This window comes from Lactuca saligna, chromosome 6 (genome assembly GCF_052625555.1).
Source record: "Lactuca saligna cultivar CGN05327 chromosome 6, ASM5262555v1, whole genome shotgun sequence".
Classification (NCBI taxonomy): domain Eukaryota; kingdom Viridiplantae; phylum Streptophyta; class Magnoliopsida; order Asterales; family Asteraceae; genus Lactuca; species Lactuca saligna.
In genome coordinates, this window is record NC_136422.1 from 25,482,970 (window position 1) to 25,555,058 (window position 72,089).

Sequence of the window (72,089 nt, forward strand, 5' to 3'; positions counted from 1 at the left end):
AGATCGAGGCTGTAATGAAGTGGGAATGTCCGAAGAATCCCACGGAGATTTCGCAGTTTATAGTGATGCATCTGGAGTCGGGTTGGGTTGTGTTCTGACCCAAAGAGAAAAGGTGATAGCATATGCATCTCGACAATTGAAAGAGCACGAAAAGAACTACCCCACTCATGATCTGGAGTTGGCAGCGGTAGTATTTGCCTTAAAGATATGGAGGCATTACCTCTACGGCACGAAGTGCAAGCTCTTCACTGATCATAAGAGTCTCCAGTATATCTTTAATCAGAAGGAGTTGAACATGAGGCAGCGATGCTGGCTAGAACTTCTCAAGGACTACGACTGTGAGATACTTTACCACCTAGGTAAAGCAAATATTGTTGCTGATGCTCTCACTCGGAAAGTCAATCTTGAAAGGAAAAGGCCAAGAGCGTTAAGAATTGAAGTCGTCTCGACGATTGTGGAAAGTATCAGGAAAGCTCAAGAAGAAGCCTTAGAAAAGAATGACCGAAAGGAAGAACGTTTGGGAAAAACGTTAGTGTTCGGTACGAACAGTCGAGGACTGAAGGTATTCCAAGATCGAATTTGGGTACCTAAGACGGGAGGAATAAGAGATCTTCTAATGGAAGAAGCACACAAGACCATGTACTCGATTCATCCCGGTAGCACTAAAATGTATAGGGACCTAAAACCCTACTACTGGTGGCCGACGATGAAGCTCGATGTTGCGAAGTATGTGGCTGAGTGCGTAACATGTGCAAGGGTTAAGGCACAACATCAGAAACCGTATGGGAGTTTAGAACCTTTACCTGTACCCATGGGTAAATGGGAAGACATCACCATGGATTTTGTGACTAAACCGCCCAAAACGAAGAACAGACACGACATGATTTGGGTAGTCGTGGATTGTTTCACCAAGAGTGCACACTTCATAGCCGCCAACGAGAAGTGGTCTATGGATAAGCTCGCAAATGCTTACGTGAAGGAAATTGTAAGACTTCACGGTGTCCCTCTTACGATTGTGTCAGATCGTGATAGTCGTTTCACGTCGAGGTTTTGGAGGAGTCTACAAGAGGAGTTGGGTACAAAGTTGTGTTTGAGTACTGCTTACCATCCGCAAACCGATGGTCAGAGCGAAAGAACGATTCAGACGTTGGAAGATATGCTGAGAGCATGTACCCTTGAATTCCAAGGGAATTGGGACGAACACTTACCTCTAGTAGAATTTTCCTACAATAATATTTTTCACTCGAGCATCAAGATGGAACCTTACCAAGCCTTGTATGGACAAAAGTGTCGTACGCCGTCTTGTTGGCTTGAAGCCAGAGAGAAGCAGTTTATGGGCCCCGAGATGGTCCATGAGACTGCTGAGAAATTGAAGGTGATTAGGGAAAGAATGTTAGCAGCTCAGGATCGTCAGAAGAGCTATGCTGACAAGAAAAGACGACCGATAACCTTCGAAGTTGGGGATTCCGTTTTACTAAAAGTCTCACCGTGGAAGGGACTTATACGATTTGGGAAACGAGGAAAGTTGAATCCAAGGTTTATTGGACCGTTCAAAGTTCTTTAGAGGATTGGGAGCCAAGCTTACAAGCTGGAATTGCCCGAAGAACTCAATGGTATTCATAACACCTTCCATGTGTGTTATTTGAGGAAATTCGTGGGAGATGTTCCCGACATAATTCCAATCTCGGAATTAAGGATGGATGAGAATAAAAGGCTGATCGAAGAGCCTGAGGCAATTGTTGACCGTAAGACTAAGAAGTTACGACGCAAGATGGTCGACTTAGTGCTAGTCCAATGGAAACATTCGAATGGGCCGAATCTCACTTGGGAAACAGAGGATGACATGATGAGTCGTTATCCACATCTGTTTGCTGATGCATGATTCCGGGACGGAATCATCCTAAGGGGGAGAGAATTGTAACGCCCGGGTTTTCAAGGCTAAGCATTTTGTCAATGTAATAGTCTAGGTCAACTATTGTAACTCTTTTTGAAGTAATAAATATGAAATATTTGAGTATTATGTGAACTATGTGTTTATGTGGTTATTATAAATGTATAATTAACAAAGAATAAAAATGAGCGTCAAAATTAAAGTGTGAGATAATCCCGATATCTCTACATAAAGTTGTAGAATATTTCTCAAGGTTTCCATACATATAAAGAATGCCGAAATCCGAGCTATAATGAAGAAGTTATGAGGATTTAACGGATCAACCGTGTCCCGACCCATTAATAATATAAAATTTAAAATCGAGCCAAAATTAGCCGACAAAGTCTAAACGAAAGTTGTAGAGTACGTTCCCACCTTCGCGTGGATATAAAGAACGTCAAAAACGGAGCTCGTATGCGAAAGTTACGAAGTTTTGAAGTTTGAACTCGAAAATGCGAAACTGATGCGAAATCGGGTGACGTGGCACGATCAGAGCCGTCGCTTGCGGCCCACGGTCTCGCTCCGGATGAAGGATGCGACACCTCGCCTTACGCCGCGCGTACGAAGCGAACGCCCCGCGTCCGAGTACGCCTCGCGTCGGAAGTCGCTACGCCTCGCGCTCCGGTGATGCGAGCCAGCTGGTGCGAAGCTGGCACCCTTATCCGAGCAGTACGCCCAGCGTACCCTCGGTACGCCCCGCGTAGAGGCAACCTTCGGCCCCTATAAATAGATGCGAAATTCTCCGGATTTTTCACACCATTTCTCATTCTCTCTCTAAAATCTTTCTCTCTCTAAGGTTTTGAAGCCTCCCTAAGGTCTAGGTGAACCCCTAGCACCCTAAGGAAGCCCTGAGGCTCCCGGAGTCCCGAGAAAAAGGAGTTTTTCGGTTTCGAAACGCTGCTCCAATTGAGTCCCGGTTTTCAATAAAATTCACTGTAAGTATGCTACGCTTACGCAATTTTTAATATATCTTCCAAATAATTATAGGAATGTTATTAGGTCCTTAAAATAATTATTTGGGCTATTATTATGAGTTATATTGAGAATTATTAACGCTTAATAATAGTCAGACTAATTAATTTATCGCGGTTATCATTAAACTAAACCCTAGTGATATCGATACTAGGTTTTATCGAAGGAATATCATTTTGAGGGTATCGAAGCGCTGTCCGAGTGCTGAGTCACCACCTAATCAGGTGAGTGCATAGTTACCTTCAACTTACACATAGATATGAAGTATTTTACGTGCTATGTGTGCATATTATCTGAATACTTGCTATCTATGCTAGATGAACGTTGTTATATATGTTTTCAATGATTTAAACTGTATATGTATTTTATATCTACGAAAATGGTGGGGTAAAACATGGGTAGATGTAATAGGTGATGTGTGATAAAATGATGAGAGGCCTCGATGTTGTTGTTGTTGATCCAGTCATCTAGCGGAGTATAGATGACGACCACGGACTCTTCTAGACAGTCCAGTGAAACACTAGCAGGCTCGCAACCTGTAGGTGTTGTGAACGATGTGTTCACCGGTGTACTCCATCCTCCACATGGTTGCCTATTAGGACATTTATTGTTGAGGAATCCCCTTAGCAGTAGTGTCTGTCCCGATGATGATCCTTAGGCTAGGTCCCTTATGATAGGTGTTTAGGGACGTAAAGTGAGGATAACGGGAACGGGTAATCGGGTTATTGTTGATTGATGAAATTTAATAAACTTATTTATTGTGGGTTGAAAACCCTATGTGCTCACCAGGCTCCCAAGCCTGACCCACTCAGTTTTATGCATTACAGGTAGTGGCGCATGAGCATAGGTGTGATGTTTTGGACGAGGGATTACGGATATAGGCCTGTAGATATGAAATAATGTAGTAAGGCTTATATTGTACTGTTTATACTTTTGATCTGTACGAGCTTGACATCCCGAGTCTTTTAATGAAATACATTTCTATGGAAATGCTTTTGATAAATCTTTATCATATTATTGTTTTGGGACAAATTCCGCAATTCTTTTATTAAAAGATAACTCTGATTTTGAAATAAAGTATAAACAAAACCGGTCTTTTCTGGCCGTGATTTTGGGGATGTCACAGAAATGGACCGTAAGATTGACGTGGGTCGGACCGGAAGGTTTACCCAGTCGGGACAGAAGTCCCCTGAGACACATGGACCGGAAGGTTAGGGCCTGGAAAGGCGTATTTGCGTAAGTTGTATTTTGGGGAACTCACTAAGCATTTATGCTTACAGTTGTTGTGTTATGTGTTTCAGGTACTAGCGAGGACCGTGGGAAGGCGCCGGCGTGATTGTACACACACTCGGGGAAAACTATTTTGTGATCTTTGTTATGTAATCGGTCATGACAATACTATTTACATTGGAGCTTAACTTATTACTCGATGTTTGGATGTTTGTAAAAATGAAAAAAAATGGTTTAAAATTTGCGTTGTTAGAAAAAAAGGGAAAGAGGATCTTATTGATGATGATGATGAGAATAAGAGCTTTCTGAAATTGAGAAGCATGTGCGAAAGAAGAGAGAGAAAGAACTTGATGATCTTCTGAAGCTTCGAAAGAAGTTATAAGCTCAAGAAGTGGAGGATAAGATTGCAAAGATTACTCTTGAAACTCATAAGTCACTCTTTCCTCCATGGTCGATTGATAAAATTCAGAAAGAAGCCATTGATGATCCAAGCGTCTATTGGCTTGAGCCTACGGTATCTTTTGATCTAAATAACGAAGTGGAATCTCAATTTGATTTCCCCATTACTCCCGAGGCTTTTATGTTTCGGTGTTTTGAGACAATAGAAAAGGATATGATTTATGACAAAGCAGTGAATCAGAAACTCTTTAATTTCAACTTGTAGTATCACAAGCCTCAGTATCAGAGTTGGAGCATAAAGTGGATTACGGGATTAAAGGTTTGCTCACCTGTGCCGACTAAATATTTTGTGAATATAATGTTCAAAAATTTTTAGGGATTCAATAAAGTTTTGGATCAATTCACTTTGGCTTCGCACTATTTGACATGCTCCTTCACTTTTTCGCAGAAAAAAATGCATCTGAGACATTTCCTTAATCTATAACACTGTAAATTTCAAAACAAAATTTTCAAATGTTTATAAAACATAATTCACTTAATATTCAGAAAACAACCATTTTCAATCGTTCAATCCAAGTAATACAAAATCCCAAGATCTCAAAATCATGAATCCCGTGCGTGTGTACTGATCAAGTCGGCGCCTTCCCGCGGTCGTCACTAGTACCTGAAACACTTAACATCAAACACTGTAAGTACAAGGCTTAGTAAGTTCCCCAAAATACCACATAAAACACATATTAGCCACTCGAGCCTATAACTCTGTGGATCCGTGCACCCAGACTCTGTGAACCCTCAGGTTCTAACTCTGTGAACCTTCCGGTTCTAACTCTGTAAACATGCACAACATAAATCACATAGAAATAATGCAGTACAACACATAACGTACATAACATACAAATACTCTGTCACATAACTCTGGTTACCTACTCAAGGTAAAGTATAGTGAGAAAACTCACCTCGCGTATCTCGGAAATCACTAGCGCTCGATCTCCCGAGCTATTGTCCTCCTACAACACAAGCATATCTCTACTTAATACCACCTTGATCCTGGCTGACTAACACTACAAAGTCAAACTAGTCAACTCTGGACAACGGTCAAAGTCAACCCATGACTGACTCTACTCGCCGAGTCAACCCGATGACTTGCCGAGTCCCCAAGCTCAGAACTTCCCTCAATCCGCGACCTGACTTGCCGAGTCAGCCCGAGACTCGCCGAGTCCAACAACTCTGAGTCCACTCACACCCAACTCACCGAGTCATCCCTTAACTCACCGATTCTCGACTCAACCAGAAAAATATTGGGACTCTTCGACAAGACTCGCCGAGTCCAAGAACAGACTCGCCGAGTCCAAGAACAGACTCGCCGAGTCTAAGGCTATCTTCAACCTACTTGCCGAGTTGTTAATCCAACTCATAGAGTTCCAGCTCATCTTCAAGCAACTCATTGAGTCCACCCTTGTGACTCGCCGAGTACCATCGGTCTGTATCCATATAGAAGCGTTCCAGGCCATGCAATTGATCATAAACATAGATCTAGCCTCCTACAACCCATCCATCACATAAAGTGGCAAACTTTACGTGAATCCAAAGAGATCTAGGCCTTATACACTTTAGAGCTAGGGTTTGGGACATGATGGCTTCACTAAGCACTCAAACACAGGGACTTTAATGCACTCTAGACCTTCCCCATTCCAGATCTGAGGTAGCAACCTCAGATCTAACCTCCAAACTCCAAAACATACCAAGATAAGCTCCCATGAACCCCAAAAATGATGAATCCATATGAGTAACAACCCAAGAAAAAGATATTACCTCAAAAGAACGCCCCAACTGCAATGAAACTCGAATCCAAGCAAAGCCCCTTGCTCCAAGCCTCCAAACTCCCAAGATTTCTTCAACAAATACCCTTCATGCTCCTAAATGCACTTTGATCCACACACACACACGAATGCTAAGGGTTTCTTGTCTTGAGGATGAGTAAAGAGGCTAGGGGTATGGATGTTAAGTTCTTTATATAGGGCTGAACTCCGAGAATTAGGGTTTTCTCCACTCAGCACCTACTCGCCGAGTCCATCTTTGGACTCGCTGAGTAGGCCACTTGACACGCGACCCTACTCACCGAGTCCATCCATGGACTCGTCGAGTTGCCCTTCAAGATTTACACTTTTAGCCCTTCAACTCTACTCTTGATATTTCGGGGTGTTACAATTCTCCCCCACTTAAATTAGGCTTCGTCCTCGAAGCCTACGACAACTCATCTCCAAAACTACTCCCACAACACGCCACCTGGCCTTAACTGGACCGAGTCCCTCAAGGCATACCCATTGAAACTTGAACTCACTTTCTCTTTCCTTTCGGTGTCCTGACCACCGTCTCAACCCGGGCTCCGGCTTTACCCTATGATATCCACACACAACAACTGAGTACTTCCCATGATGCATCACTGCTCCAAATCTCAACAATCACTCGACCCATAGGAGCTAGAAAACCATGAACCACCGGATTCCTGATCCGAATCCCACTCTATCCATTCCATGCTGACCGAAAGACCCATTCTTCAATCTCATAGTAACTCCAACAAGTCCTCTTCTTGCAATCACACGCACATGCTGCACCAGTCCTCGCACTCTCAAGTTAGGAAACCTGACACACTGACGACATCTCCAACATCCCCAGGGGGAACCACCACTACACACACGATTCCCTGATCAGAAACAAGCTGGGAGTCCCAGATTCCATCCCTGCATCCATCTTGAGACTCTTGGCTCTATACCCGCAGAATCCCTTCCGCGTCCTCAGCAGTCACCCCAACATGATGTCATTCCATACCACTAGAGATGCACAAAACCCGAATCCGATCCGATCCGATCCGGATCCGAATCCGATCCGATCCGGATCCGAATCCGATCCGGTTTCACTTACGTCATCAAAAATCCGATCCAGTCAAAATCCGATCCGAATCCGGTCAAAATCCGATCCGGTTCTAACCAAAATCCGAATCCGATTCTAATCCGATTTGAAACCGGTTTAAACCGATTTTAGTGGGTTTTAATCAGATTTTGGGGCGGATTTGGATCCGGTTTTTAGCGAATCCGGTTTACGATCCGGTATCAAATCCGATTTGGAATATAGGATTAGGATCCGATTGAAAATCCGGTTTTAAATCCGATCCGATCCGGTTTGGTCAAAACCGGTTTTGACCCAATCCGGTTTCGGATTGGATCCGGTTTTGAATAGTGAAACCGGTTTTTGTGTGCATCTCTACATACCACCACCGCAATCACGCTGCTCAAAGACTACCGATCTAACGACACCTCCTCCCATACAACAACTCAAAGGGTGGCACACTGGTGCTCAACTGATGGCTGTTGTTGCAGGAAAGCTCTGCCAAGGGCAAATACGTGTCACAACTCTCTCCGAAATCTATTATATAAATTCCCGAAGTATGTCCTCGAGCATCTGAATCGTTCGCTTGCTCTGCAGTGTCCTCAGACATCACTAAGGTAACTCTACCTCATTTCTCATATCCCTCTTCGATACTGAATACCAGATCAGCTTTTGGCCCCACAGCTAAACCTCCAAAGGTCACACATATCATGACCCAAGATATCACACCAAATTCCTCCCTTTGACAAATATTCCGGTCCAGTGACACGCAAGTCACTAAATTCTCTTCTCCTCATACGAAAAAGACAATCCGATCGAGGATCGAATCAATTTTGACCTCTGGAGTCTGCTGCGTGTATCTCCTGCGCACCTTGCTGAATCTCTCGACAGAGGCGGAGGCCCCAGCCTCACCCCGATTTAACCACTAGACTCCAAAACTCAATATTAGGGCTACTCAAGCCTAAAACTCCTCTGCATCGAACACTGATCAGAGAACACTCCATCATCACACTCTTTTGCTGTCTAGCGAGCTCTATGGCTTCTTGCAATATCACGACAACCTCTGACTAGTGAGTACTACGATTCCTCGTAGCACCACAACGCCAACCGACTAGTGAGTACTACAGCTCCCCGCGGTACCACGAATCCCACTCTCTGAATTGTGAGTACTACAGCTCCTTGTAGCATCACAACACCCTCTGACTGGCGAATACTACAGCTCCCCGTAGTATCACGACTCTTTCTCTCTCTGGCTTGCGAGTACTACGGCTCCCTGTAGCATCACAACACCCTCATTCTCATTACAATGCCACACTATGCTCACTAACTCATGCACCAAAGACTATCATTGGTAGTTACACACATGCCCCAATATGCATTACAGACTCTAGCGACAACCGCTATACGCAGAACCCATCTCTCCAGAGATCCACTTCCTTAAATAACTCCCTCTTGATGATAATACGCGAAGGGCTCCCACTGAAACCCTAGATACATGATACATCACTAGTCGCTTCAATCTCAAGACTTTAAATAACTCCGAAATCAAGACGCTATACGCGGAAACCACGGAACACCATCACCGAACATCACAATGTCCTGCCTCTACCACTGATTCTCCTACTCCTAGCACCATACATATACAATAATACATTCCTCTGAGCCTCATAATAATTCTTCATTGTACCCAATGCGCAACTTCAGTGTATCCAGACACTCACTTGGAATACAAAGAAAGCGCTGATGCTTCAGAACACACTGATGATCCTTCGGAATCCTTTCCTCTACTGCTCAGAATCCACGCAAGAATACACATATCGGCCCAGAAGTTGGCTGCTCGATGATTTTCTAACCACCCCAAAAAGCCATAAACAATCCATACTTCGACCGAGAAGTTCTCGACTGCCCATACTGTCATCACGAGCCTTCCACTTGAAACGACCCTGACCACCGCCAGATTCCTGTGCATTCACCACCTGTCGTGGAGACGCCCATCTCTCTCTCAGACATATACCACCTGCATTTTCTGGCCCTGCAACTTTCCCTGATCACCAATGACCCTGATCCCATGAATTCAAGCCGCATGTTCCTGTATTCAACCCTAATCGCTCTTGCACAAATCTCTGGTTACCTCAATAAAATACCCGGTTCTCCCCCACTAGGGTTCGAACCGTCCCTAATTGGCACACAACCATCTTGCCAATTATTTTTACCAGCAGAATCGCACCTGCCCCTGGCAAGTGCTAAGCAACGCCCGAAAATCCCCTTTTAGGAAATCAATCGATCTCATGGACTCTAAACCTTAATTGAAATCCTCAAGAACTTCTTGTCACGATGGCCTCTAGTCGTTCGAGATCTCATACCAATCCAATACCAAACAACTCAACTGTCCAATAACATCACCGACCCATAGACTGAACCACGAATCATCATACTCTCCCACCTCGACTCATCAACCAATGTTCCAACACATGGATCGTCCCAAGAACAGGGACCTACTCCCATATTCAATACCCAACATAGATTGAAAACCACTGCACTGATAAACTCTACTGGACTCCCCACTGATACCACTACAATACGCCCTACTATACTCAAATAGGTGTAACGTGGTCCTCGACTATCTCAGTCCTAACTGACTAGCTGCTCATGATAATCACTGCCTCGTGGCCCACATGCTACCTGATACTCTGGAGGAAAATCATCATAAATGACAACCTGTAGGGTTTACCCCCAAACCCAAAACTTAAACATCATGCCTCTCATGTTTCGCACACGAACATAAATAACACCACTCAGGTTACAAAAGGTGACATCTCCTCTATCGATTGATTGCTCAACTCAGAACGAAATTCTCCCCTCCCTCTGACTCCTTACCAAACTACTCTGAAAGGCTCTCAACCTCCCTCTCAAAGGACACCTCTTCGAACTCAATCATGGCCCACAAGCCTAAAACCCATAGCATCCAATCTCTACCTCATCAATCGAGACCGGATAACCGGAGAACCATAAGCATCATTCACTACGAACCATGGTACCCATCCCATGACATCTCTTCTCAATATTCTCTGGTGTATGGTACCCGAACCATAGCATCAATCCTTCATCTGCCTCGATGTATGGTACTCGAACTATAACATTATTCCTCAATCTGCTTCGATGTATGGTACTCAAACCATAACATCAATCCTTCATCTGCTCCGATGTATGGTACTCGAACCATAACATCACTCCTCAATCTGCTTCGATGTATGGTACTCGAACCATAACATCAATCCTTCATCTGCTCCAATGTATGGTACTCGAACCATAACATCACTCCTCAATTTGTTCCAAGGTATGGTACTCGAACCATAACATTACTCCTCCATCTATTCTGATGTATGGTACTCGAACCATAACATCAATCCTCCACCGGCTCCGATGTATGGTACTCGAACCATAACATCACTCCTCAATACGCTCATTAGAAGCTTCAGAATACCCCCTGTATCAAGTATGGGTCCTCTGCTTTCAGTAGTACGGGCCCATACTACCTGCCACATCTACCCATACTTTCCACACGGACTATCCCAGAGCTCCTAAGTAGCTGCTCGACCTTCTCGATCCCTAATTCGATCGCGTGCTTTCTCTTCAACGAAATTGTCTACTCTTCCAGCGCACTCATCTGGCTATAGATACTCCCTAGGGTCTTCCTAGATTCTCACACTTCTCTGCCATCAGCTGCTGAAGAGCTCCTAATGATGCCAGCCATCTACCTCCTGAATATCATCATATTGACTTGGTAGCTGACTCCCATCATCGAGAGTTCCACAAAGCACGAAGCAAGCAGCATTCGAGCATCGAAGAATATATATAACTCACTCTGGGTGATAACTCCGCTTGCTCAGCTCATCCCCGAAAGTACCACCGAACTCTGCAACTCTTCCCCTTGCGGGTTTTAACTACTCCTTTGCTAAGTACCACGGTACTTATCTAGGTATCTCCCCTAGATTACTCTTCTACTCGAATCCCCTCAAGGATTCCAACTAAATATTCCCACTCATCACATACTCAAAAGCACATCGCATAAAACAGCAATCACTAGGCTAAGGCATCACCAATCAGGCCACTATAGTCCTAAGATATGGAATACCTAGCCTATCCCCAGCATGCAATAATATCTCATAAAGTGCATTATAAATATCTCATAACACAAAAGTAAGGGTATTTTGGGGATTCACCGTCCGGGCGCTGGCTGACTGTACACACCTTCCACACTGGTTGTCTCCAAAACTTTTTTTTTCTTTTTTAGAAAATTTGTAGTTTTGGTTGTAAAATTTCTCAAATCTTCGGTTTGAGTTCAAATACGCCCGAAGGTGCATCCGAATCCCTCAAACCAAGGCTCTGATACCAAATTGTAACACCATAAATTTCAAAACAAAATTTTCAAATTTTTATAAAACATAATTCACTTAATATTCAGAAAACAACCATTTTCAATCGTTCAATCCAAGCAATACAAAATCCCAAGATCTCAAAATCATGAATCCCGTGCGTGTGTACTGATCAAGCTGGCGCCTTCCCGCGGTCGTCACTAGTACCTGAAACAAGTAACATCAAACACTGTAAGCACAAGGCTTAGTGAGTTCCCCAAAATACCACATAAAACACATACTAGCCACTCGAGGATATAACTCTATGGGTCTGTGCACCCAGACTCTGTGAACCATCAGGTTCTAACTCTGTGAACCTTCCGGTTCTAACTCTGTAAACATGCACAGCATAAATCACATAGAAATAATGCAGTACAAAACATAACATACATAGCATACAAATACTCTATCACATAACTATGGTTACCTACTCAAGGTAAAGTATAGTGAGAAGACTCACCTCGCGTATCTCGGAAATCACTAGCGCTCGATCTCCCGAGATATCGTCCTCCTACAACACAAGCATATCTCTACTTAATACCACCTTGATCCTGGCGGACTAACACTACAAAGTTAAACTAGTCAACTCTGGACAACAGTCAAAGTCAACCCCTGACTGACTCTACTCGTCGAGTCCCCAAGCTCAGAACTTCCCTCAATCCGCGACCTGACTCGTCGAGTCACCCCGAGACTCGCCGAGTCCAACAACTCTGAGTCCACTCGCACCCAACTTACCGAGTCATCCCTTAACTCACCGATTCTCGACTAAACCAGAAAAATATTGGGACTCGTCAACAAGACTCGTCGAGTCCAAGAACAGACTCGCCGAGTCTAAGGCTATCTTCAACTTACTCGCCGAGTTGTTCATCCAACTCGTCGAGTTCCAGCTCATCTTCAAGCAACTCGTCGAGTACCACCGGTTTGTATCCATACAGAAGCGTTCCAGGCCATGCAACTGATCCTAAACATAGATCTAGCCTCCTACAACCCATCCATCACGTAAAGTGGCAAACTTTACGTGAATCCAAAGAGATCTAGGCCTTATACACTTTAGAGTTAGGGTTTGGGACATGATGGCTTCACTAAGCACTCAAACACAAGGACTTTAATGCACTCTAGACCTTCCCCATTCTAGATCTGAGGTAGCAACCTCAGATCTAACCTCCAAACTCCAAAACATACCAAGATAAGCTCCCATGAACCCCAAAAATGATGAATCCATATGAGTAACAGACCAAGAACAAGATATTACCTCAAAAGAACGCCCCAACTACAATGAAACTCGAATCCAAGCAAAGCCCCTTGCTCCAAGCCTCCAAACTCCCAAGATTTCTTCAACAAATACCCTTCAAGCTCCCAAATTCACTTTGATCCACACACACACGAACGCTAAGGGTTTCTGGTCTTTAGGATGAGTAAAGAGGCTAGGGGTATGGATGTTAAGTTCTTTATATAGGGCTCAACCCCGAGAATTAGGGTTTTCTCCACTCAGCACCTACTCGCCGAGTCCATCTGTGGACTCGCCGAGTAGGCCACTTGACACGCGACCAAAGTCGCGACCCTACTCGCCGAGTTGCCCTTCAAGATTTACACTTTTAGCCCTTTAACTCTACTCTTGATATTTCTGGGTGTTACATAATCTGTGAAGTAGCTTTGACTTTCCAAACCGACGCTTTTGACCATGAAACATCTGCCTCCTCTCTTCTTTTCATTCTTCACCATCAAGCAATCTCCATGAGTTGGTCTACGAAATTCTTGTTCCTCCGAATCAGTTGACCATATTTCCACGTTTCCATCATCACTGTTGTCTTCATTCACCATCAAAGTTGGTTTGCTAGAATTCTTGCAAAGTTCTTCGATTTTCTTCATGTAATAATCTTCATCCTTATCTTTTTCTTTCTTCTCATTCTGCTTTCGCGACGTGCATTCCTTTGCGAAATTATTCTTTCCATGACACTAGTTGCAGTCAAATCCTGAATCACCAAGAAGCTTTTTTTTTTCTTATCATCATCTCTTTGAAAGTTTTTGAAACTTTCATTTTTGGATTTTTCTGAATTTGAACTTCCTTTCTTGTGATTGTTCCCAGCAGATTCGTTTTTATTGTTTTTAAAACGTGAAAAATTCCTTTTGAAGAATTTATGGATTTGTCATTATCAGGACTTTATCTTCTTTTGTAAGTTATGCATCTGAGATATCAGATTTAGAATCTTCCACAACAATCTTTGTCTTCTTTTGCTTTGAACTGTCACTTTTTGTCACGAAGGCCAATGAACCAACACTTGTAAGCAACTTTGCTCCTTCATTGCTTCATCTTCATGAGACTTCAACATGCCAACAGTTTGTGGAAGAGAGTAATTCTTGAATTGCTCGTGTGCTTTGACAGTAGAACCAATTGACTTCCATTATGATCTCATACTATTCATGAATCTGATCCTTTGCTCAATGACTTATCTCTTCAATTTTTGTTTTAGCATACGAGTTAAAAGATGATTAAATTGATTGACATTTTGTTCAATAGTTTCATCAGACTTTTGCTTAAAAGATCAAAATTCAGACAGAAGTGATGTTTGCAAAGAATGAGTGAGATCGGCATCTACAGAATATAATTCTCTCAATCTATCCCATGTTTCTTTTGTAGTTTCACAAGAACTAACCAAACAAAAAGTATCAGGAGGAAGAGCAAACCTTATGATTCTCAAAGATTTCAGGTTCCCAATCAATTTGACTCTCTCTACAGAACCAATTTGATTATCAACAATAATTATACATTCAAAATCTTCTTGATTTAAGACTTCCTTCTTCATCTTGGAATACTTGTGTATTCCTTTCGCAATTTCTTGACAAGTGCTAGATCCATAAGTTTCAATCCCTAGAACATAATTATAGAAGTAAAGAACCCAAACTTTATAGTCTTCAGGAAACAAAATAAGAATTCTTGATGTGGAACCGGTATTGCTTGGAAGATTGAATGTGACGGAGTGTGAATCCTCTTTTGACATTTTTAATGAAATAAGATGTGAATCAGATCAATGAACTTGAAAAAAGAGTAAATAAAACGACTCAAACAAGGAATTAAAGATCAATTTGCAAAGTGATTTTCAAAATGTGGAACATATCTAGAATTTGATGAACAGATCTGGAAAAACACGATGAACACGATAAAATTGAGATTTGAAAAAAGCTCAAATGATCTCATACTTTGATACTAATTGAAGGAATTTTAGATTCACAATTCAAACTAAGATAAGATTCACAAGAACAGATGAAGTAAATAAGATTTCATTTTCATTAACGAGTAAGTCAAAATAATTCGATTCAACAGTAAAGAACTATTATATACGCTACACTCTTACTCGCTCTTCTAACCAATATTCCTTTATATAGGCTTCATAGGAATATTAGAAAGGCATCTCAAGTCAACAACTAAGTTGCGAACTTAAGGTAACAAAAATGTGCGAGATTTCAACATGACTTACACAAAGTAAAGACAATATCAAAGTACGAACATACCCATTACAAAATGACACAACATAAAATACGAATTCTACTGCTTTAGCACTTGGATTTTACCCTGATGTGACCTAGGTTCAATTATCACTAAGTCATAGTTTATTATTTCTTATAAATAATTAATAGTCGAGATCCCTTAATAATCCCAATGTCTACTGATCTATAGCTGATAAAAGACAACCAGGTAGGATCATATAGGAGGTAAGGCCCATTTGGTATATAGAGTATACTGTTTGGAAATCCCATTATAAACACCTCACTAAATCCAATCTAGACATCATCCCCATAAGTAGATCAATCAGTATAATGACTTGGACTCACTAATAAATATTAATTATAGGTTCATAATAACGACTATGACTATAACAGAATGTTACACTTAAATACAATATGTGACGCTTAACTTATAGTAATCTAGTGAAGATCGGGAAATTATGCAGACAAAATCTCAATCCAGGAGCTTTTATTCTCTGGCTATCTAACACCGGAAGCACTACTAAAGTGATTGGGAACTAGAGAGTATAGGGGGTAAGCAATATAAATGATCTCTAGAGGATTTAGAGGAAGGATGTAAGAAACATAAGTTGAAATTGGAAGATAATATAGGCTGATTTAGGGTGCGTGTCGCGCATCCTTGGCCCTGCATGCCATGTATCTAGTCAGCCATAGTAACATGCCACTTAATGGGTGGTGCCACATGTCCCAATCTCGTGGCCTATCGATGCACACCGCACATCTTGTCTATATGTGCAATTGCACACTAATTTTTATAAAATCTTAGAAAGCTCATAACTTTTTTATACGAGCTACGTTTTCGACAGGTTTTATATCCACGTGTAGCTATCGACGAGATCTACAAATTCCGTTTAGTCTCCGTCGGCTAATTTTAATATTATTTTTTAAGTTTTATTTTTAACAAGCTTAGACTACTAAAGTCCGTTAAAAATTCATAACTCTCTCATTCGAAGTCTATTCTCGACTGTCTTTATATTTTCGGGTTTCTATTAATGAGATCTTCGATTCTCGTTTAGATTGTTTCAGCTAAAAATCAACCGATCTAAATTTCGTTTTCTGGGTTGTATATTGTTACGCTGAATCTTAGAAAAATCATAACTTCCTCTAATGAAGTTAGATTTAGATGTTCTCTATATTCACACTCTTGGTTTAACAACTACTACAAATTTCATTTAGATCACTTAGACTAAAAAGTAATTTATCAAAAATTTACTTTTGACGATTTGTAGAGTCATGTCGGTTTAATCGCAAAACTTCGAAGAAGCATAATTTCTTCATACGAAGTTAGATTTTAGCGTTCTTTATATGTGTGGAATCCTTGTCAGACATAGTATAACTTGGCTAAGATGATTTACCTAAATAATCTCCTATTTAAAATTCATTATTATGATGTATAATAACTTATTTGCCGAGATAAAATTTGCGGGTGTTACATTGCAAACCTCAAATTTACTAAAACCAAGAAGGAAGAGCCAATATCCAGTGTTCAAAATGTGGTTAATGCTTCATCTCTAATGATATCTTAAGATTAGTATGAACAATTGCTTCAACTCATTCAAATCAATTCCTTTGCATGTACATCATTATCAATTACTCATGATTCACCTATTACTGATAGGACTATGCATAATGAAAGTACGACTCTTGATTTTAAACATTTTGCTGCAAATGTTTACAAATCGTTAGAATTATTACATCCACATTTGTCTTGGATAGTAGATTCAGGAGCAACTGATCATATTTTTTCTAACAAATCTATTTTCGCATCTTTCTCTAAACTTCCACATACTCAATTCATTGGTCTTCCTAATGGCAATGATACCACTATTTCTTTTGTTGGTAATGTGACATTACATGCACCTCTTATTCTTGAAAATGTATTATATGTTCCTTCTTTCAAATATAATCTTGTTTCTATTCCCATGATTACTTCTCAACTTCAAACGTTTTCCATATTTACTGGTAATGATTGTCTATTGTAGGACCCTTCAGTAAAGAATAGAGTTACACTTGGCTCTTTTGGCAAAAAAAAAAACGAATCAAATATATGTATGTTTTAATCATTATGTAATACAAAAGAGTCTTTCCCTTTTTTTGTATTACATTATTTTTAATAATTCTTGTTTCAATGTAATGAATTGTTCATCAGTTGTTATGAAATGGCATAAAAGATTTGGCCATATTCCAATTAACAAGTTGCAATTGCTTTCTCTTGTTAATAAATCTAATATTTCATCGATTGAGTCTTGTGGCATTTGTTCCAAATCCAAACAACACATAAATCCTTTTCTTAAAAGCATTTATGTCACTGAAAATGCCTTTGATCATATACACATTGATGTTGGGGGTCCTTAAAAGCACTTATCTCATAATGGTATCAAGTATTCTCTTACCATTGTAGATGATCACAGTCGACATACTTGGGTTCATATGCTTTCATGTAAGAGTTATGATCTTACCTTGATTACATATGTAATCATGTTGGTTCTGATCATCTTTGTTGTCATACTCTCACTAACATGTGCATACTAAATGAAACCTTCACTTCTTCCAGTACACACAGTATTCATTATTCTTTTTTCCTTTCATTAAAAATTAAAATTTCTTAAACAAACTTTTTATCATCAAGCTAAAGGAAATAAACACTAGGAAGCAATAATAAACAAGGAACTTCAAGCACTTATTTCAAATAACCTATAGGATATTATGAAACTTTCTAAGGCAAGAAACCCATCTCATGCAGATGGGATTACAAAGTAAAATATAAAGCAGATGGATCAATTGAAAGACACAAAGTCTATTTAGTTGCTAAAGGTTTTACTCAATAGGAAGAGATTGATTATCATGATACTTTTCACCAGTTTTTAAGTTCAATACTATGAGATGTGTGGTGTCATTATATGTGAAGAAAGGATGGACAATTCAACTATTAGATATGAACAATGTTTTTTTTTTCATGGACACTTGCATGAAGAATTTTACATGAAAATTAATTCTAGTTTTCAAGTTGATTCTCCTTATCTTGTATGCAGATTGAAAAAAAAAAACTTAAATGGCTTAAAACAAGAATCAAGGAAATAGTATTGTAAACTATCTGGTGCTCTCAAAGTTTGAGGCTATATACACTGTCATAATGATTATTCTCTTTTTCTAAAGAAATCAAAAGACTCCATGGTTATAGTTGTTGTGTATGTAGATGACATACTTGTTACAAGAGATAATCTTGAAGAAATTTCAAAGTTCAAAGTCTTTCTTGATGATCAATTCAAAATTAAGGATTTAGGACATATCAATTTCTTTCTTGGACTTGAATTCACACCTGTTTCATATGTCATGATTGTACACTAAAGCAAGTTCATATTGGAATTTTAAGCCCTATATTCAACAAAAGATGGTACTTCTTTTTCCACTCCTTTGCCACCTAAAGTTTGTCTTAATCCAAAAATGTCCAATCCACTCAAAGATCCTACTATGTAAAATAAATTAATTGGAAAATTGAATTTTCTGCTTCATACAAGACCTGATTTTGCTTACTTAGTCCAATATCTAAGTTCATTCTATCAATAACCATCTCAAGAACACTTTAATGCTGCTCTACATACTTTAAATTATCTCAAAGGGACACTCAATTATGGTTTATTTTTTAATAAGACTCTGAATTACAAACTAAAGGCATAATGTGATTCTGAATGGGCAACATGTCCTATTGCTAGAATATCATTCGGTGGGTTTCTTCATTATGTTTGGAGATACACCCATTTCATGGAAATCTAAAAAAAAAACTCATTGTTTCATTGTCTTTTACAGAAGCAGAATATTGGTCTATGCGGAGAATATGTTCAGAATTGCAATGGTTGAGCAGATTATTCCATGAACTTCATATTCATCATATTACTTGTGACATCCCCAAAATCTCGGCCAGAAAAGACCGATTTCATTTATGCTTTTTAAAATAATTTTCAGAGTAACTCCTTTTAATTTTAAAAGAGATGCGGAATTTGTTCCCAAAAACAAAACATGATAAAATAGATATTTATCAAAACATTTCATAAAGAAATATGATTTCATTTCATAATCAAAAGTCGGGATGTCATGTTCCGATACAGATCATAAAGCATAAACGATAGCATTACAAGTCTTTCAACAAATATATACATATACAGACTTGTAAACAAAACAACTTGATGTTCGCCCATCTTAAGCTCTTGCGCCACTTCCTGTAAAATAAATCAACTGAGTGGGTTAGGCTTGGGAGCCTGGTGAGCATATAGGGTTTTCAACCCACAATAAATAGTTAAATTAATTATTATCAACCAACAATAACCCAGTTACCCATTCCCGTTATTCTCACTTTATGTCCCTAAAATAACTAACACAAGGGACCTAGTCTAAGAATATTTCATCGGGGCGACTACACATGCTTCGGGGGTTCCTCAGCAATATAAGTCAAATAAGGCAACCATGGGGGGATGGAATACAGCGAATGAACACCCAAGTTCATTAACACCTACAGGTTATGAGCCTGCTAGCATTCCACATGACTATCTAGAAAAGTCCGTGGTCGTCATCTAAATTCCGCTAGATGACTGGATCAAACAACAACGAGGCCTCTCATCTGTTTATTACACACCAACTATCTACCCATATTCTACCCAACATATTAGTAGATAAAATATACATTTTTATACGTAGTTTCAAAACCTGTATAGCATGCTCAATCAAAACATTTTTCACATAACAGATGAGGCATACACACATAACACGTATTTCATAGAGAATACTTCAGATCTATAAGATAGAAGAGAGTGAATATACACTCACACGTATAACAACCAAATATATACACATAACACGTATTTTATAGGAAATACTTCATAATATTGTGTTGGAATGAAAGTAACTACACACTCACCTGATTAGAAGATGATCGGGCAGCACTACGGCTTGTAGAAGTAGTAATCCTCTGCAGATCTGGAAGATCTCTACGAAAATCGAACTTCTCGCGGGCAGAGCTTCGGCTCGGAAACCGCACTTCTCGGGATCTTCGGGATCTCGGGACTCGCTTCGGGACTCGGGAATATTACCAGGGCTTCGGGATGGAATCGGCACGCAAATCGAGGCAAAAGATGAGAGAAAATGAAGAATTTGTAAAAGAAAACTCGGCTGCTTCGGACCTCCTTTTATAGTTGCTGAACCTCGGGATTACGCAGGGCATAACTTCGGGGTACGCGGGGCGTACTGCCTCAGAGACGTAAGCGCTTGCGTCATCCGAAGCCACTTGCTGCGATGTCGACATTTTCGGAGTACGCGGGGCGTACTCACTTACGCGGCGCGTAAGTCGGATAAGATCTGTGACTCGCCTTCGGATAATGCTTCCGAAAAATAATTATAAATTAATTAATAAACTTCGGAAATTCATATCTTCTTCATACGAACTCCGTTTTAGACGTTCCTTATATCCACGGAAAGGTGAGACTATGATCTACAACTTTCGTTTAGACTCCGTCGGCTAATTTTGAATTTATTTTTATTATTTATTTTTAGAAGGCTCGGACAGGAAAACTTCGTTATTAAATCATAACTTCTTCGTTCGACGTCCGTTCTCGCCTAACTTTTTATCGCTTTGATACTAACAACGAGATCTTCGATTCTCGTTTAGATCACTAAGGCTAAATATCGCTCTAACGTAAATTCATATTTTACGTCACTCGGCGTCGTGTCGGTTCTGTCTCGAAACTTCGACAGGTCATAACTTCTTCGTTATAACTCGGATTTTGGCATTCCTTATATCTCCGAAATCCTTGTTTCGACCACTAAAACTTTATGCAAAGATATCGGGCTTATCTCACACTTAAATTTTGACGCTTATTTTATTCTTAATTCATTAAATTATAAAAATCAAGAAAATAAACACATAAATCACATAATTCACAAATAATACATTCTTATTATTTCAAGTTGAGTTACAAAGGTTAACCTAGACTATTACATTGCTAAAAATGGCAAGCCCAGAAACACAGGCGTTACAATTCTCTCCACCTTAGAATGATTCCGTCCCCGGAATCACACATCAACAAACAAATGCGGATAGCGACTCCTCATGTCACTCTCCGTCTCCCAGGTGAGGTTTGGCCCATTCGTGTGTTTCCATCGGACAAGCACTAACTCCACCATCTTACGTCGCAATTTCTTAGTCTTTCGGTCAACAATTGCCTCTGGTTCCTCAATCAACCTTTTGTTCTCATCGATTCTCAACTCCGAAAGTGGAATCATGTCGGGAACTTCCCCCGTGAACTTTCGTAAATAACACACATGAAAAGTGTTATGAATTCCACTCAGTTCTTCTGGTAGTTCGAGCTTGTAAGCTTGGTTCCCAATCCTCTGAAGAACTTTAAACGGTCCAATAAACCTTGGACTCAACTTTCCCCTTTTACCAAATCTTATAAGTCCCTTCCACGGCGAGACTTTAAGCAAAACCGAATCCCCAACTTCAAAAGTCGTCGGTCTTCGCTTTTTGTCAGCATAACTCTTTTGACGATCTTGAGCTGCTAACATTCTTTCCCTAATTATTTTCAACTTTTCAGCAGTCTGATGAACCATCTCCGGTCCCATAAACTGCTTTTCCCCAGCCTCAAGCCAACAAGACGGCGTACGACACTTTTGTCCATACAAAGCTTGGTAAGGTGCCATTTTAATGCTCGAGTGAAAACTATTGTTATAGGAAAATTCTACCAACGGTAAATGTTCATCCCAATTACCTAGGAATTCCAAGGTACATGCTCTCAGCATATCTTCAAGTGTTTGTATCGTTCGTTCGCTCTGACCATCGGTCTGCGGATGGTAAGCTGTACTTAAACACAACTTGGTACCCAATTCTTCTTGTAGACTTTTCCAAAATCGCGAGGTGAAACGACTATCACGATCCGACACAATTGTTAACGGAACACCGTGAAGTCTCACAATTTCCTTCACATAAGAATTCGCAAGCTTTTCCATAGACCATTTCTCCCTGGCTGCTATGAAATGCGCACTCTTAGTGAATCGATCAACGACCACCCAAATCATGTCGTGACCATTCTTTGTTCTGGGCAGTTTAGTGACAAAATCCATGGCAATGTCTTCCCACTTACCCATAGGCACAGGTAAAGGTTCTAAACTCCCGTACGGTTTCTGATGTTGTGTCTTGACTCTCGCACAAGTCACACACTCGGCCACATACTTTGCAACATCAAGCTTCATCGTCGGCCACCAGTAGTAGGGTTTCAGGTCCCTATACATTTTAGTGCTACCGGGATGAATCGAATACATGGTCTTGTGAGCTTCTTCCATCAGAAGATCTCTAACTCCTCCTGACTTAGGTACCCAAATACGATTTTGGAATACCTTCAGTCCATGACCGTTTGTACCAAACACCAACGTTTTACCCAAACGTTCCTCCTTTCGGTCATTTTTCTCAGAAGCTTCCTCTTGAGCTTTCTTTATACTTTCCACAATGGTCGAGACAACTTCAATTCTCAACGATCTTGGCCTTTTTCTTTCAAGATTGACTTTCCGACTGAGAGCATCAGCAACAATATTAGCTTTACCGGGGTGGTAATGTATCTCGCAGTCGTAGTCCTTGAGTAATTCCAGCCAACGTCGTTGCCTCATATTCAATTCCTTCTGATTAAAGAGATATTGGAGACTCTTATGATCAGTGAAAAGTTTGCACTTAGTGCCATAGAGGTAATGCCTCCATATCTTCAGAGCGAAAACTACTGCTGCCAACTCCAAATCATGAGTCGGGTAGTTCTTTTCATGCTCTTTCAGTTGTCGAGACGCATATGCTATCACCTTTTCTCTTTGGGTTAAAACACAACCCAATCCAACCCCAGACGCATCGCTATAAACAGCGAAGTCTTTAACTCCTTCGGGTAGAGAAAGTATCGGTGCCTCGCATAGTTTCTTCTTTAGCTTCTCGAATGCTTCTTTATGCTTCTCACTCCAAGTATAAGCAGCTCCTTTGTGGGTCAAAGCTGTCAATGGAGTAGCAATCTAAGAAAAGCCTTGGATAAACCTTCGGTAATATCCGGCTAATCCTAAAAAGCTTCGAATCTCCGTGGGACTTTTCGGTTGTTCCCACTTCATTACAGCTTCAATCTTTGCTGGATCAACCATTATCCCTTCTTGGTTGACCACGTGACCCAAGAATTGGACTTCACGAATCCAAAAATCACATTTTGAGAACTTAGCATACAGCTTCTCCTTCTTCAAAACTTCTAACACTTCTCGCAAGTGTCTGCCATGCTCCTCCTGGCTTTTTGAGTAAATCAGAATGTCGTCGATGAACACTATCACTGATTTATCAAGGAACGGATTACAAACCCTATTCATTAAATCCATGAATGCTGCTGGAGCATTGGTTAGTCCAAACGACATAACCAAGAACTCGTAGTGTCCATATCTAGTTCTGAACGCAGTCTTCTCTATATCCTGCTCTCTTACTTTCAGCTGATGATATCCTGACCTAAGATCGATCTTCGAGAAATAGCTCGAACCTTGCAATTGATCAAATAGGTCATCAATCCTTGGCAACGGATATCTATTCTTTATTGTTGCCTTGTTCAGCTCTCTGTAATCAATGCACATTCTCATACTTCCATCTTTCTTCTTCACGAATAACACCGGAGCTCCCCAGGGTGATGAACTAGGTCTAATGAAACCTTTGTCCAACAACTCTTGAAGTTGCATCATCAGCTCCTTCATCTCCGTTGGTGCTAATCGATAAGGTGCTTTTGCTATTGGCGTGGTTCCTGGAAACAAGTCAATACGGAATTCCACTTGTTGATCAGGTGGTAATCCAGGAAGATCTTTGGGAAATACTTCCGGATAATCACACACCACAGGAATACTCTGCATCACCTTCTTCTCCTTCTTAGCATCAATCACGAATGCTAAATATGATGTACATCCCTTGGTCAAACACTTTCTGGCTTTCATTAGGGAAATGATCCCAGAATTCACTCGGCGTTTGTCCCCATACACCATAAATGATTCCTTCCCAGGCGGGTTTACTTTAACAATCTTCTTCTTGCATAAAATTTCAGCATCATTGGCGCTGAGCCAATCCATTCCCAACATGATGTCGAAACCGTTAAGTTCGATAGGCAATAATTCCTCGTAGAACTTATTCCCATTCAAGTCAATTAAGATGTTTTTCATACGATGGCTAACAGGTACAAACTTGCCACTAGCGACTTCGACTAATAAAGCATTATCTAGTCTATCAACAGGCAAAGCTAGTTTTCTACCAAATTCATGCGATATAAAGGAGTTGTTGGCTCCAGAATCAAATAAAATTTGGGCAGGCAAATTGTTAACGAGAAAAGTACCTGAAGCGACATCAGCTTCATCCTTAGCAGCTTCCAGTGTCATCTGGAATGCTCTCGCCTTCGGCTTTGGTGGAATGTTGGGCTTAGCTGCCTCCTTCTTCCTCGGACAGTCTTTCAAAATATGCCCCTCTTCATTACAACCAAAACACATCCTTTTGTTGTTCGGACATTCATTGGCAAAATGTCCAACCTTTCCACACTTGTAGCAAGTTACATCCTCGCTACATTTCCCAAAATGCTTTTTCTTACACTTTTCACACCACTTCGCTTCCCCTCCTTTACCCCCACCAAACCTTTTCGAATCAGATTTTGAAAATTTGCTTTTCTTGCCGGAACCAGATGTTCCCTCAAACTTCCTCTTCTCACCAACCTCAACCTTGTTGGTGGTTCTCCCCTTTATCATGTTCTCAACAGACTTGGCAGCCCAGATAGCTGCCTCTAAAGTATGTGCCTGACGTACTGGCACCTCATACTCCCATGGGAGTCCCTTCGCATACCGGTCCACCTTCGTCAGCTCGTCTGGAACGATACGCAAGGCAAACTCCATCTTATCGGTGAAGTTATTGGTGTATTCATCAACTGACATACTGCCCTTAGTCAATGTCAGGAACTTGTTCTCCAACTCCAACAGATTTTGAGCCGAGCAGAACTTGCGCTTAAACTGCACCAAGAACTCTGCCCATGACAATTGCAGTGGCTCATTAGGGCTGAAAGTCTTCCCTAGAGTGTTCCACCAACGAACGGCTCCACCTCGGAATTGACGCACGGCATAGATGGTTTGCAACTTACCTCTGCAGCCACACGTCATGAAGGCTAGCTCCATTTCGGAGATCCAATCCATAACCCCAATCGGATCCTCCTTTCCATTGAAGGTCGATGGTTTGCAAGTCAAAAAGTCCTTGTACTTGCATCCCATTCCATCATTCCTTCCATCGCGGTTATCTTGCCTAACTATCGGTGGGTTGGCTTGACCAACTGATCCACTGAAGTTTCCACCTTCCGAGTGCCCTTCATTTAATTCAGGCTCTTCCACACGAATCGATAGTTCTTCACGATTTTGTTGAAGCAACCGTCTAGTTTCCTCCATCTGACGATCCAACATCGTCTGAATCATCAATTGCACACCAGCCATGGTTATTGGCTCAGGTGCTGCTGCTACAACAGGTCTTTGTTCAATCACTGGTGGTTGATTCCTATTTTCATCAGCATTTCCAACTCCACTTCTTGTTCTCACCATTTTTGATCTACACACCGAATAAGGTGAAATTAGATCCTTATCCACGACAGATATTCAAATCATCCTTATCACTCCGAAACGTTTACATGCTAGTTCTAATATCGTAGACGTATGCTTAGAATCCTACACACATAAGGTTTCTAGATCCGGTCGGCAACAGACCTTAGATCCGAACAAATAAGATCATATATGGCAACATACAACATTTAGCACATAAAGCATTTTAGGCAACATTCCTAAAATAAACTAGTGCTCGTGTCTAAAACATAACAGACACACATCTCAAAATTCCACTTAGCATTCTAGGTTTAAGTCTAGAAATCCTAAAAATTCCTAGTTCGCTTAAACTAATGCTCTGATACCAACTGTGACATCCCCAAAATCTCGGCCAGAAAAGACCGATTTCATTTATGCTTTTTAAAATAATTTTCAGAGTAACTCCTTTTAATTTTAAAAGAGATCCGGAATTTGTTCCCAAAAACAAAACATGATAAAATAGATATTTATCAAAACATTTCATAAATAAATACGATTTCATTTCATAATCAAAAGTCGGGATGTCATGTTCCGATACAGATCATAAAGCATAAACGATAGCATTACAAGTCTTTCAACAAATATATACATATACAGACTTGTAAACAAAACAACTTGATGTTCGCCCATCTTAAGCTCTTGCGCCACTTCCTGTAAAATAAATCAACTGAGTGGGTCAGGCTTGGGAGCCTGGTGAGCATATAGGGTTTTCAACCCACAATAAATAGTTAAATTAATTATTATCAACCAACAATAACCCAGTTACCCATTCCCGTTATTCTCACTTTATGTCCCTAAAATAACTAACACAAGGGACCTAGTCTAAGAATATTTCATCGGGGCGACTACACATGCTTCGGGGGTTCCTCAGCAATATAAGTCAAATAAGGCACCCATGGGGGGGATGGAATACAGCGAATGAACACCCAAGTTCATTAACACCTACAGGTTATGAGCCTGCTAGCGTTCCACATGACTATCTAGAAAAGTCTGTGGTCGTCATCTAAATTCCGCTAGATGACTGGATCAAACAACAACGAGGCCTCTCATCTGTTTATTACACACCAACTATCTACCCATATTCTACCCAACATATTAGTAGATAAAATATACATTTTTATACGTAGTTTCAAAACCTGTATAGCATGCTCAATCAAAACATTTTTCACATAACAGATGAGGCATACACACATAACACGTATTTCATAGAGAATATTTCAGATCTATAAGATAGAAGAGAGTGAATATACACTCACACGTATAACAACCAAATATATACACATAACACGTATTTTATAGGAAATACTTCATAATATTGTGTTGGAATGAAAGTAACTACACACTCACCTGATCAGAAGATGATCGGGCATCACTACGGCTTGCAGAAGTAGTAATCCTCTGCAGATCTTGAAGATCTCTACGAAAATTGAACTTCTCGCGGGCAGAGCTTCGGCTCGGAAACCGCACTTCTCGGGATCTTCGGGATCTCGGGACTCGCTTCGGGACTCGGGAATATTACCAGGGCTTCGGGATGGAATCGGCACGCAAATCGAGGCAAAAGATGAGAGAAAATGAAGAATTTGTAAAAGAAAACTCGGCTGCTTCGGACCTCCTTTTATAGTTGCTGAACCTCGAGATTACGCGGGGCGTAACTTCGGGGTACGCGGGGCGTACTGCCTCAGAGACGTAAGCGCTTGCGTCATCCGAAGCCACTTGCTGCAATGTCGACATTTTCGGAGTACGCGGGGCGTACTCACTTACGCGGCGCGTAAGTCGGATAAGATCTGTGACTCGCCTTCGGATAATGCTTCCGAAAAATAATTATAAATTAATTAATAAACTTCGGAAATTCATATCTTCTTCATACGAACTCCGTTTTCGACGTTCCTTATATCCACGGAAAGGTGAGACTACGATCTACAACTTTCGTTTAGACTCCGTCGGCTAATTTTGAATTTATTATTATTATTTATTTTTAGAAGGCTCGGACAGGAAAACTTCGTTATTAAATCATAACTTCTTCGTTCGACGTCCGTTCTCGCCTAACTTTTTATCGCTTTGATACTAACAACGAGATCTTCGATTCTCGTTTAGATCACTAAGGCTAAATATCGCTCTAACGTAAATTCATATTTTACGTCACTCGGCGTCGTGTCGGTTCTGTCTCGAAACTTCGACAGGTCATAACTTCTTCGTTATAACTCGGATTTTGGCATTCCTTATATCTCCGAAATCCTTGTTTCGACCACTAAAACTTTATGCAAAGATATCGGGCTTATCTCACACTTAAATTTTGACGCTTATTTTATTCTTAATTCATTAAATTATAAAAATCAAGAAAATAAACACATAAATCACATAATTCACAAATAATACATTCTTATTATTTCAAGTTGAGTTACAAAGGTTAACCTAGACTATTACATTGCTAAAAATGGCAAGTCCAGAAACACAGGCGTTACATTACTCATATTCCAATGAAGTGTTTCAATCAAGCAACTATTTACATAGCTTCATATCCGATTTTTCACGAGAGGACTAAACATATAGAGATAGATTGTTACTTTGTAAGGGAAAACTTGTAAGAAGGATTAATCTCATTGTCTTATGTAAACACTGATGATCAATTAGCAAATGTTTTCACCAAGCCATTAAACGAAGTACTCCATAATAAAGTTGTTTCCAAGCTACATCTCCGTTATCAAGTGATCTTAATTACCGTTTATATAGTTAAAGGATATTATTGTAATTTCATCTAGAAGTTTGTTAGAGTTGTTAGTTAGAGGCAGTTATTTATGATATGGTGTATATAGCTCTGTTAGTTAATTGTAATTGAATATAAAGATATTGAAATCATTTTCTCTCTCATCATCTTTCATTTCTCACTCAAGCTCCTTCAATGGTAAAAGACAACAAACTTCGACATTTAAGTACATATACAGAGTGCTACTTGAAATAAAAATATATATCAAAATGTGATAGTTTCAATATAGAAAACAAACTACATCGTCAACACTGGAGACTTTGAAATCAGCTACTCTATAAAGATACTTTCAACATATAAGCTTCTTCATGACAAATTATAATGTAACGTCCCAAAATTCATGACCAAAAGTTTTCATTTTTAATTACATAATTATAAAATCCCATAGTCTAAAAAACATCAATAGTGTCAACACATGTCATAATCAAAATCAATATTTCTAAAACATGTCATAAGAAACAACATCAGAGTACAACTCCCAAAGATATCATGTGCAGAAATCATAGTGTGCTACGTTGCAATCATGTCGGCTCCTTTCCTTACGAAGAAGACGTACCTAAAACCAAAAATGAAAACCATAAGCACGAAGCTTAGTGAGTTCCCCCATCATACCATATACCATAAAAAAAACATACTGCCAAGCATATCCAGGTGCTGGCCTACCCCTTCGGTCTCTTTTAACCGGTACTGCCTAGCATATCAGGGTGTTGGCCTACCCCTTCAACCTCTTTCAACAGGTAATTGCCTAGCATATATGGGTGTTGGCCTACCCCGTTGGTCTATTTCAACTGGTTATGGGGTCTATTTAACCCATACCACTACCACATAATAATATCCTAGCATATAAGCACATAAACCACATACTGCCTAGCATATCTGGGTGCTGGCCTACCACTTCGGTCTCTTTCAACCGATTAAGGGGCCTACTTCACTCCTACCACTTCAATATAATAACATACATACAAGCACATACTCTCAACATATAGGGGCATACCGGAAAATTATCATAAAGACAATCATCTCTACTATAAACAACAATTGGTGGGCCAACATTAGTGCCTTTGACCCACTTCTACCGAGAAGGTAACTCACCTCAACTGTGGGTACTGAAATCGTGCTCCTCGTATGGCTCGGGAATCCTCTCCCTAAAGCATAACAAGTCTCTTAGTTAGTTATTAGGCCTACGTATGAGTCCTTTATTACCCAACTTCTAACCAGTGCCACAAGGGAAGGTTCCCTAGTCCTTGCCCTAATGGGCATTTTCCCCCAAGGTAAAATCCATAATAAATTTACGGCCCAAGTTCATTACTTTAAACTTTAAAGCCTAATAAATCTTAATAAGGCCCAAAAGGCCTAACAAGATAAATCCTAGTCCTAGGCACAAAGGCCTTACTCCACAGTGTACAACAAATCCAACTCCAATCACCCTTAAGTCCTACTTTTAACTTAATCCATTAATTCCCAATGTCCATAACATAGATCCAGGTCCTTTAAGATGTCCTAAACCATAAATTTACAAACTTTATGTCTTTTCATGAATGGATGGGGGTTAAGACATGTTTTAAGTCCTTAAACACACTTTGTGACCATCTAACACTTGCATGGTTGTGGCTTAACCATCAAGATCCGATTTGTATGGTTCTAAACACCTCCAAGAGCCAAAAAGGACAACTCATTTGCACAGAATCTTCTAAAACTCAAAGGAACTCAATTATGGGACCAAAAAGTGACATAAAACACCCTAAAACTAGATCTAAGCATAAAATGATCAAGTTTAAAACTTTATACCTCTAATGGGCCAGAAATGATGCCAAACTTCTGGATCTACAAGCCTTCTCCAAGCTTTTGCTCCTCCTTAAAGATTCTTCTTCTTCAAAACCAGAAAAATAACACCAAAATGCTTAGGGTAAGCTCAAGATACATGCAAATGGAGTTAGGGTTCAAGTTGGGCATAGGGAGAACAAGGGAGGCTGAGAGGATAAGGGTTTGGAGGGTTATATTGTTTAAATAGTAGGCAAACCCTAAAATTTAGGGTTTACATCTTATCACCCTACGCCAAGCATACACATGAGGGCTCCCCATTCCGCATCTCGTATATGTATGTCGTGCGTACACCCTGTACACCCAGCGTACGCTCCGCCCCAAAAATCCCAACATTTTAAATAATTATAACTTTAACACATAGCAACATAATACCTGTTAAATCCCTAATGTTACAAATCTCCTTCACTTGAATTAGACTTCGTCCTTAAAGTCTGCTCCTAATGTTGGGAATAACTCGGGATAATGCTCCCTCATCTTGTTCTCTGGCTCCCACGTCCATTTCGAGCTCTTGTGGTGCTGCCATTGCACCTTCACCAGTTCTAATTCCTTGTTTCTCATAGTCTTCGTCTTCCTTTTGAGAATGGATACATACCTCTCGATGTAGTTCAGGAGGTCATCCACCTATTTGTCCTCCAAAGGAACCACGACAGAATCATTGGCTATGCATTTCCATAGCTGCAAAACATGAAAAGTGCTGTGAATCTGTCTAAGCTCTTCCTAAAGGTCCAACCGATATGCTACCTTGCCCACCCGGGCTACCACCCTGAAAGTTCTGATATACCTGGGGGCCAGCTTGCCCTGTTTTCTGAAGCGGATGACACCTTTCCAAGGTGACACCTTCAGAAGTACCATATTCCCGACCTGAAACTCCAAGTCCGATCAGAGTCTGTCGGCGTAGCTCTTCTACCAACTATGGGCTGTCTGGAGTCTACTCCAGACCTATTGGATCTTCTCCGTCGTCTTGAGTACCATCTCAGTACTCCCCATGACCCTCTGACCGACCTCACCCCAACATAACGGGGTCCAACACTTCCTACTGTAAATCATCTTGAAGGGAGGCCGGTCGATATTAGCATGGTAACTATTATTATAGGAAAACTCTGCAAAGGGAAGCTAGGTATCCTAGCTACCACCGATGTCTAGAACGCACACCCGTAGCATATCCTCCAAGGTTTGGATGGTATGCTCGCTCTGACCATCCGTCTAAGGGTGGAAATCCGTGCTAAAGTGCAGACGAGTACCTAACACGTCATGAAATTTCTTCCAAAATCTGGAAGTAAGTTGCACATCCCTGTCAGAAATCATAGAAACTGGCACCTTGTGTCAAGCAAATACCTCTCTGATGTAGATGTCTGCCAGCTTCTAAACTGAAATACTCTCTTGAATCGGTATAAAATGGGCGCTCTTTGTCAACTGATCCATCATGACCCATATCGCGTCATCTCCACACGCCGTTTGAGGTAACTTTGTAGTGAAGTCCATGGTAATATCCTCGCATTTCCATACAGGGATATCCAACGGTTGTGTCTTTCCGTGAGGTCTCCGGTGTTCGGCCTTGACCTTCCTGCAGTTCAAGCACCTCTCGACATACCAAGCTACATCCCGCTTCATGCAAGGCCACAAGTAATCAGGACGGAGATCACTATACATCTTCGTCACCCTGGAATGGATGGAAAATCTGGATTTATGCGCCTCCTGCATCAGGATTTGGCATACACCGCCCGTGTATGGAACCCACACTCTACGATGGAGTGTAAATAGCCCATGGCTATCATAGTCTTAGGAGGAAATATGTCCCACAATACGCTCACTCTTCCGGTGTCCCTTCTTTATAGCCTCCTGAATCCTCTCCAAAAGTGAGGTCACTACTATCATCCTCAAGCAGATGTCTATGATCGGGGTCGCGAATTCCTTGCGGCTAAGTGCATCGGCCAAAACATTGGCCTTCCCCGGGTGGTAGAGGATCTCGCAATCGTAATCCTTCACCACATCCAACCACCGTCGTTGTCTCATGTTCCGACTTGGTTGGTCCATCAAGTACCTCAATATCTTGTGGTTTGTTTAAATCGTACAATGGACCCCATAGAGGTAGTGTCGCCAAATCTTGAGGGCAAAAACAACAGCCCTTAACTCCAAGTCATGCGTCGGGTAATTCGCCTCGTGAGGCTTCAACTGCCTCGAGGCGTAAGCGATGATGTGCCCTCTCTGCATATTTAGAAAAGAAAGCTATAAACCAAGGGGGAGATTGTTGGGTCATAATTATTGGTTTATACTTTGCTTTTCTAGGAAAATATATTTTTCTATAATATAATATGTAATATTGTGGCTGTGTACAGCTGCACATGTGTGTGTGGCCGCACATCCTATGTACGGCCGCACACGCGTGTGCAGCTGTACACTCGTGTGCTACTGGTGGCCCATGTCTCATATATATATATATATATATATATATATATATATATATATAGGGTGAGGAGTACATGTGAGTGTACGGTTAGAGACGGTTGGGAGAAGAGAGCATCTTGTAGAGAGAGAAAGCTAGAAAGAAGAAGTGTGTGTGTGAGAGAATCTATTGTAAGGAGCATCATTCATATTGAATACATCATAGATTCATCTTCTTCTTCTCCTTCTCTTCTATTTTATTCTGACATCATCCAATTGATTGGGATTCCGCACCATCAATTGGATCTTATTGATACACAAACAATTTTGGGGACTTACAATTGGTATCAGAGCAAGGTTGTATCAATCAATTTTGTCAGATCTGGAGCTTATTTGATCTTATTTTGAAAAGAGAATAGCGGTTTTGGATAGATCTCGCAAAAATAAGGGGGGTTACTTCTTTGCATTTTTCATAAAAACGAGTTTTTGATTGAGTTTTAGAGCAAAAAAGGGTGAAAAACGGCGTTTTTTTCGCGAATCTGTTGAAGGTGTGCGGCCCGGTTGAAGGTGAGCTGCTGGTTGAAGGAGTGCGGCTCGGTGTGTGCGGCTCAGCAGTGTGCGGTCCGGACGTGTACGGCCTCGGAGTGTGCGGCCCTCGCCCTCGTCATCGCATTACAAACTCGCTTCGCAGCCATTCGCACAGCAGCTTCGCATTTTAAAAAAGAAACGGAAGAGATATTGGGGCTGCCTGGAATCGAACCCGGGACTCTTGTCAATTGTACATCACGCCTTACCAACTCATCTGGAATGCTCTTTGTATCACTACTCCGAAATTTAAAACATAACCTCTCCTTCTCGGTTATTACTTTCGAAAATTGGCAATTTTAACCCCAAAAATCAATTCCTTTTATTTTTAAAATCCTTTTTCAACCCAACTTTTTTTTAAAATTTTTTTTTTAATTTTTGGTTTTATTTTATCTTTGACCTTAAAATTTTGACTTTGATATTTAAAAGTTGACATTTGACTTTAAATTTTGACTTTCTCGTTTGACTTTTAATTTTTCAAATTTGGCTTTTCGTTTTGACTTTTAAGTTTGACTTTTCAAGTTTGAATTTTGAGTTTGAATTTTAAGTTTGACTTTTTTAAATTTGACTTTTAAGGATGACTTTCTCGGTTTTTATGTCAAAGGGCAATTAAAAAATATACATATAAAAAAAAATTAATATATATATATATATATATATATAATATAAAAAAATAATAAAAAAAAATTATTTCCACATCAATTCCGGTAAATGAGGTTTCATGTACTCCATCTTGTAAAGCTACGATTAAATTTCTTTGCGATCAAATCGATTTATTAAAAAGGGAAAATGAGGACCTTAAATACGAAGGCTATACTCTAAGGAAAGATCAGAAACCGTTAAAAGCAGAATTAGAGGCCAAGACTAAGGACTTTAGGAAATTACAAGAAGATTACAGCAACAAGTGTGAAAATTATGATCACATTAAACGCAAACTTGCTGCTGTAAGTGAAGAACTTGATGCTTTGAAAATAAAGTGTGGAAAAACAAATGTTAGTTTCAAAAATTATACTGCATCAAGTAAGACAGTCGAGTCCTTAGTAGAAAATCAATTGAGTTTTAAAGATAATCAAACCAAGGGTCTAGGGTATCACAGTGTGCCCCCTCCTTTTAATCACAACTATAACCCACCCCTTAAGATCAATGAGGAAGAAATGCCTGCTCAGTATGGCCAAACCCCTTCTCTAGATTCAGTTAAGACTGAACAATCAGGGCCAACTGAGGGTGCTAAGGTGAATGATACTAATGATTCTACTTCTTGTGCAGGTAAAGTAGCAAGAGATGAGAACAAGGAGAACACCATTGAACAAACCAACATCTCCTTGAACTCTGAATCTGTTGCTTCGAACTCAACTGCTTCTTATCAACCTGCTGTTGGTAAATACAGGCCACCATTTCCAGCTAAACACAGTGCTTGTTGCAACTGTACATGTGGGAAAAGCAAGAGACAAGGAAAAGATACGCCACCAGGGGCAGGAAGAAACAACTCCACAGTGAAGAAAAAGACATGTTTTCACTTTGGAACACCTGGACACATTGCCCGAAACTGTCCAAATCGCGCATACATATCCTACTATGCACAAGGCTGGCAAAACGCGCCAAGAGGGAGATACTTCAAAAGAAACCCCTCAAGGTCATGTTCAGACAATGGCGACTGGAATGCCATGAAGGGCAAGAGTTCAACTCCAAAGGCCAAGAAATCAAATCCCAAGGTCAAGAAGGGAATGTCGACCAAGAAGCCAAATCCAAGAGATGCTCCCGTGAAGTCAAAATCAAAATCATCTCAACGGCCGACATCAAGTTCAAAAGCAAGTACTGAGCCACCCATCAGATCGAAAAAGAAATGGGTTAAACCCAACTACAAATGGGTTCCAAAGGCTCACTCTCTCAAATCTTCTAATGCTTCTAATATATTTACATCTTCTGTTTGTGATAAGCAGAACATGTCATGGGAGAGAGTATTGTGCAATGATGACAAAGGTCAACCCAGTTTCAAAATGGACTGGGTTCCAAAGACCAACTGATCTCGCTCTGTGCTGGAGCAGCTATGGAGGCATGTCATCAAACTTCGGTTTGTTGATAGTGGTTGCTCCAGGCACATGATAGGAGGCATCTCTCAACTGTACAGTGCTCAGAACATTGTTTGAGAGTATGTGTCCTTGCGGGAAGGGAAGACAGGAAGTGATCACTCAAGGGGTTTGTGCTTAATGACATGAAGAATTTTCGGATCTGTTCTGAGATTACGCGTGCTGTTCTCAGACCTTCTGGATGCAAATTCAATCGGTGACTTACGGTTTGAGTTTTCTTCTCTATACTCCTGAGTTTTTCTTAAGCTGATTCGCTTTAAAGACTAATTTTTGTTTTAGGATAGTTTAAATTTGCACACTTACTTTCGTTTCTCTCGTATGCACAAATTTATGGAGAGAAATAAAAACAAAACAAAAATTACAAAATTCAAAAAATATATATATCAAAATAATAATATGTTGGCTATGGAATGTGCTTGAGGGAGATGTTTTGGGAAGTGAGTGATAACAGGCAACCTGAGTCTGTGTAACGTACCCAAAGTTGAAGGGTCTATGCTCTGGTTTGATGCGTCGGTAGGCACGAAGAATTTAACGGACTTGACTAGGTGAAGATGAACTTAAGGAATCTATAGACTTGAAAAATCTTGACCTAGTTAGATCCGTTCAGTCTGACAATATGATGCTTGGATAGGTTGAGCAGGGAGATATATATGGGAATCTACTTGTCACATTAAATGAACCTGTATCTGGAACCGTGGTTTAACTTTTCCTCCATGTGCGGATTCTGTCCTTAATTCCGGTATTGATGGGGCGAATGGTAAATTCCGATAAATTAGGTCTGTAGAAAATCATTTTCTTTCTTTCTATCTGTTAGTCATATGTTGCCTCCTCTGCGTGATTGGAAGAGATCTGACCTGGACTGTAACATATGCAACTCTACTTCTCTGCATATTATACATATACATATATGAAATTCCTCTTATCTGTTAGCCATATGCTGTCTCCTTTGCGTGACTAACAATCCGACCTAGTACACAACATATGCACTATAAGTGATAATACTCTGAATCTATCTTCTCCCCTAATGATGGTATGCTCATCCGATGTAAGGAGTACTCTGGAAGTCCTTGATTACCGGAGCATATCTGGAAGTGGGAAACATGTTCCAATACAATTAAAATTGAACACTCAAAGATTGTCTATAGATCTCGCTGCTCAATTTAGGTGGACAACAATATCCCTGGTCGTCGTCAGCTGAATGGTCCTTAAGATATAGTATCTAGAAACTTAGGATCAGATATAATATCTAGGAACTTAGGATCACATTGTCTTGTCACTTATAGTATGTCCTAATTTTGTCACAATTTTTCGTGTTTAAGTGGTGGCCAACTGCTTCCTTGGAGCCTACCGGCGATCGACCAGACAAAGATGTGAAGATAGAAGGTACCGACAAGCGGATAAAGGGTGCCTAAAAACTTTGATCCCAAATCATCCTTAAAGTTAGATATCATTTTATTTTTGTTAAATTTGTTTATAGTTTTCCTCTATGCATAAATTTTAGGGGGAGAATCAAAAATAATTCAAAAATCAAACAAAAATCAGACAATTAAAATCCAAAAATAGTGTTATTTCTTATTCAGAAAAATCAGAAAATCCAAAAATATTTTTGTTTCTATTTTTATTTTTATTTTGTGTGTTAATTTTTCTTTTAGTTTTGTTTTGTCTTGAAAGGTGATTTCAGGTATAGATAAGACTCATGGAGTTTGTGTTGAAGATTTCTGAGCCAAGGCTTCATCTGTGAGTATCGAAGAATTCGCATTCGGAGGAGCAAGAAATGAAGATTATTCTTTCGACATTCCATCCTTCAACCACAGAAGCAAGGTGAAGCTAAAATTAAAGAATATATGACAGATTGCATTGAATCCTCCTTAATTAGTCTGCTGCTATCTTTGTACCTGCTGAAGTGATCTAGAAGATTATTTCTCTCTGATAGTTCTCTCTGAAGATTATCAAGCTGAAAGTGCTATCTTTCAAGAATCCTTTTATCAAGCCTCCTCACCCAATGTGCGTTCAGATTCAAATCTTGAAGAAATGTCCAACTGCTCAAGATGAAGTCATTCATGGAAGATTCATATGTTCATCCTGATGCTGTGAAGAATTTGAAGATTAATGTTGAAGCCAAGTTCCCAATGAAGATTAGCAAGAAAAGCCAGCTATTTTTAGGCAGAGCTTGTTGGGTCATTTGGAAAAGAAAGCTATAAACCAAGGGGGAGATTATTGGGTCATAATTATTGGTTTATACTTTGCTTTTCTAGGAAAATATATTTTTCTATAATATAATATGTAATATTGTGGCTGTGTACGGCTGCACATGTGTGTGCGGCCGCACATCCTGTGTACGGTCGCACACGCGTGTGCAGCTGTACACTCGTGTGCTGCTGGCGGTCCATGTCTCATATATATATATATATATAGGGTGAGGAGTACATGTGAGTGTACGGTTAGAGACGGTTGGGAGAAGAGAGCATCTTGTAGAGAGAGAAATCTAGAGAGAAGAAGTGTGTGTGAGAGAGAATCTATTGTAAGGAGCATCATTCATATTGAATACATCATAGATTCATCTTCATCTTCTCCTTCTCTTTTATTTTAATCTGACATCATCCAATTGATTAGGATTGCGCACCATCAATTGGATCTTATTGACACACAAGCTATTTTGGGGACTTACAGGTTCTTCACCGTTACCTTTTTGAAATCTTGATAATCTAGACACATCCGATGTGACGTGTCCTTCTTCTTCACAAACAAGATTGAGGCTCCTGACAGCGAACTGCTCGGCCTGATAAATCCCTTGTCTATTAGTTCTTGTAGTTGTGTACAAAACTCCTACATCTCGGGAGGAGCCAACTGATATGTTTCCTTGGCTATCGGAGCCACACCAGGAACTAGGTCAATCATGAACTCTACCTGCCTCTCTGGAGGTACCTCGGGAAAATCCTCGACGAATACGTCCGGATACTCCTGTACAGTTGGCACATCCTCCACATTCGCCTTACCCTTCTCCCGAGTGTCCATAACATAAGCGACAAAACCTACACATCCCTGCTGAAGGTAGTGTCTGGCTCTTGCTGCTGAACACATGCCGGTCTATGTTGCGGTCTCTCACCCTGAATCACCAGCTCTCCCCTACTTGGGGTCCTAGCTCAAACCAACTACTGCTCACATTCGATCATCACCCCATTAGGGCTCAACCAACCCATGCCTATGATGACCTTGTTCCCATGCAAAGGAATGATAACCAAATCCACGAGGTAACGCTCGTCATACATCCTCAGGACACAATCTCTATAAACCTTTGATGCCCAGACGGATTGGTCGTCTGTAATCTAGACCTCTAAAAGACAATCTAACGTGCCTAAAGACTAAGCAAACCTCTTGCTGAGTGCAAGAGAAATGAAAGATCAAGTAGCTCCCGAGTCAAATAACACCAACACTAGGATATCGTTCAAATGGAACGATCCTAAAACAGAATACATGGAACATAAATATCAAAACTGAAATATAATAAAAGATAAAGGGAAGAAACATACCTGGTACCACATCTGGTGCGACACACGCCTCCTCAGCGGTCAGCTGGAAGGCTCGACTCCTCACTACTGGAGCATCTGACTGGCCCTGATGGCCATCTGTGATCCGTAAGGTCGCTGGAATTGGCGCCACCATTGGTGCTCCTAATACCAATCTCGGGCAATTGTCCTTTTTATGGCCTTACTGATTGCAGTGAAAACAAAGCATGTCTGATGTTTGGATGACAGGGGTAAGGTCAGTACAATCTTTGCTAAAGTGCCCCAACTTTCCGCACTTATAGCAACCCGACTCCCCTAATCTGCAAGCTCCATCATGTGTCTTGACGCATTTCCCATAGCGGCTTCAGCCCTACTATCCCTTCGACTTTGAGTCGAATCCATTGGGTTTCTTCACAAAACCCCAATCGTCTACCCAGTCTCCGCCTTCCTCTTCCAGATATGCTCTATATCAATCTCCCTCTCTTGTGCCCTGGCTATCATATCATCCAAGGTCAGGCATCCTGATTCGTTGACAAATTTCCGAATGCCAGTTCTCAACATATCATTGTACAAAGCTTTTTCATCTCCTCATCACCCGCGTACTGGATACCAACAAGGCCCTCTCCCTGAACTTAGCGGTAATCTCCATCACCGTCTCAATAGTCTGTCTCATATCCAAGAACTCCCTAGCCAACTACTGAACCTCTACAGCTGGCACAAACTACGCCCGAAACCTGGACACGAAATCCGACCACGTCATGGCCTCAATGACTAGGGCTCCTAGACTATCACTGATTGCCTCCCACCAGTCTCTAGCTCGCTCTCTCAAACTTCCAGCAGTGAATCTGACCTTCGACCCCTCAAGGCAGAAGCTCGTCACTTGAGCAGACTAAATTTCTGCGAACCATCGCCTAGCCACAATAGGGTCTTTCACCCCGCAGAAGTCTGGTGCTCTGCATCCCCTAAAATCCTTAAAGGAGAGCATACGATTCCTTGACTGTCCAGGTGCCATTTCACTCCTGAATGCCCTAAGGTGATGCTCCGTTAGCTCAACGATAACTTTCTTGATTGACCTGAAAATCATCGGGGTCGACTCAAGGATGCCTCTCGTAATCTCGGATGCTATGAACTCATGCAATCCCTCATCAATCGACTCAGAACTGATACCCAAACCAAAACCAGATCCTGAGCCTCCTGCTCCATGACGTGTCACCACCATTGTGAAAAAAACCATACAATTTTCAGGATTATACATAATCATCGAAAGACCTCACACTCTTCCATTCATGGTTCCCTGCATCTTTCCAAGAGTCAAGTACGGATCCTCTACCTTTAGTAGTATGGGCCTATACTACCTTCCACATATATCCGTACTTTCCTCTTAGTTTTCCTTGGTTTACTAAGCTCACTTCCTATCCATGTATATGTTCACAATCGAATAACTCATGTCACTAATCTCATCCTAAGCTTTCCCTAGGGTAATCTCTAACCCACTCTCCATTATCGGTTGCATAAGAAGTCCCTGTTATTTTTCCCTAACTAGCTCGTGAATACCATTACATATCACTAAGACCATATACTTTGTCGAATGAGAGGTCCTACCCTAAAATGGTTGGACTCAAACAAGAGCTGCAAAATAGGGCTAGACCTAACCTTCTTTAATTATTTTGTCTTTCTAATATGTAGCTTAACGTATTCGTGTACTAGTTAATTAAAGATAACTAGAACTCCTAAAAGCACAAAGCAAGTAGCATTTAAACATTGAGTAACCAAAACCAGGCATATCCTAAACATGCTATCATATCACTGACTAATCAGTGCTACCATATAGTTCAATAAGCACATTCAGTAGGCATACACGACATCCTTCCTACATCCTTAGCCCAAATCTAGCATGCAATTCAATAAGCACATACAATAAGCATACAATGCATCCTTCCTAGATCCTTAGCCCTAATCTAGCATGTAGTTCACATATTCACGCTTCATATCTTAATATAACATGTATGGGTATCTTGGGAAAACTTACTTAATCCTGACCGATTGTACGCATCACACTCTTTGTTCTTTATCAAAAACCCTTAATTTTAAATTTAGAAAAACTATTTTTCTTGTAAAAATATCTCAAACCCTGGAATTGAGTCCAGACACCCCCGAAGGTGTGCCCGAATCTCTTAAACCAAGGCTCTGATACCAACTTTTAATGTCCCAAAATTCATAACCAAAAATTTTCATTTTTAATTACATAATAATAAAAGCAAATAGTCTAAAAAACATCAATAGTGTCAACACATGTCATAATCAAAATCAATATCCAAAACATGTCATAAGAAACAACATCAGAGTACAACTCCCAAAGATCTCATGTGTGGAAATCATAGTGTGATGTGCTGCGATCATGTCGGCTCCTTTCCTTTAGAAGAAGAGGTAACTAAAACCAAAACTGAAAACCGTAAGCACGAAGCTTAGTGAGTTCCCCCATCATACCACATACCATAAAATAAACATATTGCCTAGCATATTCGGGTGTTGGCTCACCCCTTCGGTCTCTTTCAACTGGTACTGCCTAGCATATTAGGGTGTTGCCCTACCCCTTCGGTCTCTTTCAACCGGTAACTACCTATCAAATCTGGGTGCTGGCCTACCCCTTTGGTCTCTTTCAACCGGTTATGGGGTCTATTTCACCCCTTCAACTACCACATAATATCCTAGCATCTAAGCACATAAATCACATACTGCCTAGCATATTTTGGTATTGGCCTAACCCTTCGGTCTCTTTCGACTGGTTACGGGGACTACTTCATGCCTACCACTACCACGTAATAACATACATATAAGCACATAATCTCAAAAGATAGGGGCATACCAGACAATTATCACAAAAACAATCATCTCTACTATAAACAACTACTAGTGGGCCGACATTGGTGTCTTCGACCCACTTCTACCGAGAAGGGGACTCACCTTAACTGTGTGTGTCAAAATCGTGCTCCTCGGATGGCTCGGGACTCCTTTCCCTAAAGCATAATAGGTCCCTTAGTTAGTTATTGGGCCCAAGTATGACTCCCTTATGGACCAACTTCTAATCTATGTCCCACGGCAAGGTTCCTTAGTCCTTGCCTTAATGAGCCTTTTCCCTAAGGTCCAATCTATAATAAATTTAAGGCCCAAGTCCATTACTTTAAACTTTAAAGCCTAATAAAGCCCAATAAGGCCCAAAACCATAAATCCCAATCCTAGGACCAAAGGTATTACTCCACAGTGGGCCATGAGGCCCAACAAATCCTGGCCCAAAAACCCACATCAACTACTCTGTATGCGTATGTGCGGCGTACCTCGCACATACGCGCGACATACACCAGCCTTGACTAGAAGCAGGAGACTGACCCAGAACTGGCAACGTACTCGGGGGTACGCCCAACGTTCCTGCCAGTCAACTTAAGTCCTTCTTTTGACTTACTCCATTAAGTACCAACGTCTAGAACATAGATTCATGTCCTTTAAGACGTCCTAAACCATAAAGTTACAAACTTTATGTCTTTGCATGCATGGATGAGGGTTAAGACATGATTTAAGTCCTTAAACATACTTTGTGACCATCTAACACTTGCATGGTTGTTGCTTAACCATTAAGATCCGATTTGTATGGTTCTAAACACCTCTAAGAGCCAAAAAGGATAGCTCATTTGGACCGAATCTTCTAAAACTCAAAGGACCTCAAGTATGGGACCAAAATGTGACATAAAACACCCTAAAACTAGATCTAAGCATGCCATGATCAAGTTTAAAGCTTTATACCTCTAATGGGTCAGAAATGATGCCAAACTTTTAATCTACAAGCCTTCTCCAAGCTCTTGCTCCTCCTTCAAGCTCCTTCTCCTTCAAAACCACCAAAATAATACCAAAATGCTCAAGGTAAGCTCAAGATACATGCAAATAGAGTTAGGGTTCGAGTTGGGCACAGGGAGAACAAGGGAGGATGAAAGGATAAAGGTTTGTAGGGTTATAAGTTGTTTAAATAGTTAGGAAACCCTAAAATTTAGGGTTTGCATCTGGTCACCCTACGCCCAGCATACACATGGATACATCCAACGTATGCATGGGGCTCTCGTTCCGCGCTTCGTATATGTACACCGTGCGTACACCCTGTACGCTCAGCGTACGCTCTGCCCCAAAATCTCAACATTTTAAATAATTATAACTTGAATACATAGCAACATAATACCTGTTAAATCCCGGACGTTGCATATAATCTACGATAACACGTGTTGCACGGATATAAGATACATTAACACTTATTTCTAAAGACAAATGTTTTAACCCATATAAGTGCTAAATGGCGAGTATGATGCCATAATAAATAGTATTGTGTCATAATTGACCGATTCTTATTGCTTACTGATAAATATTACATGATACAATAAATAAGCTAGGCCTGAATACAATAGTGGGCTGATTTTAAAAGTTATACAGATGACCATATGCATACACGTACACAATTAGACATAAGTAATATATGAATCAACCATTCATTTTGTTTATGTAAGTATTAGCTTTTAGTTTAATACTTCCTCCTCCCAAAATCATAGTCTATCTTTTCTTTTTCGTTTGTCCCAAAATAATAATCTACTTCTAAAAATAAATAACATTTTTACCAAAATACCCCTTCATTATTACTTAACCAACTAAACATTTAATTGGACATTAAATGCAAGGTAAGGACAAAACTGTCATTTTATTATTTAAAATTACTGATAAGTAATATTTTTTTTAATCTGTATGTTTTTTGTCTGTAGACAATAATATTAGGACGGAGAGGATACAATCTTAACTCTTTCACCTTGAACACGTTCTCGTGTCAAATGGATTTGTAAGGTGAAATGATTTTGTGTAAAAGTAAGCTTAGTAAAGCTTTTCATAAGAGATATATTAGTATTTGTGAATCATTTAATCAAACCAAATAACTTAAACTTATGCTAATTAAAAAATAAGCTTAATAAAAAATATTTTTAAACGGATAAATGAATGAATTTTTAATAAGTTCGTTGAAAGATAACATTTTATAAGTATATAAAGCTAGAACACTCATTATAAAATATCGACATGGACAATTATGAAGTCTAGGTTTATTACACCTTTTAATACACACGTACCATTTAAAATAAAGTAATGCTATTGTTTTTTTTGAAAAGATGGTAAAATAAAGAAATGACTATTAAATAAAGAATTGGATATTAGAACGTAAAGGGATACATTTTATTGATATTAATTGTCTGAATGAAACAAACATTTATCAAATAACCATTTGAAAAAGGTGAAAACGGGATTAAAGAAGTAAAAGGGATAATATTTGAGGGAAGGGGCTTTTATTACGAAACATAGGGGTCACGTGTAGGGTTGAATGCACTTAAGGGCAGCAGTAATAATGAAATTCCATCATTACCCTTTGCATGGGTTGGTAATTATTATACGAAATGATGAAATTTTACCTCAACAATTAATTAAATAAAAGAAAATGGAGGTTGAGTTGGAGTTGGGTTGGGGGGCTCTATGGAGGTGGAGGACTGAATGGAGGATTATTAATTTAATAATAACAATAATCACACAGAAAATGTTAAAGGACGTTTTTATTTAATTTTTATAAGATTATATATATATATATATATATATATATATATATATATATATATATATATATATATATATATATATATATATATAAGTAATTAAGTAATTAAGAATAATACTATAGAAGTTGGCTGCATTGTTATGATGCTTAGAGATAAATTTATTAATGGTACATTATTGTTATTATTTGTTTGTTAATGTTATTTAAAAATATTCAATGGGTAAATGTGGGAAGGGTGTAAAAGTAATAAAGATAGGAAAGTGAATAATGGTGTGAAATGTAAGATAATGATGATAGAAGGAGAAGAAGAGGCACCCATGAATGGTTGTTAGCTTGTTATCAATTGCCATGCAAAATCTTTTGGTCACTACCATACATTTAATTTATTGTAAACAAAATCATATCATGCCTCCCCTTACCCAAATCATAACTTCCTTTTATAGATAGCTCTTTAATATATTTCAATAAAATATTAAATATTTTAAATGATTATAACATAGTAGCATTATGAATTCTCAACAGATAAAAGTAAAATCAAACTCGTTAAGATTAAAACAAACTTGATTTTATTTTTATTTTGATTGGTGATTTTATATGTTATACATAAGGGTCTATTAGATTTATATGTGATTATTATCCTCAACTTGAAGGTATGATTCGAAATATGCTATTAAAGTAGCAATAGTGGTGGGGCTTCTTGATTGATTTTGTGCATGTGATGGATAGGGATGTTAATGAGCGAGAAGAAAATAAACCATGGCCCACGGGTACTTGCTCATTGCGGGTTCTGGTATGGGTAAAAACCAAACTTATTTACGGATAAAAGGTATTTTATTGGTTGTAATTTTCGATACCATACGAATTCGATATGAACATAAATGGTTTTTAACGAGCTTTTTTAACCCACCAACTTATTTAGTTTGTGTTATTTTTGAGTTTTTTAAATAATTTCACAGGTTGATCGGTTAACATGTTTATTTTATTAGATTAAAAAATATTTATTAAATAAATGAAATAATAATGACTAATAAATAAATTTGTCACGTGCCCACAAACCAGATTTTGACTCACAGACCCACAATCACGTGTAATTAAATAGGTTATGTGGGTTGATTTGATTATGTTAATCTGATTTATGGTTGAACAACACGACACAAATATATATGACTTGTCAGCCCGAACACGATACGATTAACACCTTTATACTTACGTGTATGTTTCAATTTTGTTTCCAGATGAAATCTATGTGTGAATTTACTTTTTACAAATGGCAAGATATTTATAAAATAAAAGATATTGAAGGCTAAAAATCGAAAGCGGCCACCCGATTCTATGCGTAGGAGACTTATGTGGAGAAGATGTCCACAGGTGAATACTGCTCCCAATGTGTAGGGGTGATGCGGATTTATTTTAGAACATCAGAGAATATATAAACTCAAAAAAAAATCTAGCAAGAAGCTAGAAATGAAAGTTCAACCAACATTACAATAAGGTTAAAATTGAGTTTTGAAGCCACAACACCCAATTGAATGAAACTTGCACCAAATAAAAGAATGAGAAACTTACACCCACTAAAGCACCAAATAAAAGAATGAGAAACTGTCATCGAATATAACACCCAAGAAGCTAGGGGTGATGCAGATTGGAATCGGCCACGGGATGTCATGAACAATCAAAGCCATTCTCACAAAACAAATGAAACCATTGCATGCATTTTATATATAAAAAATAATTATTATTTTTCAAATTTAAACCATATACTTCCATTATAAATATAAACCATTTTAACACATTTCACACTACAAAAACACACAAATCTCTTTATATTTTTATCATATTCTCTTCAAACTATGGATCCAAATCAAAATATCATACCCACTCTAAAAACCATAACGACCCCAAACACTCCAAATGATTTATGTGGACATCTTGGTTACATGAAAATGTTAACCTCCTTAATCCAATATTAACCTTTATTCACAAACATTTCATAACCCCCAACTACTACCAACAACAAAGACCATAACAATTCAACCAACCTTAATTTCAAGCTTTTCAACAACAACCTTCTCAACAATTTGAACACAACCTTCTCAACCTTAACGATTTCAAACATAACCATCTCAATTCTCAGTTTCTCAATCCCAACCTATAAGCCTCAATAATGACGACGATAAAAGGTTCCAACAAACACAACCGCCATCTAGAAGAAGGCAACAGAAAGGAAAAGGCAAAGAAAAGAGCTACAAGTTGGAGCGAAGAAGAAGAGGAAACATTATCGAGGGGGAGGGTCCACCGGAAGTCCAACTTCGTCGACCACCAAGAAGGGACAAAGGAAAACGGGCAACGTCTTCATCCGGAAAACTGAGTAGCGAAGACGTACCTTTGGAAAAAAATAGACAAAAATTTACTTATTCTCAAAAAAAAAAGGAAAAAATGGAGGAAGCTGGTCACCCAAAAAATAGCGCTTATCGATGTTTAAATTATAAACACAAAGCTTCAACCGGATCTTGACCCGGAAAATCTAGTAAAATTTTTAAAAATTCAATGACGAGTCCAACAAAAATTTGGCAATTAGGTTCTAAGGTTTTTAATATTTATGTTTTATTTTCTATGTTTTTTAGTCGTTTAAGTTTAAATTTCTATATTTTTTTAGTAATTTAGGTTTTAAATTTTTATGTTTTTATGTTTTTTTAGTAACTTAGGTTTTAAATTTTTATGTTTTTTGAAATGGGTTTTTAAGTAATGTAAGATATTTATTTATGTTTAATTATGGTTTTTATTTAATCTAATGTAAAAAAATAAATAATAATGTAACACCTGTTCCAGGTATTATTTAATTTATCAAATTTTTAGGGTTTTGTGCATGGACTCGGCGAGTTGGGGAGCTCCAACTCGGCAAGTAAAAGTTATGATGAGGACGCGGGTTTTCTATCCTACTTGACGAGTCAGAAGACCCCGACTCGCCGAGTAGGCGTTGTAAAGGAAAACCCTAATTTTAAGGGTTTGCACCATATTTAAAGAACTTAATCTGCCTCTTGTGGCCTCCCATACCACCTTGTTAGCCAGAGAAAACCCTAGTTAGACCTTGCACCTTCTTGAGTTAGAGAAAGTGCTTTTTTGAGCAATTAAGATGTGTTTGTGAAGGATTTTAGAGCTTGAAGAAGAAGGAGCAAGGAGAGAAGCAATAGATCCGACAACTACACTGTATTGGCCACCGTCTTGAGGTATAAAGTTGTTACCTTGAGCTCTAGTTGCTTAGATCCCTTTTCTTGGAAGTAAATGGGCATTTTTGGTGTAAAATGGTGTAATTCCCCGACTCTCAGGTATTAGTTTTACTACTTTATTTTTCATATTGAAAGGTCTACTCGACGAGTTAGATGCCCTGACTCGTCGAGTAGGAACATTTTGGCCACGTGTTTAAATGACCAACTCGACGAGTTAAAGGATACGACTCAACGAGTTGGAGCTGAAGGATGAAACCCTAATTTATGGTGTTTTGCACCCTATTTAAAGGATCCTTTACCCCCTAAGCCTCCCCTTACGTCCCCTTGTGAGTCCAGAAACCCTAATTCGTGTGTGCACTCTATTCTTCTGTGATTTTCAAGCTTGGAAAGTGATTTGCAAGAAGAAGACTTGAAGTATAAGAGGAGTAGTGCAAGAGGAGCTACTAGATCTGACTCTTCTGCTTATTGGCATCGGTTTGAAGGTAACAAGTGGTTACCTTAACCTTCCCTCTTTCTAGATCTCTTTATGTTTAAGATTAGGGCTTTTCTAGTATATATCTTAACCATTTTCAAGTCTGAAGTTGCAACTTCATATATGAGCTTATCTTGGTCTCTATAGCTACAAACTCTTTAGCTTTAGCAAGTATGAACCTTCCCTTTTGAGTTAAACCCCATTGTACGCTTGTATTTGACATTCTAAGCGTTTATAGCCTTGCATGCACGTAAATTTTGCAACTTTACGTGATAAACATGCATTGGGAAGCTTGATCTACAATATGGAGCTTTGGATTAGCTTAAAAAGCATCTAAATGGAGAAAGAACTGAAGGGACCTGACGAGTTGCATGGCTAACTCAGCGAGTCAGCTAGGGTTTTCTCGAGATTTGCATATGCATGAACTCGGCGAGTTGCAGGGAAACTCGACGAGTCAACTAGGGATTTCATGACTTCTCGAGTTCTGGAAGGACTCGACGAGCCGGTGAACTGCACTCGACGAGTCAGGTCAACATGGACTTTTCACCTTGACCATTGACTTGGACTTTGACCAAGGGTTAACTAGTTGACTTTTGGGGTATTTTGGTAGAATGGAAATTTATGAAAATGGTCTTATGATAAATATAGGTGGTGGAGTTCGTGGTCATAGTTTGAGAGTTTGAGATTATCACTTCGATTCGACGGTTGAGAGGTGAGTTATGCTCACTATACTAATGGTCGATGGCACCAATGCCGGCCTATTAGATATATTATCCTAGTAGTTGGTATTATGTTGAGTATGAGTTAGTTTTGCATGCTAGTTGCTATGACAGTTTGGTAGATTTTTTGGAATACCTGTATTATTATGTGATTATCTGTATGTGCATTAGTTATGTTATATGTCGACATATTATCTAGGTTGGGTTGAGGTTATACTACTTTGTGCGGTAGCCAACAAACCCTAGAGTATTCTAGATATGAGCTAAGGGTCGGGCGGGGCATGCCAGACTCATATTGAGGACTCGGGAGCATTCTAGATACGAGCTGAGGGCCGGGTGGGGCATGCCAGACTCGTGTTGTGGGCTCGAGAGCATTCCAGATATACGCTGAGGGCCGGGTAGGGCATACCAGAGTCGTACTGTGGGCTCGGAGGTAATCTAGATGTAAGTTGTGGGCCCAGAAGGCAATCTAGACTCATACTGTAGGCCAGGGGTAATCCAGTATGTAAAGCTATGGACCTTGTACATATTGTTATTTGTATATTTGTTATTTGAAGTGTATTGGTATTTTTAAGGAACACACTAAGCTTTAGGCTTACAGTTTCAGTTTTTGTTTTAGGTACATCAGATGATTGCGGGAAGGCAAAGGCGTGATCGTACAACTCCTCATGTTTGTGACTTGTTTCTAGGATACTCTGATATTATACTATTTTGAAAACAAGTTTTGTAATGATTAATGGTTTTGAAATGTTTTGAAAAAGTTTAAAATTGGCATGTTTTTTTATGGATGTTACAAGTTGGTATTAGAGCCTTGGTTTGAGTGAATTGGAGGAAAACTTGTGTGAATCCAGTCTCAAACTAAGGAAAAGATTTTTAAAATAATTTTCAAAAAGGTTTTCAAAATATCAAAGGAGGATGCAAGGTGTACGATTAGTCGGAGCCAGTAAGTAGACCCTAAAATACCATATAGTTATTTGATATTGTCATATGTTAGAACATCATGCTAGTACTAGGCTAAGGATCTTCAAGAATTGCATGATAGAATTTTATAATTACATAGTGCCTAATAGCCTAGGGTTTTCTTATATGAAATTGACTTCATTACTGTAGTTGCTCATGTATGCATCACGGCTATACATAATTAAGATCTTATAGCCTAACAATGTTTGGTTTGGTCTTATTTCCTATTCTTATATTTAAGGGTGGGTTATATGCGGATTATCTGATATCTTCCTAGTATATTTTCAGAATGGTGGTTACGAGACGCTTTGTGGCTGCATCTAGATCAGGAGATGGCAGCCAAGAGGGGCCAGCAGCACCCGAGGTTGTGATACAGATGGGGGAAGATGAGCTAGATGCCAAGATTTGAGAGATCCTATGTGATGAGGTTGCCACTTTGTTATGGGCATAGCTGCCAGAGATGTTTGGGTCTATTAAGACCGCTATGGTCAAGTATTTCGACGAGCGTGACGTAGCCCTTGCAGAGACAAGTGTCACCGCAGCTGCATCAGCTGTAACGACGGCATGGGGAGCCATTCGGGATTTTCAGTACAGGGACCTCGATAAACACGAAACCCCCTACTTTTTATGGGACTTAGGACCCTGTCAAATCCATGAGGTGGCTTCTCTGACGTGGAGGGGTGTTTATTTACATGCTTGTGTCCTACTGACAAGAAGGTCAGATGTACCCTGAACTTGCTGAGGTCCGGGGCCAAGGACTAGTAGAGATTGATGAAGGGGTCGTACACTGATGATCAAAAAGCCGCTATTACTTGGGAGCAGTTCATGGATATGTTTCGTGCTCGTTAAATTCCACTGGTTGCGCAGGAACTATAACGCCCGTAAATCTGGGCTAGTCAATTTAGGGTTAATAGGGGTCGAAAACGAATTTTCAACAAAATATTATTTAGAAGAAATAATCTTAACCAAGTTTTAAAATATGTCTCAAGGGTTCCGTACATATAAAGAACGCTGAAATCCGAGTTATAACAAATAAGTTATGGCTCGTCGAAGTTTTACGGCAAAACCGACACAACATCGGGAGACGTAAATAGTGAATTTTTGATAAAGGAATTTTTAGACCTAGTCATCTGAATAAAATTTGTAGTACACGTTAAATCAAGAGCGTCCATAAAAAGAACACCCAAATCTGACTTCGTATGAGGAAGTTATGAACTTTCTAAGATTTCGCATAGCAGTACACGACCCGAAACTCGAATTTTAGATCGAGTGATTTTTGGCCTACACGATCTAAATGAGAGTTGAAGATCTCATTAATAGGAACTCAACAATAAAAATACAGACGAAAACGAAGTCCGTATGTAGAAGTTATGAATTTTACGCAGATATTTAACAGTATAATCTCCTCCTACTATTAAATTTAAGATCAATCAAGAATTAGCCAATGGAGTCTAAATAAAAGTTTTAGATCTTGTTTTTACCTACGTGTGGATATAAAGAACATTGAAAACGAAGTTTTTATGCAAAAGTTATGAATTTCTGAAAATCGGCTGATTTCCACCCTATGTGCGATGCCATGTGTCAGCACCAGGCTGTGCCTGGGTGTCTCCAGCTGGCTCACGACGTGAGCATCATAAAACTCACAACGTGATTGGCCCTCCAACCCTATAAATAAGAGTTTAATCCCTCTTCATTCCTCACACCTCCCATCACTTCCCTCTCTCTCTCTAGAACTTCTCTCTAGCCGCGAAACCCCCGAAAAGCCTACGGAACCTCCCTAGCACGAGGTGGAAGCCCTGAAGTGCCCGACGGGAACGCTGCTCTAGCGGATCCCGGTTTTGAGAAAAATCCGTTGTTTTGTCAAGGGATAATTGTTTTAAGAGTAACGAAGTGTTGTCCGAGTGCCGACTCACCACCTTACCCAGTGAGTGCATAGTTACTTGTTGGGTTTTAGCCATAAGAACTTTCCTATATGCGCATGCAAAACCCTAATGCTTGGATCTAGGCTTTCTAATAAACATGCTTTTGAATCCAAGACTTCTAATAGCTAATTAGGCTAAATAACAATGATGAAACAGATCTAGAATCATACCTTTGAATCCCTTGTTGATCTTGTTTGTCTTGGAGCTTCTAGAGTCACAAATGTCACTCCTCTAATGGCTTACAAACACCAATAGCAAGCAAGATGATTTAGGAGAGAGGAGAGGGGAGGAATTCGGCCAGAGTATCCTTGCTTAAGGTTGTGTGTCGAATTCCCTCACCCATAGGGTCTATTTATACTTGTAGACTCCTTAAGGGTTTCACCCTAAACCCTAATTGGATAATCTTCTCTTAAGGCTATCCAAATCCATTCCATAGATATCCTTATGGTCGATTTTGAGCTATCCTAAAGCTCTTAGAATCCGTCCAAAGTCAACCCTAATGGATTTACAGTCTAAAGCTTAACTATCAAACAATTGACAGTTTATACCCTCTTATTTAATTAATCTCTTTAAGTCACCAAATTAATACCAATTAATTTATGACTTATATTAATCAAATAGCTAAATATTATTTCTTATAATATTTACTCTCTCTTAACAAATCATCCTTCAAGTTGCTATGGTGAAGGCAACCCAAAAGGACCATGCACAACCGAATATAGTTACAGCCTTAGACACTATTCCAACAGTCTCCCACTTGGATAAGTCTAGTAACTATACAAGTACAATTCGGTTTGCAATCGTAGCTCTCAAAGACGCTGTCAACTCTGATCTAATCAATCTTGTCCTTTAGATAAGGGATCGTACAGTCCTCTGTTAGATATCATGCTGACAATCCTATGGAACGGTTAGTCTAGCATTTAGATTTCTCCATCTTCGATTCATTTGACATAGAACTTAATCGAACACATCAATTCAGTTCTGACTGGGCCCGGCACATAAGTCAAATCAAATCATCGAGTGGCCAAGATATTTCTTCTATCCTCTTAGGATAAAATTTACAGATAAACTTCGACTTATATGCATTTACTTATTCATTAACCAACTATACACAACAATGCGTTTTATAACATCAAGTTACTGATGCGTTTTCGCATTATCAATGCACAATCAATTAACAAATAATAAACCATATATCTAGGTTTTAAGACCATATGATATTATCGTCTCGCGATCACCTTTTATATCGTATTCCATAAGGTGATTCCAGCAAGCGCGGGTTTATTCCAATGCTCAAAACCAGTTCATAAGCACTCATGAACATTGCAGCAACTCTTGCTATGTCTAACACCATTTAGACACTCTACACACCAATTCACGACAATCTTCATTCATATCTACTCCTAACATATGAACGATTGTGGACCATTTGAATAATTCGATTATTCCTAATAAACTCAATTATTCTGGAAGTCAAAACATGCAAAGTGAAACAATAGTTAAACAACTAACATGTGATAGTAACTTTACTCATAAATAAAACTTCTTTATTTATTCATCAAATGTCAATTACATTTATCTATTATACGTTTCTAATACTATCTAATCTATGCTAATATCATCCTTCAGCCCAATACTCCTAGCATGCTGTAAGTGCTTAACCCTACTTAGTCCCTTCGTAAGCGGATCTGCTGGGTTATCTTCTGATGATATCCTCTTCACTACGAGTTGTCCTTCTTCTACACGATGTCTAATGAAGTGATATTTTCTGTCGATATGTCGAGATCTACCATGATCCCTCGGTTCCTTGGTCAAGGCAACTGCACCTTCGTTATCACAGAAAATCTCCATGGGCTCCTTTATGGCCGGTACAACTCCAAGATCACCGATGAAGTTCTTCAGCCATATTGCCTCCTTCGACGCTTCGCTTGCTGCGATGTACTCTGATTCGCACGTTGAATCAGCTACGGTTTCCTGCTTGGAACTTTTCCATGTCACTGCTCCTCCATTTAGGGTAAAAACCCAGCCCGACTGCGAACGATAGTTGTCCCTGTCGGTTTGAAAGCTGGCGTCACTATACCCTCGCACCTTCAAGTCATCACTCCCTCCAAGGACTAAGAACCATTCTTTCGTCCTCCGAAGGTACTTAAGGATGTTCTTCACCGCAATCCAATGTGCTTTGCCAGGGTTCCCTTGATATCTGCTAACCATGCTCAAAGCGAAGGCTACATCAGGGCGAGTACAAGTCATAGCGTACATGATTTAGCCAACTGCGGAAGCGTATGGTACTCGGCTCATTTCTGCTATCTCAGCTTCGGTACTCGGACTTTGAGTCTTACTCAACTTGGCATTTCCTTGTATCAGTAGTTCTCCCTTCTTTGAGTTTTCCATACTAAAACGTTTTAGTACCTTCTCCAAGTAAGTATTCTGACTAAGTCCAATTAGTCTCTTACTTCTTTCTCTTACTATCCTTATTCCCAAAATGTAAGAAGCCTCTCCGAGGTCCTTCATAGCGAAGCACTTCCCGAGCCAGGACTTAACCTCCTGCAGAGTCGGGATGTCGTTTCCTATGAGTAATATGTCATCGACATATAGAACGAGGAAGATTACTACACTCCCACTGGCTTTGACATATACACAAGATTCGTCTTCGCTTCGTACAAATCCAAACTCTTTGACTTTCTCATCGAAGCAAAGATTCCATCTGTGAGACGCTTGCTTAAGTCCATAAATTGACTTCTCAAGCTTACACTCTCTATTCGGATGCTTCGGATTCACAAACCCCTCTGGCTGAGCCATGTAAACATCCTCAGCCAACTTTCCGTTAAGGAAAGCGGTCTTGACATCCATTTGCCAAATCTCATAATCATGAAATGCGGCAATCGCTAGCATCACTCTAATAGATTTAATCTTCGCAACTGGTGAGAAGGTCTCATCATAGTCAACTCCGGGAGTTTGAGTAAAGCCCTTCACAACCAATCGCGCCTTATATGTGTGTACGTTCCCATCCACGTCGGTCTTCTTCTTGAAGATCCACTTGCACCCTACGGTCTTACGTTCGGGCACGTAATCAACCAAATTCCAAACTTGGTTATCGTACATGGATTGGATCTCGCTATCCATCGCCTCTTTCCATTTCGCAGACTCCGGGCCTGCCATGGCTTCCTTATAGCTATTAGGTTCATCAAGATTTACTAGTGTACCATCACTAATATACGTGTCCCCTTCGGTAGTAATATGAAAACCATAAAACTGGGGATGAACTCTAACTCTATCGGAACGTCTAAGAGGTAAGGATTCGTCAATCGGTTCAACCGGAGTTTCCTCCTCGGGTTGAATGCCAGCGGTAGAGGTTCCTTCATCTATCGACTCTTGAATCTCTTCAAGTTCGATTTGCCTCCCACTGTCTCCTTGGCTTATGAGTTCTCGCTCTCGGAAAACTCCTCTCCTCGCAACAAAGATAACATTATCTTTCGGTCTATAGAAGAGATATCCAAAGGAAGTTTGCGGGTAGCCGATGAAAATACATCGTTCACTTCGAGGTTCAAGCTTGTCGTGAGTATCTCGTCTTACGAAAACCTCGCAACCCCAAACCTTGATATGTGCCAACGAGGGAGCTTTCCCCGTCCACATCTCGTGAGGTGTTTTGGCAACCTTCTTAGTAGGGACTCGGTTAAGGATATGGGCGGCAGTCTCTAAGGCATACCCCCAAAAGAAGATAGGTAGTGAAGCACGACTCATCATAGAGCGAACCATATCCAATAAGGTTCGATTACGCCTTTCTGCCACACCATTCAATTGTGGTGTCCTAGGAGGCGTCAATTGCGAAACTATTCCACACTCCTTGAGATACTCGTGGAATTCAAGACTTAGGTACTCTCCTCCTCGATCGGATCGAAGCATCTTGATTTTCCTGCCCAATTGATTCTCCACTTCATTCTTGAACTCTTTGAACTTTTCAAAGGTTTCTGACTTTTGCTTGATTAAGTAGATATACCCATATCTACTATAATCATCGGTAAAAGTCACATAGAAGCGGTTCCCATCCTTCGTGGTGGATCTAAAGGGTCCACATACATCGGTATGTATTAGGTCCAATAGGCCCTCACCCCTTTCACAAGTACTCGTGAAGGGTGACTTAGTCATCTTTCCAAGCAAACAAGACTCGCATGTGTCATCTTCCCTAAGGTCGAATGACTCCAACACTCCATCCTTTTGGAGTTGGGCTATGCGTTTCTTGTTGACATGTCCAAGACGACAATGCCACAAGGATGCTTTATCCATACTAGTGGAAGAATCAATATTCAAAACATCATTTCCTAAGTTATCAACAATCATAACAGTTTCATATATTCCATTACATGGTATAGCTTCAAAGTAAAAGACACCATTTAGATAAGCCAAAATAGAACCATTCTCATTATTAAAAGAAAATCTAAAACCTTGTCTATATAAACCATGAAATGAAATGATGTTTCTAGCCATTTCTGGCGAATAGCAACAATTGTTCAAATCTAAAACTAAACTATTCTTAAGCACTAAAGAATACACTCCAATCTTGGTCACAGGCGACGATCTTCTGTTCCCCATGATTAGATTGATTCTTCCTTGCTCCACATCCCTACTTCTTCTTAGTCCCTGCACATAAGAACAAATGTGATAACCACAACCGGTGTCAAGAACCCAAGAAATAGCATGATTAGAATCGTTAGATTTTATTGCATATATACCTGCGAAAGATGGCTTGATCTTTCCTTCCTTGATGGCTTGCAGGTAGTCCGGGCAGCTTCGCTTCCAATGTCCTATCTTGTGGCAGTGGTGGCACTCTGCCTCCTTCGGGTTAGAGCAGGGCTTAGAGGGATCAACTTTGGTCCCACTAGAAGAGGAACCATCTCGGGCTTTCACCTTTCGATAGTTATTTGAAGAAGCTTTCCTCTTCTTTCCCTTCCCTTGACCAATAGCCAAGACAGGAGCAGCAGACGGATTGGGAGTTGGTGCAACAGACTTGTCCTTGAAATTGCTCTCAGCGACCCTCAAGAGACCTTGGAGTTTACTTAGAGTGACCTCCTCTTTGTTCATGTGGTAGGTCATCCTAAATTGATTGTACATTGGAGGCAAAGAGTGAAGCACCATGTCGATCGCCAAGTCTTCGCCGAAGTCAACATTTAACTTGCGAAGGCGGTCAACATATCTTTGCATCTTTTGCAAGTGCACGGTAAGAGATTCTCCATGACCCATCTTAGCGGAAATCATGTTAGTGAAGATCTCGTAACGCTCTTGTCTCGCGTTTTGGTGGTACCTCTCCAACAAGTCTTGATGCATCTCGTATGGATACATGTCCTCGTAGGACTTTTGGAATTCGGAGTTCATGGTGGCGATCATGATGCAATGTACTTTCATTGCATCTCGCTCATGGGTTTCAAAGGCGGTGATTTCAGCGGGAGTAGCAATTTCGGGGTTGATTTTCTCGAGCTTCTCGTCGAGGACATACTCTTTATCCTCATAACGAGCAATGGTGCGAATGTATCTTATCCATTCGCCAAAGTTCGTTCCATCGAAGGTGACCTTTTGGCAAAGGCTCATCAACGTGAAAGAACTAGCAGCAGCGTTGTTTGCGTTTGACATCTATAGAAAGGACAAAGATAGATTAGAACAAGAATCCCTAATTATCACCCAATAAGAAAAATTAGGGCTAGGATCCAACAATAACATTTACATACTAGAAAAGGGATGCCGTAGTCCAACATGTAAATAAATTGAAGGTAAGTGAATGACGATTCACTAATTCTCCATCACAAAACTTAAACTTTTGGTCCTAAGTGTTTTGAGAATTCCTAGGTTCGGATGAGATTCATTGAACTATTCAATGGCATGTTTAAATCTCGATATGCCCCTCTTGTTTGTGACTGGGATGCCGAGGATCACAAAGCGGGTGTGAATTACCATGCAAATTTACATGGTGCCTTCATTGTTACGATCACCTATTCGATGTGCCGGTAAACCACACACGCTCCATCGAACTATGATAAACAATGAATCACCCTTTGCCACCTTCGCTTAGAACCAATTAGTGTGCCGGTAAACCACCTACGCTCCACTAACATCTTAGCAAGGTGCAAAGTGTAATTTCATGGGATTGCATCAATTCACTTTTCCTAAAGTAACTAAGATTGGGAAATTTTAAAAGAAGGTTTAGTTACTTCATATTTCTTATTATACTTTTAATGAGAGGATGAGGTTGCCCTATCCTACCCGTTCGGCTAACGACCCTCCACCAATCAAGCAAGCGGTGGGTGTGAGTGTACACCCATTAAGCGCCATTTTATAGGCCGCAACCTTATACCCACCTTATAGATCGGCTTCGTGAATGAGGCCTACTAGCGGTAAGACTAGCATTTAGTTATACATATATATATTATCCTAGTAATATTATATAAGTATAGGGTTGCATTTTAAACCTTTCAAAATCTAGGGTTTGAAATTTAAGTTGTCTAAATTAGAACTTTTAATCACAAATATAAATTTCAAAACTATAGGGTAGGTTTTAAACATTTAAAACATGGAGGATCAAATAACAAATAATTTCAATTAACAATTAATATCTTAATTATCTTTATTTGATTTATCTTTGATTTCTTTGAAGATAATTACCAAAAATAATCAAAATAATTAATTAATTATCATATAAGGAAACTAAATATTTAATTAGTTGATAATTACCTTTAACTAGATCAATATAACACTTATATTTATCAAGAAATCGGATTCATATTGATCTAATTAGTTTATGGAAAGTTTGGATAAGATAAACACAAAGAAATCCCGAATTTGGCCCTTCCTGACGCTTGGACTCGCCGAGTGCACAAAGGGACTCGCCGAGTCAGGCCTACTCGACGAGTCCACCTTGGAACTCGACGAGTCAGTGACTCAAAACCCAAAAATTCGAATTTTGCAGGTTTGTTTCAGTTATTCAAGCAACAATTTGTAGAAAACCAATCTAGGCTCTGATACCACTGTTGGGTTTTAGCCATAAGAACTTTCCTATGTGCGCATGCAAAACCCTAATGCTTGGATCTAGGCTTTCTAATAAACATGCTTTTGAATCCAAGACTTCTAATAGCTAATTAGGCTAAATAACAATGATGAAACAGATCTAGAATCATACCTTTGAATCCCTTGTTGATCTTGTTTGTCTTGGAGCTTCTAGAGTCACAAATGTCACTCCTCTAATGGCTTACAAACACCAATAGCAAGCAAGATGATTTAGGAGAGAGGAGAGGGGAGGAATTCGGCCAGAGTATCCTTGCTTAAGGTTGTGTGTCGAATTCCCTCACCCATAGGGTCTATTTATACTTGTAGACTCCTTAAGGGTTTCACACTAAACCCTAATTGGATAATCTTCTCTTAAGGCTATCCAAATCCATTCCATAGATATCCTTATGGACGATTTTGAGCTATCCTAAAGCTCTTAGAATCCGTCCAAAGTCAACCCTAATGGATTTACAGTCTAAAGCTTAACTATCAAACAATTGACAGTTTATACCCTCTTATTTAATTAATCTCTTTAAGTCACCAAATTAATACCAATTAATTTATGACTTATATTAATCAAATAGCTAAATATTATTTCTTATAATATTTACTCTCTCTTAACAAATCATCCTTCAAGTTGCTATGGTGAAGGCAACCCAAAAGGACCATGCACAACCGAATATAGTTACAGCCTTAGACACTATTCCAACATTACTTTCATCTTACATATAAATATGAAGTATTTTATATAAATTATGTGCTGTGTGTGCATACTATCTGAATACTTGTTGTCTATATTGGATGAATGATTTTATACATGTTTTAAAATGATTAAAATTGTATATGTATTTTATATCTACAAATATATTGGGTATGAAATGGGTAGTTGAATAATGAGAGATAAAAGATGATGTGAGTAAACATTTGCAGTTATAGACTTAGTGCCTAATAAATAACATCGACAACTATGGACTTAGTGCCTATTGGACAAACACTAGTAACTATGGACTTAGTACCGATTAGGTAAACACGGGTGGCTATGGACTTAGTACCTATTAGGTGATGGTAGCTATAGACTTAGTACCTGGAAGCTATGGACTTAGTGTCTGTTAGATAAACGTTGGTAACTATGGACTTAGTACCTATACTGGTAGCTATGGATTTACTACCTAATGAATGAACTTTAGCAGCTATGGATTTAGTGCATTGGCAGCTATGGAATTAGTGTCTGTCTTATGAACCATGGAAGCAAGGGACTTCGAAATGAACGAATACAGGATAGATGACTCTTAGGGTAGACCCTTAAGTGTACGAAAGATAATGGGGATGGGTAATTGGGGTGATTGTTTGATGTTTAAACATATTAATTATATTATTGTTGGGTGGAAAACCCTATGTACTCACCAGGTTTCCAAACCTAACCCACTCAGTTTATTTATATCATAAGTGTTGATATGAAGTCTCATTACCTGAGAGATTAAGGAGATATAAATCACCAGTGATAATGAATGTAAGTTCTGTTTATGCTTATGTTTCTGTATTGACGATGACATCCCAATGTTTTTAAAATGAATAAAAATACATTTCTTAGGAAATGATTTGATAACATATTTATCGTGTTTTACTGGGAACAAATTCTGCAATATTTTTATTCAAAAAGGTAAACTGATTTTTATAAATCATAAACAAAATCGGTCTTTTCTGGCCGTGAAAATAGGGATCTCACAATTGGTAACAGAGCATTAGTTTAAGCGAACTAGGAATAAGGATTTATTTCTAGACTTAAACTTAGAATGCTAAGCGATGATTAGGAGGAGTTTGTCCAATATATTTCAGGTAGTACACCTGAATAAGACACACGCACTAGATTAGTTAGGGAAAATGCCTAACATGCTTTTATGTGCTAAATGATTTATGATATGCATTATATGATCGGATGTACGGTCTGTTGCCGACCGGATATGGAAAAATTTATATGTTTAGGTTTCGAAATGTTTAATTACGGTTTTAGAACTAACATGTAACTTTTCAGAGTAATAAGGAGGATTACACGTCTAAATCTTTTCTATCTATATTCTCGTCTCGATGCAATGAATGCATGATTCCATGAAAATAACGTCATGGTGAAGACTCATAGAGAATTGAGTAAACAGAGGAAATGAAATGGCTTATGATAGTGAATGACACCTATAAGAAGATATCATAAGAGTGGTATCGTGCCTTTATAATATGTCAGACAATATGTTTAGAGGCGTACGGTACATCCGATGTACACCTTCAATTGGCGAGATGATGGAACGATTGGCATAATTCTTGAAGTTGTCCCATCGTATGGCATTTCCACCACCAACCCATCGGTCTATTATGATAATCGAAGGAAGAAACTTATCTCAAGTTTCTTAAAGAAGGAGTATCCAATAAATATCGAGATTGTAACATGAAGATCATGATTGGAAGTCTAACATGAGATAGAGAGCGGGTCCGAGATCAAGAGCGGGTCCGAGATCAGGCGTCGCCTGCAGTCAGGAAGTCTTAGAGCTAGATACTCCTTCGAAGAAACATCAAAGCTACAGTTATGACTTAGGATGAAGAGATAATGTATGGAGTCATCATGTGAGCCCTGTTTCGTTGATGATTCTGGGACATAATCATCCTAATGGGGAGATAATTGTAACGCCCATAGATCTGGGCTAGTTAATTTACGGATAATAGGGGTCGAAAATGACTTTTTGACAAAAGATTATTTAGAATAAATAATCTGAACCAAGTTGTAGTATATGTCTCAAGGGTTCCGTATATATAAAGAATGCCGAAATCCGAGTTATAACGAATAACCTGTGGCTCGTCAAAGTTTTACAGAAAAACCGACACAGTACCGAGAGACGTAAATAGTGAATTTTTGATAACGGAATTTTTAGCCTTAGTGATCTTAACGAAATTTGTAGTATATGTTAAACCGAGAGTGTCCACAAAAACAACACCCAAATCTGACTTCGTATGATGAAGTTATGAATTTTATAAGATTTGGCATAGTAGTACATGGCCCGAAACTTGAATTATAGATCGAGTGGTTTTTGGCCTATGCAACCTAAATGAGAGGTGGAGATCTCATTAATAGGAACTCAATAATAAAAAGACAGATGAAAACGGAGTCCGTATGTAGAAGTTATGAATTTTACGCGAACCTTTAACAGTATAATCTCCTCTTACTGTTAAATTTAAGATCAATCAAGACTTACCCGATGGAGTCTAAATGAAAGTTGTAGATCTTGTTTTTACCTACGTTTGGATATAAAGAACATCTAAAACGTAGTTCGTATGCAAAAGTTATGAATTTTTGAAAATTGGCTAATTTCCAACCTGTGTGCGATGCCACGTGTCAACACCAGGTTGTGCCTACGTGTCTCCAGCTACCTGACGACGTGATCATAATAAAACTCATGACATAAGTGACCTTTTAGCCCCTTATAAATAAGAGGTGAATCTCTCTTCATTCCTCACACCTCCCATCACTTCCCTCTCTCTCTAGAACTTCTCTCTAGCCCCGAAACCCCCCAAAAAGCCTAGGGAACCTCCCTAGCACGAGGCGGAAGCCCCGGAGTGGCCGACGACTCCAAGAAGAAGAGACTTTCGGCTCCGGAATGCTTCTCCATCGGAGCCCGGTTTTGAGAAGAACCCGTTGTTTCGCCAAGGGATAATTGTTTTAAGAGTAACGAAGTGTTGTCCGAGTGCAAACTCACCACCTTACCCAGTGAGTGCATAGTTACTTTCATCTTACACATAAATACGAAGTATTTTATATAAATTACGTGCTATGTGTGCATACTGTCTAAATACTTGTTGTCTATACTGGATGAATGATTTTATACATGTTTTAAAATGATTAAAATTGTATATATGTATTTTATATCTAGAAATATGTTGGGTATGACATGGTAGATGAATAATGAGAGATAAATGATGATGTGAGTAAACATTTGAAGCTATAGACTTAGTGCCTATTAAATAACATCGACAACTATGGACTTAGTTCCTATTGGACAAACACTGGTAACTATAAAATTAGTACATATTAGGTAAACACGGGTGGCTATGGACTTAGTACCTGTTAGGTGATGGTATTTGTGGACTTAGTACCTGGAAGCTATGGACTTAGTGCATGTTAGATAAGCGTTGGTACCTATGGACTTAGTACCTACACTGGTAGCTATGAATTTATTACCTGATGAATGAACTTTAGCAGCTATGGATTTAGTGCATTGGCAACTATGGAATTAGTGCCTGTCTTATAAACCCTGGAAGCAAGGGACTTCGAAATGAACGAATGCAGGATAGATGACTCTTAGGGTAGACCTTTAAGAGTAAGGAAGATAATGGGGATGATTGTTTGATGTTTAAACATAATAATTATATTATAGTGGGTTGAAAGAACTATGTACTCACCAGGTTTCCCAACCTGACCCCCTCAGTTTATTTATATCACAAGTGTTGATATGAAGTCTCATTACACTGAGAGATTAAGGAGATATAAATCACTAGTGATAATGAATGTATGTTATGTTTATGCTTATGGTTCTATATTGACGATGACATCCCAATGTTTTTAAAATGAATAAAAATACATTTCTTTAGAAATGCTTTGATAACGTATTTATCATGTTTTACTGGGAACAAATTCCGCAACATTTTTATTAAAAGATGTACTCTGAATTTTATAAAGCATAAAGAAAATCGGTCTTTTATGGCCGTGAAAATGGGGATGTCACAGGAACGATTGGCTTAGGAATTTTTGGGATTATCATAGGATGGGGAGTCGGTGACGGAGATCACCCACACGTTCACAGAAAGGGCGATGTTTTTCCCAGAGTTTGCTTCCAAGCAGGCTCAGATGACATGTTTTTTGAGCATGTTGAAGACTGACATCAGTCAATTTGTGTCAACCCAGCGATGTGATACGCTACTGGAGTTGGAAGAGGCCACAAGGCGGTGTGTATTGGAGATTAAGCTACTGTTGAAAGAGCAACGGATGGCCCGACATAGTCACAGCTGACGCCGAAGCGGTTTAAGACCACTGATTCTAGGACCGGGGATCAGTGGATCCGCACTTGTGGAAAGTGTGGCAAGGGTCATCTTCGGGTTTGTCAAGCTAGTAGCAGATGCCACAGATGTGGCAAGGATGGGCATTATGCGAAGGTTGTCGCCAGCCCGCCTCGGTTCCGAGTATGAGATTATGTTATCACTGTGATGAGGTTGGCCACTTGAAGGCCAACTGCTCATTACTTACCGCCAATCTGGCACAGGCTCCCATGCCAGCTACACTGAGGATTACGGACGGGAGGCTTGGTAGAGCAGAGCCTTTGAAGGCTTAGGGAGGCACCTTCCAACTAACTGAAGAGGAGACTAGGGCAGCACCAGATGTGGTTGTTGGTATGTTTTTGTCCCTTACCTTATTGATTATATATGGTTTATGCTTATCTTTTTATATTTATGATTAGGTACGTTTTTAGTGAACTCCCTGCCTGCATTGGTTTTTTTCGACTCGGGGTGAGTCAGTCATTTGTATCTCAGACGTTTAGAGGGGAGTTCAATGTGCTAGTAGGAGAGCTAGAGTGTCCGTTGCGAGTCTCTATTGCTAACGAACACGAAGTTTCCGCTTTTTCGGTCTACCAGGGATGTGAGTTAGAGATCTTCGAGGTATATTTTCCGATTGACTTGATTCTGATCCCCATGGGGGATGTGTGTGTGATTGTAGGGATCGACTGGCTTAGTCGATTCAGTGCCATGATCGACTGTGAGGGTCAGCGGGTAGTAGTTCGAACCCCAAGTAGGGGGAGAGTTGATTATATATGGCAAGGGTACCAGAGTGGGATCAGGGTTTTGTTCAACCGCTAGGTCTGGACAGTATATTCAGCACGGGTGTGCGAGTTATGTAGTGTATATGGTGGATACGTGAGACAGAGATTGTATTTTAGTTTCAGAGGTTCCAGTGGTCAGGGAGTTTGCGGATGTGTTCCCGGAGGAGTTACCAGGGATACCTATGGAGAGGCAAGTCGAGTTTCGGATCGACCCGGTGCCAGGTGCGGCCCCTATCGCCAAGACGCCATACTGATTGGCACCACCGAAGATGCAGGAGCTGTCATCATAGCTACAGGAATTGCTGGGTTAGTAGTTCATTCGTCCGAGCAGTTATCCATGGGGAGCACCGATCCTTTTCATCAGGAAGAAGGATGGTTCATACCGGATGTGCATTGTTTACCGGGAGTTGAACAAGCTGACGGTGAAACACCGTTATCCACTCCTAAGTATAAATGATATATTTGATTAGCTGCAGAGAGCACCTTGTTCTCAAGGATAGACCTGAGGTACGAGTACCATCATGTCAGGGTTAGAGAGGAAGACATGGAGAAGACTTTGTTTCGGACTCGCTACGGGCACTACGAATTTGTGGTGATGACGTTTAGGCTCACCAATGCCCCGAAAGTATTCATAGACCTAATGAATCGGGTCTACAGACCGATGCTCGGTCGCTCGGTCATCGTGTTCATAGAGGATATCTTGGTGTATTCCATGACCCAAGAGCAGCATGAGGAGTACCTTCGGGAGTTATTGGGAGCTCTAATGCAGGAACGACTTTATGCCAAGTTCTCGAAGTGTGAGTTTTGGTTACAAGAGGTTCAGTTCCTCGGACATCTCGTTAACCAGGAGGGGATTTTGGTCGATCCAGCCAAAATCGAGGCGGTTGTGTAGTGGGAGGTCCCGAAAACCCCTTCAGATATCAAGAGTTTTCTGGGATTGGTAGGGTACTACCGGCGATTCATACATGATTTCTCCAAGATTGCAGTACCCTCACTCTTCTGACGTGGAAGGGGGTGGATTTCCGGTGGGGCCCCGAGCAGCAGAGGGCATTTGAGACCCTCCAACAACGACTATGCCAGGCTCCAGTATTGACTCTCCCAGAGGGAGTTGAGGATTTTGTAGTGTTCTGTGATGCATCCATCAAGAGACTGGGTGTGGTCCTCATTCACAGAGGATGGGTGATAGCTTACGGATTGCGGAAGCTGAAGCTGCATGAGACGAGATACCCTACTCATGATCTGGAGTTGGGAGCGGTAGTATTCGCTCTCAAGATTTGGAGACATTACCTCTATGGGGTCTGTTGTACCATATACACGGATCACAAGAGCTTGTGACACATCATGTATCAACCGAACCTGAATATGAGATAGCGTAGGTGGCTAGATGTTTTCAAGGACTATAACTATGAGATCCCTTACCACCCAGGTAAAGCGAACGTGGTGGCAGACGCTCTGAGCCACAAGTCATTTGGGTCTTCCATACCAGTGACATGTATGAGGATATCAGTGGATTCTCCACTCGTGAGTTTGATTAGAGATGCTCAGGATGAGGGCATGCGACCAGAGAACTGGAAACTGGAGAGGATCAGTGGTGAGAACATCCGATTTTTGCAGGATAGTCGAGGATTGTTGACACGATGCTATCGGCTATGGGTTCTGATGTTTGGTGGGGTCAGACAGACGGTTATGGAAGAGGCTCATAAGTCTCACTTCTTTATTCACCTGGGAGCCAGCAAGATGTACCGAGATTTGAGTTTGAGCTACTGGTGACCGTGCATGAAGCAAGAAATTGATTCGTACGTCGAGAGGTTCTTGACCTACAGGATGGTCAAGGTCGAGCATCAGAGGCTGCATGACAAGCTGCAGCCTCTGGAGATTCCTATGTGAAAATAGGAACAGGTGACGATGGACTTCATTACCAAGTTGCCAAGGACTGCGATGGGATTTGATGCTATATGGGTCATCATGGATCGATTGACCAAGAGTGCCCATTTCCTAGCAATACGGGAGAGTTCGTTGTCAACATGTATGTCCACGAGATCGTTGCTCGCCACTGAGTTCTGGTCTCTATTGTTTCCGACCGAGATGTTAGATTCACCTCCCACTTCTGGCAGAAGTTCCTCGAGGAGCGGACATGCGGCTACATTTTAGTAGAGTGTATCATCCGCCGACTGACGGCCTGAGCGAGCGGACTATACAGACCCTCGAGGACATGTTGAAGGCTTGTGTCATCGATTATTATGGGAGCTGGGATTCCCACCTACCCCTTGCAGAGTTTGCCTACAACAACAACTACCATTCTAGTATTGGTGCCCCACCTTTTGAGTTGTTTTACAGGCTGATATGTTGCACCCTGGTCTATTAGGGTGGGAAGGTCATAGAGTGATGGGATAGACAGAGGTAGTTTTACAAACTATGAGAAGATTCAACAGATTATGTAGCGATTTCAGACAACACAGAGTAGATAGAAGATCTACGCCGACTGACGTTGATCAGAGTTAGAGTTCCAGGTCGGCGACATGGTACTCCTGAAGGTCTCGCCCAGGAAGGGTATGATCCGCTTGAGGATGAGGGGGAAATTGGGGCTCCATTACATTGGGTCATTCAGGATCATTGCTAGGGTAGGCAAGGTAGCTTATAGACTAGATCTTCCTAAGGAACTCAGTCAGATGTATAACACTTTTCAAGTTTCATAATTGCGAAAATGCATTTCGGATAAGGAGGCACTAGTATCATTCGATGCAATTCAGGTCAATGAGTGCCTAAATTATATGGAGAGGCCCATGGCCATCCTGGAGAGGAAGGTGAAGGTTTTGAGGATCAAGAATATACCCTTGGTAAAGGTACAGTAGGAGCACCTTAGAGGATCTGAGTGGACATGGGAGCTGAAGGCAGAGATGCGGGAGCACTATCTGGAGGTGTTCACCGCAGCAGACTTTGAGGACGAAGTTTAGCTCAAGTGGGGGAGAATTGTAATTCCCCGACTATCGGGTATTAATTTTACAGCTTTATTTTTCATACTTGGAAAGGTCTACTCGACGAGTTGGATGCCCTGACTCGTTGTGTAGGAACATTTTTAGCCACGTGTTTAAGTGACCAGCTCGATGAGTCGGGGGATACAAATCAATGAGTTGGAGCTGAAGGATGAAACCCTAATTTCCAGGATTTTGCACCATATTTAAAGGATCCTTTGCCCCCTTAACCTCCCCTTACAACCCCTTGTTAGTCCAGAAACCCTAATTCGTGTGTGCACTCTATTCTTCTGTGATTTTCAAGCTTGGAAGGTGATTTGCAAGAAAAAGAGTTGAAGTATAAGTGGACTAGTGCAAGAGGAACTAGTTGATCTGAATCTTCTGCTTATTGGCATCAGTTTGAAGGAAACAAGTCATTACCTTGACCTTCCCTCTTTCTAGATCTCTTTATGTTTAAGATTAGGGATTTTCTAGTATATATCTTAGCCATTTTCGAATGTGATCTAGGATCTGAAGTTGCAACTTCAAATCTGAGGCTATCTTGGTCTCTGTAGCTATAAAGTCTCTAGCCTTAGCAAGTATGAACCTTCCCTTGGAGTTAAACCCCATTATAAGCTTGGATTTGACATTCCAAGCCTTTAGAGTCTTGCATGCACGTAAAGTTTGCAACTTTATGTGATAAACATGCCTTGGGAAGCTTCATCTACAATATGGAGCTTTGGAGTGGCTTAAAAAGCATCTAATTGGAGAAAGGATTGAAGGGAATCAATGAGTTGCCTGGATAACTCAGCGAGTTCGATGAAGATTTCCGTGCAAGGATTTCTATATGGACTCAGCGAGTTAATAGGATGACTCGGCGAGTCAGCTAGGGTTTTCCTGATATTTGGACATGTATGAACTCGATGAGTTGTAGGGAAAATCGACAAGTCAACTGGCGATTTGACAACTTCTCGAGTTCTAGAAGGACTCGACGAGCCGATGAACTACACTCGACGAGTCGGGTCAACATGGACTGTTCACCTTGACCATTGATTTGGACTTTAACCAAGGATTCACTAGTTGACTTTTGGGGTATTTTTGTAGATTAGAAATTTATGGAAGTGGTCTTATGGTAAATATAGGTGATGGAGTTCGTGTCGTAGTTCGAGAGTTTGCAATTATCACTTCGATTCGACAGTTGAGAGGTGAGTTATCCTCACTATACTAATAGGTCAATGGCACCAATGTTGGCTCATTAGATATGTTATCCTAACAGTTGGTATTATGTTGAGTATGAGTTAGTTTTGCAAGCTAGGTGTTATGCTAGTTTGGTAGATCTGTAGGACCACCTGTATTATTATGTGATTATCTTTATGTGCATTAGTTATGTTATATGTCGACATATTATGTGGGTTGGGTTGAGGTTATACTGCTCTGTGTAGTAGCCAACAAACCCTAGAGTATTCCAAATATGTTCTAAGGGCCGGGTGGGGCATGCCAGACTCATACTGAGGACTCGTGGGCAGTCTAGATACAAGCAGAGGGTCGGGTGGGGCATGCTAGACTCGTACTGTAGGCTTAGGAGCATTCTAGATACGAGCTGAGGGCCAGGTAGGGCATACCAGACTCATATTGTGGGCTTGAAGGCAATCTAGATGTGAGTTGTGGTCCCAGAAGGCAGACCGGACCCACACTGTGGGCCAGGAGTAATCCAGTCTATAAAGTTATGGACCCATTACATGTTATTTGTATATGTGTTATTTGTAGTGTATCAATATTTTGGGAGAACTCACTAAGCTTTGGGCCTACAATTTCAGTTTCTATTTCAGGTACATCAGATGACCGCGGGAAGGCAAAGGCTTGATCGTATAGCTCCTCATGTTTATGACTTGTTTATGGGATACTCTGATATTATACTATTTTGAAAACACGTTTTGTAATGATTAATGGTTTTGAAAAATTTTAAATTTGGCATGATTTTTATGGATGTTACAAATGGAGTTATACATAGATCTGGACTTATCACTAGGATATGGTTCTAGATGTAGACCTCTTTTGGTCCCCAATGTCATAAAGTTACTCATTTTATCCAGCTTAGGCCCTTACTATGCACTAAAACCTTGTAGGAAGCTTAATTTTGATTTTATGACCTTGGAGGACCTTGCATGCATGTAAAGTTTGCAACTTTATGTGGTATCTGCATTAGGGGAGGTTGGATCTGAAGTTTGGGACCTTAGATTCCACAGAAAAGGGCTAAACATAATAGTGGCTGAAGGAGCTCGTCGAGTCCCTTAGTTGACTCGACAAGTCGGGGTAGGGTTTGCCCATTTTTGAGTTTCTAATTGAGTGCAGTGAAAGATTAGGGTTTTGGTCTGAATGTACTTTAGGTTTTCTGGACATTTGATGAACTCGATGAGTCACTAAGGTGACTCGGCGAGTTGGCTCGGGATTCAATGGAATGAACTCGAGAGGAACTCGATGAGTTGCTGAATAAACTCAGCAAGTTGAGGTCAACATGGACTGTTGACATTGACTTTGACCAGGATGGACCAGGGTTGACTTTGAGGGTATTTATTAGGATTGTGATAAGTTAATCACATGTTGATTATTAGAAGTTGAGGAAGAGCAGCGCGTGGGAAATATCTAATATTAGCTTATCAGTTCAGCATTAGAGAGGTGAGTCTCCTCACCATACCAATGGGTTGAAGGCACCAAGGCCAGCCCATTTTATGATATGTGGTATTCTAGTTGAAGTTATATTATGAGACATGATAGCTAATTATGTGCTAGGATTTTATGTTAGTTGTATATGTGGTATGCTTGTATGGATGACCGTAGGAGAGCCTGTGGCACCAGGATGTAAGACCATGTGGAGAGCCTATGGCTTTCCTACTAAATACCATGGGAGAGCCCATGGCAAAAGGATGTAAAACAATGTAGAGAGCCCATGGCTTTCCTATTAAAGACCATGGGAGAACTTATGACACTTAGGTGTAAGACCATGTGGGGAGCCCATGGCATCCTAGAGTAAGACCCTGGGGATGAGCCAACGGCATCCCTATATGTTATGTGCATGGCTTATGAGAGATATGTAGCTTCGTGGCTAATATGATATGTAATTATGTAGACTGTGTGTGTGTGTGGGGGGGGGGGGGGTATGCTCTAGGGAACTTACTATGCATTAACTTATAGTTTTTCGATTTGCTTCAAGTACTCATAACCTAAGGGCAAGGGTAAGGCTTGATGGCACGGCGTGCACTCTACGACATTTGTTTTGATGGGGCACTCTGATGTTTTGAATAAATGATAATGTTATGAATTTTGGAAACAGTGGTTAATGTTACTGTAACAGCCCAAAATCTCAAGTATTGTTAAAGTGCATTTTGGGGTGTTTTAAAGGGGAGACTCGGCGAGTTGGAGCCAGACTCGCCGAGTAGGGTCGCAGACTTGGTCGCGGGTTCGCGACTAGACTCGACGAGTCCAGATATGGACTCGGCGAGTCGACGCTGTTCAGCGAAAAACCCTAGCCGTTCAGTTTTGGGTCGTATATAAGGGATCTTATGTCGTCATTGCTCGTCTTTTGGTCGATTGAGAAGAACCCTAAGCGGCTGTGGCATCTAGAGCAAGCTTGTAGGCCATTGGTGACCTTGAAGGAATTGTTGTGCAAGGAGGAGAAGGGTTTTGGCTAAAGTAACTGCAAGGGATTCGAGTTCTGAAGTTTGGGGACACAAAAGGTACATCATTCAGATAATAGCTCGGATTACATTCTTCTGTGATTGATGTGTATATGGATTTAGGGTTTATGAAACCCATTTGATGAGTAGATGGATTATTACCTTGTTACCCAAACGAATATAACCCTGTATTAGGACCCTTAGAGGTCCAGAAGGTCCCACGTTTGTGTATTCGGAAAAATACGTATCTCAGGAAGCAGTTTGATCGACTGCATGGCATGGACTCTCCGAGTCCGATAAGCAGACTCGGCGAGTAGCTTGAAGAATAGCTGGGACTCGTCGAGTTGTTCTTCAGACTCGACGAGTGGAGTCGGGGTGGCCCCGCGATTCTTCCAGGAGTAACTCGTCGAGTCAAGGAGGATACTCGACGAGTAGAAGGGGAAACTTAGAGGATTGGAGGACGACTAGACTCGCCGAGTCGCCAGAGTACTCGACGAGT